Genomic DNA, 57,411 nt, shown 5'->3' with positions numbered 1-57,411 from the left:
ATGTTTTCATGTTCATAGCTTTGCATGTATCCATATTAGTATCTCGAACATGGGGTATTTCGAATATCCCGCTTATGTCGAAGTCGACCGCCGTTCCCGGCCGTTTTCTCTATATATATGATTTAAAAACACCTGTTATCTCGAACACTGTAATCTCGTAACCCCGCTTATGTTGAAGTATATTCGAAGTCCCAAGCCCTTTTTACCTGGCTGATCTCAAAGTGCAGTGAATTTTTCGGTCTACTGAACACACCTGGCGTTGTGGATTCACACATTCTCGCCAGTGGCTATTAATTTACACCTTCAACCTGGGAAATCTTAATAAATCCCAAGCTCATGCTGGGTATCAGTGGCTGGGTAATTGGTATCACAGCTTGGGTGTTTGGTGTAGTCTACAACCGATAAAACAAACCACTTCGCAGCAATTCAGAAATTAAATGCAGACAGTATTACCGATATTGCATTTAATAATATGATCTGTATAATTAAAATTGTAAATTCATAAAACACAAAGACTTTTCAATGTAAACTTAAACAATTAAGTTGCAGTGCGTAATGCACAGTGATTGATTTCTGCGTATTAAGAGACAACATTGACTACCATTTGCATTCTTTGTTTCGTAAACTATATGTTCCTTAATAGTACTTCGTAATGTAATACATGTAAGCTATTAATAATATTCATGTGCACAGTTTACATACAAATTATTTTAGTGCTTTTAATAACATTTTGCTAAATTTCATCAATTAAGGATCTTTAAAAAATCGTCTTTTTCTTTTCTTACGGAGAAGGTTCTTCAATTATAAAGCTAATGATCCCGTTTGACCACGTAAGAATGGTTTGGAAAATTTAAAATCGCTGTATATGCAATAAAGCATGTATACTAAATAGTTTTACAATTATACACGATAAAGAAAACAACAACATTGCTTTCCTTAATATTTATTGCAAATATGCTTGAGTCTTTACCATAGAGACTACATGTTTGGTAATATATGATAGTGTTATGCATGGAGATATGCAAAAAAAAACAAAACAAAAAAAACAAAACACAGGAAATTATTGATTCGACTTTGGAAGATATCTCGAAGTCGTGTCCAGGTTCCCACAACTTCGATATACCGATATTTCACTATCCTGTCTGTTTTTGTGTCTGTTCGAAGTGTATACTTTTTGTCCATGTCATCTTTGATGTTAAAAAAATTGTATATTAAAACAAACTTGCATTTCAGACTTGTAAAGGAAACCAACAAGAAGATAAAAAATGACTTAATTTAATAAAAACATGTAAAATTTTCTCCTCTTGTGATTTAAATATATTGCATATCTTTACAAATATTGATATGTAATTGCAAGTTTAAATTTCTAAAAGCATTGTGATCTGCATGTCTAAAAGCAAAGTGATCAGAAAATCTGATTATTAAGAGTTAATTATTACCATAATTCTGGTTTATCTTTCAGAATCTGTTTTGAATTTCAGTCCACATTAAGCCGTTTTAGGACATGAGCTGTAGTCACCATCCTGGAGTGTACAATTAAAAATCACATAAAAAAATCAAAATCTCAAAATACTTTATTTATATTCATAATATACAATGTGCCAGTGCTCTAGAACTTTTTTAAAGATTTAAAGCCTTAATATATCTAAAATTACATACTAATGATGTACTTGTTTTTATAAAATATGTAAATATACAAGGAATACTTCATTTTAATTCCAGAAAAGTATTTGTAGCAAGTTTAAAAAATAAAATATATCTATCTGAAATTCATAGTAAAAATACTTTAATTTACTATAGTGAAAACTTTGATTTACTATAATTAACTATAGTTAACTATAGTAACTATAGTTAACTACAGTTAGGGTGTTAGGGTGGTCATATTCCTCATCATTAGCCTAGCCTGGCTCTAGACACTTGCAGACGTCAGAATTCTTTCCAGTGACGTTACCTGGAACAGAAATAATAAATTTAGCGTTATACGGACGCTACCTGAAGTATATATAATATCTATTAAGGTGAATTCCAAATAATTCAAAATAATTTTATCTATCGATAATCGAGTTCAATTTCATAAGCCTCTACCAATATCCGATATGCACATTACAAGATAAGAGTTTGTATAATGGATGTAAAGTATGTTTTGCTGTTTTAAGAATAAATATAGACCGATGCAAACTGATTGCTCCATGTCAGACATGCAAATGGATGTAAGAGAACAATGTGAAATTAATTTAAAGACGCAGAAGACGCACAACAAGTCACCAACGCGCACACCTGCACACTTGTTAGCTTTTAGAGTAGATTTGGGTTTGATCATAGATATAACTGAATTGATAATTTAATAAAAAGTCTAATTTTTACAACATATCATAGTGAATAAAATTCATACAACTTATGATCTAGGGACCCGTTTTAAGGAGGATTTTATACAGGCAATACTGTGTTTCCTGAACACGTTATTGATTGTATTACAGTATCTTGGTTAGTTCTCCAAATTCACTTTGAGCTATTAAATATAAAAATGTATTTGATGTGAGTCAGTCATACTATTGTTAATGATTCCTGTATTTTTAATGTCCCCGATTTTAATTATAAGAATACTATAGTCCCAGCAACAAACTTTTAGGGATTTTTTTCTCTAAATGACTAGAACTAATAATCTTATTAACTAAATAATTGAAATTGATATTAAAATAAAAATGAAAAAGATGTGATTATTGAATAGTTGACCTACATTTATCGTACATGTAAGTAAAAAAACATTATTATAGAAATTTAACAGCCTTCACAAACACAGATTGTCAGATAGCTTTCATGTAAACTGATTTATATGTAACATATGACTGATAAAACATATACTGGTCATTTATGGGCATGAAATATGTGGTATATAATACACATAAACCATGCATCTTTTAATGTGTGTGTAGCGTGTGGTTGATAATACACATAAACCGTGTGTTAAACATAAATGAAAAGTATGGTTTATAGTACTCATGTAAACCATGCGTTTATCAACGTGCGCGTGGGTGACAATACACATGTAAACCATGCGTTTATGAACGTATGTGAAACGTATGGTAGCACACACCATATATATGTTACACGTACGTGAAACGTACGTAACGCATATGTGTATTTCAACCGCACGTTTGACGTACGTTATGTGAAACGTATATTATTTCACACACGTTATCCATATGTTGTATCACGTATGTCTAACTTGTGTTTGAAATACACGTATGTGTTACGTACGTTTCACGTATGTATAACATATGGTATGTGTCAAGCTTGGATAATGCTTATTGTAATGGTAATGCATTGCTATGCATTACATGAACTTAAAGTAATGCTAGTAATGTGTAAGCCCAAAAATTTGCATTACATGTAATGGTAATGTAATGCATTACTTTATAAAATGCAGTGTAACGCTTGCATTACATAGCATTATAAAGCATTATCTTGTATGTACATGTACCTATTTTAGAAAATCAAATTGGACATGGAAGTTTTGTTTAGGATATTTTTTTTTGCTAATGATTAAATGAAATGAATTGAAAAAGTTAACCTATTTAAAAAAATTCTGTATTTATTTAAATACACTTTTTATTCTGTTGAAAATACAATTTCCTTACATTTAAATTCTCAAACTTATTTTAGATAAAATTCGATTTCAAAGAATTATTTGAATTAGTTTTTAAAATCTTGTTTTAATTCTTAAATGAGGTACACTAATTAATAAACACTGTAAACTGATAATTGCCATCTTTGAATAACTAGAGTGTCATCAAAACAACAAAATGCCTCTGGGTCATGTAACAGTTAAAACATTGTATTGTTTGGAGAAGTGTTCTAAATAACCAGTTCCTTTCTCATGACCGTGTTTATAAAACATTAACTGAGCTGGTCTAGCTGAAACTGACCATGAAAAATACATTGTACCAAAAAAAAGAAGACATGCAGGCATTCTAAGCTTATATAAGCAGAGCAAAATGTACAATCTGCCTACCTTTTTTACAAGTTTGCCAATGCATTTATTATTTTTTCCACAATAAGGTACTAGATCCATACAGCCTTTTCTTTATTATTAGATGTTTTTGGCAGGGGTTAAAGTGCCCCAAAAGTTAAATTGCTTTATGACATCAGTAATTACATAAATGAGTATATTGTACATGTTTTATAATACTGAATATTTAAAAGTTTGAATTTTTTATGAATGTACCTACGGTATAATAATATACAAGTACTTGAAATCAAATTTGAATGATCATTCATGCATTACTTTACTAAAGTAATGGTAATGTTGTGCATCACTTAAAGAAAATAGAGTAATGGTAATAGTAATGGTTATTCAATGCCCAAATTGTTAAAGTAATAGTAATGTAATGCATTACTTTAAAATGTAATTCGCCCCAAGTCTGGTATGTGTTGATGTTATATGTACGTGGCACAATTAGCTTTATAAAGGAAAGGCATTGTAACTATGTATATTCACAGGCCAAAACGTTTAAATTCGAATCGTTTGAGAGAAGGATATCGAGATAACGAACAGCTCAAAGTCCATTAAACAATACAAAATAGGAGCAGAGCAAACAAGGACCTCCAAGACATCAGAGGTGGGATCAGGTGCCATCACTACTTATTAATTAAATATCCCCTTGATTTCAAAAAATCCCCTGTCGTCCCTGACATTTTCCTGTCTCTCCTGACTTTCTCTTATGATCCCTGTCTACCCTGTCTACTCCCTGTCGTCCTCTGACATTCTCTGATCTCCCTGTCCACTCCCTGTCGCCCCATGTCGTTTTCGTGCCTGTCCTGACCTTTCCATCGTCCCCTGACAGTTATTTGGCCAAAAAAGTAGTTTTAAATATTTTTTTGTTGCGAATGAGGGGTGAATTTTGATATTGTCTTTAAAACGTACTATAAAGATTTTTTTTAAATATGTAGACTTAGTAATAAGTTAACTCATTTTTAAGTACCTTAACGAGGCCAGATCTACTTGATCTGCTCATACGTTTCAACGCAGAATCGACTCAGGCACGTCACAATACCCTTGACCGCCGTCACAATTGAACAGAATAACGGCACAATTAAAATGTTGTCACATTGCGTTAAAATATTTCGCTGATCTTGCTTACCTGGTACCTCTATAGACTGTGAAAGCTGACATTTCTATTATTTATTTAAATATTTTAATTAATAAACATCTTTGGAACCTAATTAATATTGAGGGATAATTTTTTGGTACAGATTCTTTCATTTTATCTTGTTTTTTTCAATTTGTGAGTTTAAAAAAAACAAATACTGCAACCAAAAGTAAACGATTTTAGTCTTTCTCTTTGAACATGTTGACGTGTTTATACACACTCTTTTTATTGCGGACTTAAACATGCATTGATTATCTTCAGTTTCAAAAAATAAAATAAGTCTATAAATCATTTAAATGCAACCCCAAAACTTTTCTATATATTACATTATATTAGTAAAAATCGTAATTTTATCGCCTTTAACCCCCCCCCCCCTTCCTCCCTCTACCCCGTTTTCCATGTAAAACAACGTCGTGTGTTAAGAGAACTATAAAGCATGGCGAGAAAATTATTTCATAATGTAAGAACTTTTTATTTTTTAGAAACTAATACAGTATTGCAATCGTGTGTTGGTGTTATGTAAACCTATTGCCACCTATAAAATACGTATTTGGATATAATAATTCCAATTTTTTGGTTTGACATGCCCCTTCTTTACTGCAATAAAGGCTACCTCCAATTTTTCTTTAATTTTTGTAAGAAGAATGAAAATTGCATGATACATGTTAAAAACAAAGAATGTCATCATGTATTTTTTTTTTAATTTGTAAATTTCTTTTTTTATTGAAGAATTTTAGCATGTAATTGAATAAAAACACGACTAATGGTCCATATTAGGCAAACCTCCCATTTGACTACAATAAATGCAAGTTAACAAAAATTCATTCAAATTTTTCTAAGCATTAAACATACAAATGTATTTCCAAAAATAAAAAAAAATTATCATTCCGTTTTCGTCATTATCAACTAGATCGGGTCTCGTTAAGTTAATCCTTTGTAATATACGCAGGTATGTTAAGGTTACACCCAAATATTCTATTTGCCTATATGATATGACGTCATAGTAAGATATATGACGTGAGGTTTAGAGATAACAATTTCTTAAAAATCGATATCTAAGTTTGTTTAGAGGTCGTAAAAATGAATCAAAATATGTGTAGGAAAAATGTGAATGGAATTTGTCGTTTCTGGGTATCTGTATTTATCACAGGGTTAAATACCAAACCCATGACGTCATAACTGTTTATCATGGAGTAGCAGAGTGAAAGTGTAACGTTAAGAAAATATCATGTTAACAAACACAAGAAATCGGAGTTTAAAAGCATTTAGAATGAAAATCATGTGTGATTCATGTGGGAATAAAGCTTATAAATAAGGTATGCTCATATATTTCTACAATTTCTTCGTAAAATAAAAGCTGACAGTGTGTTTACTTGCCGATCAGCCTTTCCTGTCGTTCATAACTAAAAGGATGCAAATGTTTAACACTACGCCGCAAACTTTGAAACTTAATTTTTGTTTCTATCTAAAGTTCTTAGTCAATTGATTTTGGAAAGTGCTGCTAGAATCGTATGGTTTACGGGAATTGATGCAATTTTTTCGATCTTATGAACAAAGTGTGAACATTTTGGGAAGATTTCGTCCGAAAGTGTTGAATAATTATTAATATGATAGGACAGTAGGATTCAAGCAGCACTTTTTATGGCACATAAATGTTTTAACATAACTATTATTACAAATTGAAATTAATTATACTCGGGGTAGTGTTGAACTTTACACCTTTTCATTAAGGCATTTTTCTAATAATAGACGTCACGTGGTGACGTCGTGGTGAAGTGCTTCCTACAGTATAAGACCCATTGAAGTCTGAAGAATGCATAATGATAGCAAAAGTTTCATCCATGACTTTACCGATTTATTAGTGTTACATATTATTAAAAAAGTCTGAATTCGCTAAATTCTTATCTGTGTGCTGCCTTAACTAACCCCCGTAGTCTCTATGATTTATTGATTTTTTACGTTTGGTATCTTTTTGGGAGAAAAAAGCCAAAGAAATGCATTGATTCTAAAGAAGAAATAAATTCCAAATTTATTGCATCTTTTGAAGCTCGACGGCATATTAATGTACACAAAATAGAAAAATATATTGTGATAATGCATCCCCTTGTCTACAGCCTCTATGGATATTGAAGGATGCTAAGAGATTGCCACCTTGATTAATAGCAGAAGTTATATTATGGTAGGATAATTTTACCCATTTAAGTATATCAGCTACAAACTGAAAATATGATAAGGTTTTTTGTATGTATTTCCATGAAACAGTATCGAAGGCTTTTTCAAAATCAATAAGTAGTAGATGACCAGGAATTTTTTCCTCCTCAGTGAACTGCATTATATCACAGATAAGCCAGGTGTTTTCCCCTATATATCTATTAGTAATAAAACCTGTTTGATCAGGATCGATAAGTGTATCCAGATAAGTCTTTAGTCTATTCGCAATAGAACCAGAGGCTATTTCATAAACAGTATTTAAGAGTGTAATTGGACGCCAGTTTTTCAGATATTGTCTTGGTTTTTCTCCTTTAAGCAAAAGTCTAATGATTCCATGTCTCTGTGTTACTGACAGACTATTATTTTAATAAGCATAATTAATTGTCCTAATGACAAAAACTCCGAGAAATCGCCAAAAGACCTAAAAAGAACTCTGTTGAAAACCCATCAGAACCAGGTGATTTATTTGCTTTCACTTTGCTAAGTGTATTAGAAGCCTCCTGTCATGTAATTTTACCCTCCAAAGATGCACATTCGTCAAATGATAACTTTGAAATATTTTTGAAATTTAATTCAGAATTTAAGTCATTATTTTTTTAAACTCTCTGTTAGGTGTAGAGTATAAATTTTCATAAAATTTCTTTGTTTCATCCAAAATTTCAAATTGGTTTTGAGTTATCTCCCCATTGTCTTTAACAAGTTTGGGAATTATTTTACTAGTAAAATTTCTTGATTTAGACCACAAAATTAATGAGATGGTTTTCCCCCTTTCCACCCATTTTGCTCTACTTTTTATATATGTTCCTTGAAGTTTTTGTTTTCTAAGTTTTTCTAGCTTTTTCTTTTTTTTCTTTCATTTCCTCCACATTGTGTTCAGAAACATTTTCTTCTAATGTCTGTAGTTATTCGAGTAATGCTTTATTTTCATTAACCTGTTTATTTTTTAGATATGCAGAGTATTATATGCTTTCCCTTATTACCATAAGTAGAGTTTCTAGAAATAATTGATCGTCAATGGAAAAATAGATGTTTTCATCTAGAATAGTCTTAAGGTTGGCATGATCATAAACTGGTAGTGTGTATTGCTTTTTCATCTTTGAGATAACATATCTGATACATTTTAAGTATTACTTATCACTAAGAAGTGAGTTGTTAAATTTCCAAAGACCCCTTCCCTGTTTAAAGTCATTAAAAGTTAAAACCATAGATATAATAGAGTGATCAGACCTGTAACTTGGTTCAACTGTACATGCATTAAGGTAGCAATGACTCAGATATTATAAAAAAAAATCTAACCTACTTTTGTTTGAAATTATTTTTTTCCTCCATGTGTACCTTCGAAGTGTTTCATGAAGGTGTCTAAAAGGATTTACATAACCAATTCCTTCCATGATTTCTAATACTTTTTCTCTAGCCTTCGGATTATTGATCGATTTGTAATTCTAGCAGTCTACCTGTGGATTTAACACTGAGTTAAAGTCTCCACAACATATGACATTAATACAGTTCATTTCTTCAATTGACTCTTAAATATTTTTATAAAAGTTTGGTGTATCAGTATTTGACCATATACTGTGCATAAAACAACCTCATGACCTTTTATGCATTATTTTAAAATGTGAAAATTTCCATCTTTATCACCCTTTTCAAAACAAACTTTAAAGTCAAAATTATTATTAAAAAAAGTATTGCTTCCCCTCTTGAGTTTGAAGCATAGGAGCTAAAGAAACATTGGAATCCTCACATATTTCTAACCTCATTTTCTACATTATTTGTGAAGTGAGTATCTTGAAGACAATAAATATTTAATCCAGACTCCGTAAAAAGATAAAAACATCTTTGCGTTTAGTGATATCGCTTAAACCTTGACAATTAACAGATAAGAATTTAATTGAGACCTGCTGGAATGTGATCAGAAATAGGTATGTTCATGAATGCATGCATATACAGAGAAAGAAGGGATAGCGAAGAAGTACAAGATAGTACAGAGAGAAAACTGAAAGAACAGAGCATAAAAGAACAAAATAGTGTAATGACAACGAGTTCTTGCTTTTTCTAACTACAGGCAAGTGTCCAAATGATCTTTAATCTATGTCGTGAATGTCCGAGTGTAAAGCGGAAGTTGTATAGTGAACCATAGATTCCAAAACAAAACAGTATTTATAATCGGAAATACGATTTCCGGAAGGGAAACTTTTATTCAGGTTTGCGACTTTCTCCTCAATATCGTCATAAATATCGAACATGACCCTTTCGTCGCCGATTTGTCCATACACATGGCCATTAAAATACCAGGCTGCTTTAACTTGTTCGTTTTCTAAGAGTTCATTAATCAGCTTACCGTTGAGCAATGTCACATCGTCACTAAGATTGATTTCGTTTTCAGTATTTTTCTTCAGTGTCTCATAATTCTTGCCTTTGAGGAATTGTTCCTAAGTTTCATTATTATACACTTTTCTGCCAGGAATTCTATGTATTGCAATAATATCGTTTTCGGTTATTTCTACACCTGTATTTTCACGGATGATATGTTGTGCAAGTGTTGTAATATTTTCCTCAGGCAATTCTTTTACTCCGTGAATTTTCACATTGTTTACTGGAATATTGTTCATTTCAGTTTGCCTTACTCATTGCTGCCCTGGCTAAATTTTTCAGTTCATTATTTTCTGTAGACACCAACCGCATCTTATCTTTTAAGGGTACTTAACACAAACAAAAAATGGATGCGCGGGTTGATATATATTTTTTGACTTATTTTGATTTGAAATGACGTAAATAACAAATCCCTGAAATATTAAGAAATCGTAGGTTTTCCTTTGTGCTTAGATATGAGATTTTGTTTTGCTTTCTACATAATTCCATACAAAATTTTGCACAATTTTTTAACCTTATGACAAGATCTTATATAATATTCTCAATCTACTTTGTAAACATTATTCAGGATGTCAATTTAAATGTATATCTATGAAAAATAATGCTGATTTCTGAAAAAAGTTTGTTTGTGTTATTTATCTTTAATTCCTCGATTTTCGTCTTTTGTGAGTCAATTATATCAATCAGAACTTTGTTTTTCCCCTCAATGAGTTTTTCTGTTTCTCTTTTGTAATCAGACAGAATTTCTCTTACAATTGTGCCAACAATATCCTTGATATCTTCCGTCTTAACTGTTTTTCCGACGCTTTCTTTGAGGGATGTAAGATCCGCCAATATATTTCTTAAAGTTTCGTCATGGTTGGACTGTTCTTGATGTTTTTCATGTTCGCTCAAACTCGTGTTTACCGATTTTTATCTAGTGGTATTTGTTGACTTACCACTGGTTGATCTGGTATGATATTTTGTGTTGACAAGGCTCAGATATACAATAACCATACAAATTGATAGAACCTTTGGTGTGGATACGATAGGAAAGTTTTGGATGAAAACTAATCACTCACTCTGTCTCACAGTTCACACGACACTCAACTCTTAAATATTCAACACTGAGTACACTATGCGTTTAAAAATTGTCATAAAAAAGAAACTGCATATACCTAATTTTTTTATCATAGCGTTGCTGCCTACATTACACAAGAAGACACATCAAAAAACTTGCCTTTCTACGGAGCCCACTAAACGAGCATACCACACACGGCCATTACCGAATTCTTAATATGTTTCCGATATTTTCATGCGTTAATTTGTTGCAAAGATATGACAGACCCAAACTTTGTCCCACTGTTGAGGGTTCGAATCACGCTTGGGGCGTTTCAGAAATTTTTCTTTGTTTCTGTCTTTTTTCAGGTGCATATGATTTTTCTCCCTTTTTTTAACATTTATAGAAAATTTTTTCGAGTTTTAAAAGCTATATTTTGAGATATTTTGTGGAATAACTGTAATATTGACGATCTATGTTAAGAGACTACTGTAAATGAACGTTAAAGAAATTCTGAAATCTATTTCATGGCCTGACGCAGAATACATCTCTCAAGAAGAGTCGGTCGATAGACCTGCATGTTGCACCAGCAACAAGAACGCATCTACAGCTTTCCATTTTTGTGCGCGCGATTTCACGAAGACTACTGGATGGAATAACATAAAATTATCAGAAAATATGTGTTGTAAATTGAATTTGATCAATCCGAGCGATATTTTGGAAATTCCTTTCTGGTGCCAAATTACAGACAATGGTCTGAATTAAAATGACATTTTGTCCACAGATTTTTTCAAGAACGGTAACAGATAACAATGTGAAAATTTCAAGGATTATAGATCATGATATTTACTATCCAGGACGCTACATTTTGTTCGTCGTCAATACTTCCTGTCGTTAGGAGATGCAAAGATAAAAAATAGTATTTTCTAACTTTTTTGTTTTTCAATGATTCTTATCTATTTTTTTTAAATGTTTATAGAAAGTATTTTATTGATGCTTAATATATAATTTGTTTGAATATTAGTGAATCTAAACTCAAGAAGATATTTACATTTAAAAATCTGAAGCGGGACCGAAATGGCGGCTTTTTCTGTCAACTCGGCCATTTCGCAAGTACGGGTTTATGGAGGCAGCGTTTCCTTGAACGAAAGTAACATAAGGATAAATGAAATGTAAAGAAATACTTGGATTGTCACATCGTAGTTACGTTGCAATTCTGTGTCAAACTAAAGATATATTCCAAGATTTTTTCAAACGTCTTCTTTAATTTATTATACCCCCCGCTTGAAAAGCGAGAGGGTACATAATGACCGTGGTGTCCGTACGTCCGTCAGTCTGTAAGTCCGTCTGTTACGCTTTGGGGTACCCATTTCTTATCCGCAATGAATTTTGATGAAACTTTCACAGAATCTTTATTACATATTGCCATTGTGCCCCTCCTATTTTACTTTTTGATCCGACACATTTTTTGGGTTTCCCGGTTATAGAAAAACATGGACTTTTTCACCAGTTATAACCATGTGGGAGGCGGGGGGTATCATTTAGTGAGCTCATCGCTCACAGTACCTCTAGTTTTTTGCTGTTTCTCAAAGAAGAAAAAGAAAAGACTTAATGTGCAAATGTAATAAAAATACCTACTATCTTTTGTTTTGAACCACGGAAAACAGATCTTAAATCATAGGTATAATTGATTGTTTTTCAAGAAACAATATCGATGTATCTAGTCAGTATGAAACGTAACATCTGTTTTTCTCTTACACACTTGTGTCATATTAAACTTGTATAAAACATAAAAATAAGAAAACAATTTCTTAAGAAAATCATTAAATGGAGTTTATATTAACATTCTTTCTTAAAGATCTGATTCAAATAATTATATTGAACATAAATGGTTTTTGATTCTTTTAACGTCGTAGGGCGAGACATGTTTTTCGGCGAGTCATTTTAACCATTTTAACTTATCGGGATAGTTAACTTTGGTGATAAACAGGAAAAAAAAATTATAGCCATTTTCACTGCTTTACTGTTATTTACCTCAATAAGATAAAGAATGTGCACAGCCTGTTAAATATACTTTTTAAACCTCGACATTTCGGCTATAAGAACGTTCTTTAAGCTATCACACCTATTACTGGAACATTTCAAAGAAAAGGAGCGAACATTTACTTATGGTGTTTGGTGTCAAATTATGAATAATGGCCGCCTTTCAAAATTCTTAAACAGATGTACTGTTGAAGAAATATTTACAAGCACATTTAGAGCAGTAGTCCCAATAGCGTAATGGTTGACGCGATCGATGGGAATAAAAGAGAAAAAAAACGATTTGGATTTTCACGCTGGCGACCTGGGTTCCAGCCTCCTTGTGACAAAATTTTAAATCACTTTTTCAACTCGATTTTGCGTGTTTTTTTTTTCCAGAATCGGACGGAATACCTCTCGTTGCTCGCAACGTAATCGTTTCTAGTTCATATTTATTCTTTATTTATTTATTTATGTTTTTATTTATTTATTTTAGTCCATTTGTAAATATGTTTTATAGATAGAATAAATAAATAAATAAAAGAAATTATTAGTTTATTCATTAATTCTTATTCATTACTTAGTCATTCATTTTTTTATATATGGTTTTTGTTTCATTTAATTTATTTATCTAATTAACTACAAAACAAATATCCAATGCACAGATTTAATAATTTATTCCCAAATATCTAATTCTTTTTTTTTTTTTTTGTTTAGTTTTTTTTTTTACATAAATGGTTATAATGCTCAAGAATGTTTCAACAAAGATCAATAGTTAAATAAAAAGTTTTAAAAATCGATAAAAAGTTTAAATGTACATTTATATTCCCTTTAGTTTCACAAAATGCAATGAATTGGGAATTTATTTCTTCATTAGTATCAATGCATTTCTTTGTCCTTTTCTCGAAAATGCTATCAAACTTAATCATAAATTAAAATCATAGAAACTATATGCAGGGGAGTTGGTTAAGGCATTTAAAATTAAAAAAAAAACGGGTACGCAGGGACAACGACAGAGGTGACAAGGAAAGGACAGATCGATCAGAGAATGTCAGGGGACAACAGGGAGTAGACAGGGTAGACAGGGACAACAACAGGGGATGACAGGTAGTGGAGAGGGTAGGCAGGGACAAAGACAAGGTGAGAGACAGGAAAATGCCAGGGACTGAAATGGGGAAGGGTATTTTTGGAATCTAAGGAGATATTCAATTCAGTAGTGCATGGAGGAGTGAGCTTCCCCTGCCGACTGGTCACACCCGCCAAGTACTCCTAGTCATGATCGGGAAATAACAGAAAAATTCGTCGGAAAATCTTCAGTGTGTATATAATGGACCAACACTTAATATGAAAAACGTCAGTCAGCATTTGACTCAATGATAAATAATTTTCACTGACAATGTCATTCTATCGACCATAGAACTTACAAAATGATGACTTTAAGCGAGAGGGCTGATATTCTTATTTCATCAACTTGTTTGTCAATAATTTACCTCGTTTTAGAAATTGTTCATACATAGAGCATGCTCTTGCGTATAGAAAAGTTAAAGTCATCAAGTTTATAATAGAGCTCGGTTATTAGATTACCATAAACGTCTTTTTCAAGTAAAATCTCCAAGTATCAAACAGATGTGTCAGACTCTGATGATCATCATGACAGTAACAACTGAAAGAAGTGGGTAATAGCAGTTGTGTAATTAGGAAATGGCGACATAGTTCATATATATGATAATGATATTGCAATCTAGTAGTCCGATTTTCGCTTAGCATTATATAACTGGTGCATTAATTGACATGAAAATCCAATGAAATATGACTGTCAGGAATGCAATGTCAGGTTACACAGTATCCTGTTCAAAATTTTTAGGCGGACTAGACACGGTTTAGGCATGGCTTACTGGCGGAAACCCCGTTTTTTTATAAAGCCGCAGGGAATTTACAACCGAAGAGACAGACACGAAATCTTACTCTGAAATTGAGAAATCCGTGCACACAGAAACAATGTGGAGGCATAGGATCTGCATCCCAGGGAAATGGTTTTAACTCAAGTTGGTTTTGCTTCAAACTAGTTATTTTTATCTTAGCTCAACTTAAAAATAATGATCGCTTGCACTTTCCAAACTCAGAATAAAAAAAAAAATAAGTAGCGAGGTTTGAAATTTTCAACATCAATACTGAATTTTCAAAATTTATTTTCCAGAAAAAAATCGTTTTCTGGAGGTAAAAATTTGAGTTGGTCTTACTTTAGACACTCGATCTGGAAAGGCAATCAAACAACTTCTTTAAAAGATTGCCTCAAGGCTTTTTTTACCACACGGTTAGCAAAAAAGTTACTTTTATCGAAAATCAAATTGGGGGGATTCGGGATTTTGAAATAATAATTTTTCTTTCATTTGACTACATATACGGTATGCCACACAGGCAATATCCCGTGCCTTGTCCATGCCTCGACCACTTTTTGGTACGGTTTTTCATAGATATTTCGCATAGGAGCAGGAAGGCACTGGTTTATGAAGGCAGAATCCGTGACTGAGCAATGCCTAAGCCTTCTGAATTGTTTCGTAATGGACATAGTCCTTCTAGACCTGTTAACAAGGATTCAATACAATGATCAGGAATCTGAAGTCTTGTTTGTATATATGGAGTTTTTGAAAAGAAGAACCACATAAAGAAACATAAATCAAAAATATAAAATTGAATTGAATATCAAAAATTACTTAATCTGTATGCAGAGTTATTTTCGCCCCGTGTTATTTTCGCACTTATACATTTGCAATTTTGCCCCATTTCAAATTCGGCCAGTCATACCTATTAAGATCTAATACTGTGTTAATTTGATTTCACCTCCGTTTGTGACAAGGGTGAAAGGGACGAAAATAAAACGGGGCACAATTTTTCTGTGTATACAGTATTATGTTGAGGCATGATTTTTCTACAGAATTTGTTGATAATTTGAATTTTTGGATAATGAAAAATATAGATGAAGAACATACAACTATTGCAAAATCTTTTTTACAATATTAATTTAAGATTTTATCAAACCTCCATTAACAGGACATAATTTTCAGGATTTTTGATCAGCTTATCAGCTGCAAAATTAATGTAAGCACACTCTCTGATCTAAAATTTTAAACATGTATTTTAATCATCAGAATAAGATCTTTCATTTACAAGCTGAATATTTTAGATCAGAGGTTGCGCTCTATATAAAATATGGAAAAATAGGTATAAAAATTGGCCGTTTTTGCAGACTTTTTTCAGAATAAGAGGAAATTGACGCATTTCGTGACGTCATAATGCATTTACTAGCCAGAAAATTACGTCATATTTGATAGATACGCAATCATTAAAGATCTAAGTGATATTTAATGCATTGTTACTAAAACTAAGCCGTTTTAATTTTTCAGAAATTCACAGGGCCAAATAGGCAAAAAGTAAACCTTGTTCTTTGAAAATAGTTTGACATACATCATTGTTTACTGCTATAGAAGAAACAGATCATGGACTTTTCTTCTTTTTGTAATTATAGGAACCGATATCTCAAAATATAAGATTCTATTTTCAAATCCACTGAAAGTTCCATTTGCCTGTCATTTTAAAGTTTTTACCTTAGTTTGGGGAAAAATAGAGTCATTTTCTTTTGAAACAGGACTTTTAGGTAGATTTGCATGTATTGGATATGAAACCTTGAATATATTCCCGCAGCATTGTTAAGGCTACATAAAGGGGTCTGGGCCTATTTCATACGAAAAATGTTTACTGTGACATCACACGAATAAAATACCAGAAAATGAAATAATTTGCAACTTTAAACTTAATCAGCATAATCAACAACAAAACCTTTCAATTCATTAAGAATGGTTGCAAGTTAAACCCCGCACATAGGGTTTTTAACAAATCACTTATTGGAACGAGTTTGTCGTCATGGCGTCATTTTAGTATAAATGACGTATTGTATGTGCTGTGAAAGGCAGATCAAGTAATTTTTTAACAGTGAAAAATGCATTTTATTATTAAATAGAATATTATTTACAGATTTTAGATAGGTTATTGATACAAATGTAAAATCTTTGTTTAGTGCAATTATTTAATAATAATGGAGAGAATGTATTAAATTAATTTTATCATATTTTTGTGTACATGTTTAGCTTATTTAATATCGAGGTGCCTGATAGAAATAGGGATATTTTTCAGCCTTTTCAACAAAATAGCTACTCGTTGAAAGAGACCATCTTAGGCATTTCGAACCCTATCTTCCTCTCAGTCCTACAGATGTTCAATAAGTAAAAGATGGACTTTACAAAGACCAGTCGAGTTGGTAAATGTGATTGTTTGCTAGAAAGTCTTGATAAACCCAGGCTACAAAGGGCCGGGGGTAATCACCCCAAAGAAAATTAGGGAGTTGCGCAAGTGAGAGGAACACCAATGTAAATTAGACAAGCTCAAAGATCCAAATCGCGCTATCAGTTTCTTTCAGTTTTATGGTAAATGTAATGCATATGATAACCTACTCTATTAATCGCAGTTTTGTGTAAGTAAGGTGGCAATTAAACAGGTGGCAGGACGAATAACTCTATCTTAGTGTTGCTCTGTTACGCGTCAACGGCATCGTCACAGTTGATTGAAAACCATTCAAGGCCCTCTCTGACAACGGTTAAGACGTTCTGTAGGGGAAAATTGACTAATGACTGCATAGCAAGCTTTTCTTGCCTTTGTCCTTACTTAGGCAAAGTAAAAGCCAGACCCCATGGGTCTTCCGTCAGCTGTAACAAGATTGCAAAGAATGCATTTCATCTACAAATACTGAAAACAAATTCGCATACCTCAAGTGTATCAAATGGTAGAAGAAGATCGTGACAAACTTTTCATCATCAAGTTGCCAGTGTTTTTTGGCTTCTTAGCACTTTTCCGACATAACGTCACAGTTAGGTAATTCTAAATAGCTATATGACAGGTTTAACTTTATTTCCTTTTTGAATATCAAAGATTTCTTATTTTAAAGAACAAAAATCAGGTCTTCAATAAAGCTATATGCAGTTAATAAGATTATATTCCTACATAGGTAAAGGAAGTTGATGATTGAAAAGTATAAGTCATCAGTTTATCACAGAGAATTGTTGTTAAGTTACCATTAACGTATTTTGCTGGTAAAATATCTAAATATGAAACATATGTGTCAGACTCTGTTGTATCATTTATTTCAAGCTCAACGAGATATATCGAATTGACATATGAATGGAATAGGTCTGCTAATAACAGGGCGCAATTGGTACCCGTGAGAATTCCAACAGATTGTTGGAAGACCTGATCTCAAAAAAATACACAAAAATTATCAATCAGAAACTCAAGCATCTTTTTGTATCAACTTAAGAGTATTTGTGTGTACAATCACAATGCTTTTAAAAATTATTTTGCTAATGACCATTGACAAGGTAAGTATATTAACGAGTTCCATGCTTCTGAAAAGCAGCTGTCTATGATTTCAAAATGCCTAGACTTCAAATTATCAATGGTGAACTGTTGTATAAAGTATTGAAAGGTCATATGTTCACGCATTTGACATGCATATAAGGTGTCTGATCTTTCACTTGGCAAAATTAACATTACGGTTAAATTATCCAGAAATCAAGTAGAGTAATCTGGAATAAACAATTAGAAATGTAAATATTTGTACTTATATACCTACAGTGTTTAGCAAGCTCAAAGACATGATATACCTGTATACAGTTTAATTTTCTAAATGTTCTTTTGACAGATTTCCAAGGAAGTGGAAAACACTTTAAAGGTACATATTTTCTTTAGATTTTAAATTCATATGTTCATTTACTATTAAGTATACGAGGGTGTTCGGCAATTATTGAGACATTGTCTATATTTTTCTTTCTAATGAACGTCTTTCGGTGAAAATTGGCAAATACGTTTGACAAACATTATGAATTCATAAAATAAAGATACAATTCACAAATATTAAATTTATTATCTTTAACGGTATAAAAATATGTCAATGGTAGGTGTACCCGAAGCAATCACGAAATCAGATATTGAAAATATGTATCACCAACGTTCGACCCCCCGATGTACCCATAATAAGAGCGAAAATTATTCAATTGATGTATATAATATTTCAATTTTATTTTGACTTCATGTTTGTTAGAATTCTGATAAGAATTATGGAGATCATCAAAAAAATTAAGCGCGGTATAGAAATCTGATAACGACGACAAAATGAAATTTGACGTTAAGGCGGAGCAGCAAGAGACCTAAGATATAATGTAGCGCTGTTGCAACCACTACTGAAATAACGACCACTATTGAAATAATTATATCAATAGTGGTTGAGAGTGCATTTCAATAACAAACATAGGTAATAACCACTTTTGAAATACGACCACTATTAAAATAATTATTTCAATAGTGGGTGAAAGTGCATTTCATTAACAAACATTGATAGTAACCACTATTATAATACGACTACTATTGATATAATTATTTCAATAGTGAGTGAGATTCATTTCAATAACAAACGTAGGTTGCAACCAATATTAAAATAATGTTAACCATTGAAATTAAAATTTCAATATGGATTAAATGATTGATTTCAATAGAGTATTTAACAATAAATCCAATAGATATTAAAATCATCATTTCAAAAGTTGCTGCCACGGTGAAACTTTTCTTTCAATACTGGTAGTATATTTCAATAGTGGTTGAAACCTATGGTTACCATATTGAAATGCACTCTCACCCACTATAAAATAATTATTTCAGTACTGCTTGTATTTCAGTAGTGGTTGAAACCTATAATTAATATATTGAGATGCACTCTAACTCACTATTGAAATAATTGTTTCAATAGTGGTCGTATTTCAATAGTGGTTATTACCTATGTTTGCTATTGAAATGCACTTTCAACCTATATTGATATAATTGTTTCAATAGTGGTTACTAACTATGTTTGCTATTGAAATGCACTGTCAACCACTATTGATATAATTATTTCAATAGTAGTCGTTATTTCAATAGTGGTTGCAACATAGCGTTATGTAAAACTTTTTTCCAAACTGTCTGAACAATCTGCTAAAACATTAACAACAGGATAACACGTGTCAAAGGGTTTGTTATTTCATATGTATATACTTTTTCTAGCCTATAATTCAACCAACGTATAATCAAACGCTCCAAACGGCCATCAATTTTTTACCGCTCTGGGACTTAAAACGTTGACCCTCATTATCCTGTATATATGACGCATGAAAAATAACACACTTTTAAAAAGACAGTTTGATTTTTGTGTTGTATATATATATATAACAAAGAAAGGAGAGTAAACTCTTTCCGGTCGTTTCACATGCAAAAACATCTCCGACTGACGTGACGTTAAAATGACGTACTTATGCTGCTCAGGTCTATAGTCATAAGCCTGTATATAATTTCACCAGAAATTATATTATCATTCTACAAAGTTTTGCATAACTGTTTAATTCGTTCTTCGTTAAATATTGACGAATTTTCCTAAATTTATCTCTGTCCTTTGTGGAGTAAAAAGTAAATGTCTCAATAAATTTTGAACAGCCCTCGTAGTTCTTCATTCCCTATCCAGAACACATACACAAGACAAAACATTACCAGATGGAAGAAATCAGCTTGGTATTCTCTTTAAATTTTTTTTAGTTTTTATAATTGTGTAACAACATACGTTAGTCATTTATATCTATCAGGTTTATCATGGTAAAAAAATCTCCATTCAACAATATTTAATTAATGTTATAACTTATGTATTAATATTTCTAAGAAAGCAAGGTAAATGATGATTATTTTTTTGTAAATTTTCCGTTAAATGATATATTATAAATACATAGAATGTCAGGTTTTAAATGATTCTATAATATCATCTACATATGTGTAAGAATCTTAAAAGTGTTTTCCAGTATTTCACAATTTATGTGATTTTAATTTGTTAATATTGCTTTGTTACACAGGTTTGATTGAGAACAATTGAAGGCTGCTATTTATTCGGAAATTGTAAAAACTTAGCTCCAAGATGAAAGGTATATATGTTTATCTGGGTCGTAATTCAATTCATGTCTATGAATTCTTTAAACCAAAAATTAATATAAATGAGTACATAGTAAGGAAAGGACTGTCGTTGATGTAGATAATTATAATACGATGATATAATTCATAGATTATCTTCCTGACTGAGAAAATAAACATCGGATTCTGAAACCGCAGGGAAGAGACGCAAAAAATATCTGCTGTAAATGATGCCTTTGATAGTGTTAGAGAAGTCTGTCAAAGTGCCAGGTGTTAGGCGCAGTCGTCATATTTCCCTTGTAACTTCAAATCTGGTCTGGATCAGTGACAATGGTTACAATCTCATCTTGACAAACACAGAAGGTGTTAAACTATATCATCTGACTGATATAGATAGTGGTTCTACTGGAGTACATACAGTGACAAGTGACGGTGATTTAATTTATATAGACAATGGGTTAAACATCAACAAACTGTCTGCAGAGAAAAAAGTAAAAACTACATTAATAAAGTATGCAGCACCATGGAAACCACGGTGTGTCTATAGCTCCCCCTCCACTGGAGACCTGCTAGTCGCGATTTATAATACTGATACAAAGACAGGCCAGGTAAACCGTTACAATAACACTGGAGAACACATACAGACCATACCGCACGACAACACAGGTCAGGGACTGTATAGTGTACCTACCTACATCACAGAGAACCGCAATGGAGATGTTATTGTTTCTGATTATCACCGTAGTGTTCTAGTGGTGACAGATCGTGAAGGGAGGCATCGCTTCTCCTACACAGGACCTCCATTAAAACCAAAAGAGTCAGGAGTAGAACCACGTGGAATCTGCACTGACGCGTTGTCACATATCCTGGTGTGTGATGATAACACTCGATCAGTACAGATTATTGACAAAGATGGTCACTTCCAGTCACTTACAGAGACAAAACAACACGGGATAAACGTACCATGTGGCCTGAGTTATGACGGCAACACTTCGACACTCTGGGTCGGATCAGGGAACAACAACACAGTGAACATTTACAAACTTTCCTATGGAGGGGATGATCTGACTGGTAGGTAATACAAAAGTATAATTTTATGTTTACTTTTACAATATTTTGTGTGTACAATATATTATAGTCCTTAATAACAAGATTAATGATTAATCTTAGTGATAGTTTGCAGTGTATTAACATAACATGATTTATATAAAAATGACTACTTGCATGACATAATAGAAACAAGAAACATTTTTTTTGAGACAAGGATGTTAATTTATGTTTTAATAAATAAATAAAAAAAAATCCAGATGTTATAATTCAGATTTATTTAGGGTTATTTTATGTACTTGGTTTTTAACTTTGTTGTATTTTACAAACTCCTCCTGATTTTGTACAGATAACACTTGACATGCCCCCTACTTATAGGCAGTATATACATTCGATTGTGTCCTGCATCATTTATTATGTAGTATGAAGAGTTCAATTTTCTAACTGGTTAATGATTTTTTGTATAACTCTCATTGATTCTGTCTTCTGTTTTGGTTAACAAGGTTTTATTGCCCTCTGCTAAAGTCAGAAAATGGATATATTTTCTGGTTTGTAGGTCAGCTTTATAGATCACTACAAGTGTCAGGAAATGGGGGGGGGGGTGGTTGATGGAAATGGGGGATGGAGGAAGAATTGCCCTAGCTAGTTCTTATCAATTGATGATATGCAGTTCTTTAAATACTCCATTCAAACAAAATTCAAACAAAACTCAATCACATTGACGGCAAACATTTTGTACATTGTTGACAGTTAGAAATAGACACCACTGATATTAACAAAGCTCTGTCTAGGAATGTTGTGTATTTCTCTAGCATGTTACCATATTTTTTCTGAAACGCCTATACTGTGCTTTAAAACGAAATTTCAATTACATTGATGTATGAAATATATGTAGATAAAGAGCAGTATTTAAGCTCAAAAGTCCATTAAACAATACAAAATAGGACAGAGCAAACACGGACTTCCAAAATATCAGAGGTGGGATCAGGTGCCATGGAGGAGGCAGCATTCCCTGCCGACCGGACACAACCGCCATGCCCTCCCCGTCACGACTGGGAAACAACGGAAAAAATTCAGTGTGTAAACAATGGCTTAACAATTAGTATGAAAAAAAGTCAGCATTTGACTCAACGATAAATTGCATTTGCTATAATTTACCTCGTTCTAGAAATTTCACATACGTACAGAATGCTCTTGCATATTGAATCAACTGAGAGATATAAACCCCATATGCAGATGATAAAGGCACACCGCTGCATAAGCCGACGATGTGTTCTTATGATTATTATAAAACATTTTTTTTTCAGATCCAAGCAATGATGATCTAATCAAAGTTGATGAGTTAAAAAGGTTTCTCAGGAAGGAGAAGACAACAGTTTCTCATGCCAGAGGAATACTTGTTGGATGTGCTGAAGCTGGAAAAACAACACTACTTAAGGTATCCAATGTATAACGACCATTTTTTTTATTTATTAAATGAACTGTCCGATATTTTTATTCATGGTAGCATTTTGAAGGTGTAATCAAATACAGACCCTGGGACGTGCTACTACCCCAAAAAAGCGTCTGACTTTCGTGCGCTTTCCGTTTCGTGCAAACCTTGTAGCGTTTCGTGTAAACCGTACAGAGTTTCGTGCTAACAGTGCAGTGTTTCGTGTAAACCGTGCAGTGTTTCGTGTTAGCTCCAAAGCGTTTCGTGCAAACCGTGTTGCGAACGTGCGAGAAGCATGTGAGAAACGTGCGACTCTTGTATGAGAACCGTGTGAGAAACGTGTGACTTTCGTGCAAGAATCCTGTAAGATTCATTCGGAAGTCATTTCATTTTAAATATGGCTATCCATGGGTCAGGATGTCAAATTGTATAAGTAGTTTATTATTGAAGTAGTTATGCTTCTGATATTTTAGTTTTAGAAGTAAAAACTAAAAAAAAAATGGAACAACAAAATGAAATTACACGGTAATGTATAATATATATTTGTTTGTTTTCTTTTCCTTCTAAAAAAATATATTCAAATTAATCAACTATGTGCAACAATTTTAAGGGCATTGATTAAATATACTATCAATGCGATCATGGCTTCTTAAATATTTTTTTCTCAAAGAAAAAAAGAAAGATCAGTTTTATTTTTTTTATTTAAAGCAAAATTATATCAGGACTCCGCTCTTGTCTTTAAATTTAAAGTGCGTGAAAGTAAGTTTTGAAACAATGTGTCATTTGATATTTTTTAATACATCAAATTTCTTGCTCATTATTGTCAACTAAACAGATTATAATTTTAATTCCCATGCACTGACGAACACATGATTAGAGACGGTTGGGGGGTTAAATTAAATTACTGGTACAATCTTTCATTTTTAGCTCACCTGAGCCGAAGGCTCAAGTGAGCTTTTCTGATCACATTTTTTCCGGCGTCCGTCTGTCCGTCCGTCTGTCTGTCCGTAAACTTTTCACATTTTCGACTTCTTCTCAAGAACCGTTGGGCCAATTTCAACCAAACTTGCCACAAAGCATCCTTGGGTAAAGGGGATTCAAGTTTGTTCAAATGAAGGGCCACGCCTTCATTGAAGGGGAGATAATTGAGAATAAGTGAAAATTTGGTGGTATGTTTTAAAAATCTTCTTCTCAAGAACTACTGTGCCAGGAAAGATGAAACTTATGGGAAAACATCCTCAGGTAGTGTTAATTCAAGTTTGTGCAAATAATAATAATAATAATAATAATAATAAATACTTTATTTAAAGAAGGTAACCTGGTTAGTGCATGCACTATTCTTCACCAGGGCCTTCTATATATATCAAAATACAAAAATATACAGAATACAATTCATCATACATAATAGTAATATGTTTAAGGAATTACAATCACACGATTATGAATAACGTGTCCATGTATAGTTAATTAACAATCATAATACAATATACAATATCGAAACCTTATTGTGCTGAAATAATTGTGCGGCAGCTGATGATGTAATTTTCTATATTACGCTTAAATGTTTTTAGTGATTGAGAGAGTCTAATGTGGGGAAGTTTATTCCATAGATGTACACCTGAATACTGAAAAGATGTTTTGAATAAGTTTGTACGAAATTTCGGCAATCTTAGATCATAATTACTTTCAAATCGAAGGTTATAAGAAGATGTTGAATGAAATTCAAATAAATTACAAAGATATTTTGGAGTCGTTCCACTGAAAATTTTGTATAATAATATGTATTTGTATAGATCAACTAGCTCATAAACTGTTAACCATTCAAGTTTCTCAAACAGTGGTTTAGAAGAAGAATCGGGACTTGCGTCAAGAATAATCCTTGCTGTCCTTTTCTGTAATTTAAATAGTCTGTCCATGTCCTGCTTTGGGGCATTACCCCAGATAGTCAAACAATAGTTAATGGATGGTAAAATATAAGCATTGTAATATAGTTTTCTGGTATGTAGAGGGAGAAGTTTCTTAATCCTTCGAAGAGTAAATAACTTATAATTTACCGTTTTACAAACCGAATCAATATGATTTGCATACTGTAACTTATCATCAATATGTACACCAAGAATTTTTTCAGTTTCAACCATTTCAATTGTTCTGTCTGAGGCATAAAGTTGTAAATTTGGATTATCTAATTTTGATTTTCTTTGCTGTGTTCCCATTAACATACATTTTGTTTTATCTACATTCAAAACCATTTGATTTTGAGCACACCATTTCTCAATCTCACTAAGGTCTGAATTTAGTGCATTTTCTAAACATCTTGCATTATTATTATTAGAATACAGAGTTACATCATCAGCAAACATATCAATATTTGAATTGTTTACATGTAATGGAAGGTCATTTATGTACAATAAGAAGAAAAGTGGGCCCAAAATTGACCCTTGTGGCACTCCTGCTGTGACGGGTAGAATATTGGAGACACATGATCCAAATTTAACACACTGTGTCCGATCGTAAAGATATGATTTAAACCACTTTATAGCTGTTTGGTCAAATTTGTAATGGGTTGATTTCTCTAGAAGAATATCATAATTCACTAAATCAAATGCTTTACTAAAATCTATAAATGTAATACCGATTAGTTCACCACGATCCATTGCAGTAAGCCAACTTTCTGTTAGTTTTGTAAGTGAAGTTTGACAGGAATTGCGTTCTCTAAACCCTGACTGGGATTGTGTTAGTAGATCAAATTCATTAGTGAAATTTTGTACTAGCTTAGCTACATGTTTTTCTATCAATTTAGATATAGTTGGTAGAATAGAAATAGGACGATAATTATTCGGGTCAGCTTTGTCACCTTTCTTAAAAATAGGTGTTACTTTGGCTTGTTTTAAATTTGTTGGGAAAATATCACTTACTATGCTAGAGTTAAGAAGATGAGTTATAGGTTTACATATATATTTAGATGTGACTTTCAGAAGGTGCGGCCCAATAAAGTCAATGCCAGCTGATTTATTGATATTTAGAGAATTTAACATGTTAAAAACTTCACTTTCCTCAATTTGATGAATACTAAACAAGGTTTCCTCATTAAGCTTAGACCTAACAAAATTACATAATATATTAGGATCATAATCATGTTTTGGCATTTCCAAAAGAAGCTTGTTAGAGACATCCGTAAAGTGGTTATTAAAAGTATTTGCAATATCTTGTAAATTATCAACAATTTCCCCATTAGAAGACACATGAGATGGAGTTGTATTCTTAAGATTACATGTTAATTGATTAAGATAGTTCCACATTTCTTTGGGGATTGAACAGACTTTGGGATTTGAACTCTGTTTAATCGCTGTTTTATAGTAAGAAGATTTTGATTTGTTTATAAGAACGCTAACTTTGTTTCGATAAATTCTATAGTTCTCCATGTCTCCTTCTTTGTGGTAAGAGTCCCGTAAATGTCTAGCATTGTTTATTTCTTGTGTCATCCATTTAGGACGGATTTCACTCTTAACTCGTTTTGTTTTCACCTGTGCATGCTGGTCAAGTACGCTATTGAATAATTCATAGAACTCAGTTAGTATTTCATTAGGGTCAAAATGCGATCTTTTCTTTCCATATCAAAACCCTCAATATACAATTCTGAATCACTGACTTGATCATTCAAGAAGGTTTCACAAAGTCCTAAAATATTAACAGTTTGTTTGTCATGAAGTAATAGTTTAATTTCTTCAATTTTAGGCAATAAGTGGCATATGTTTAGATTTCCAAATCTTAGACCTTTTTTCACCGAACCAAACCCATTATTGCTCGGTACATGTGGTACATGTACATTCTCATTTTTAGATATAGTATGATTAGCAGATTGTGAAACCTTCTTGGTATGAAATCTATGAGTATTCCTGTCTGGTTTTGAGAATTTAGAAGTATTTGGTGAAGTAATTAAATTTTTTGAATTTGTTACAAAATCTAGAGAAAAATATTCACATTGTTTGCATGAACAGTGGATCTTATTACATTCTGAACATAATCTACTAAGAGTCGAATAAACATTGTTGTCACGAGAAATCGTTTGGGAACTATAGTCGGCTACACATTCGTTGCCAGTTTCCTAGTGTCCATTCGGAAAAAGCTTGGTTTTATGACCTAGTTTCCCACAATTCCAGCAATCCAACTTTCTTCCATGTCTGCAGTGTCGTGATATATGTGCCCACTTTCCCCACAGAAATAACAAAAGGCTGGACGGCGGAAGGAAGTACTGCCAAGTATTTCCGATTCTTCACCATTCGTACGCACGTTTCCGACTTTGAGGATACTCACGAATTGATGGAAAATTTTTAGCAGTTCTGCTGTACCTCTGTCTGACAGATGAATGTTGTCTTTCCAATAATACTCTTGTTTGGGATTTGAACCACCAAAGATGGGAGATGTTTACCCCGCGATTTGTGTTGACCTGCACAGTTGAACGCAATCCTCTGGTGCGGATCCTTTGTAGTATGGAACTTCCTATGACGAGGACAGATTTATCTCTTGGGATCTTTCTAGGTTGACTTGTTCCATGTTTGGTGTTTGAATCTGGCGAGGTAGGAAAACTCATAGTATGAGCTTCACTGGCATCTGTCATGGTACATGTACTATTGGATATTGTCGGAGCTTTAAGGGCGCATTGGGTATGCCTAGATACACCAGATGGAATGTGAAGGAGTCCGTCTGTTGATGTCTCCTTTTGTTTTGTCCTATTAGGAGTTGTTTGGGTAACTCTTGAAACAAGCGAGGTGACATTTTTTGACCCATTAAGTTGTTGTTTTAGGTCACTGACTTCTTGTGACAAAAGCTTGACGGTATCAGACAATTCCTGAATAAGTTTGGCACTGCTAATACACTGATGACAATTCTGTGATTTGTTACCCTTAGGGGTGGAGGTGCATAGAGGAGATGTTTCATCTAAAGTCTTACAATTTGTTTCCAAATTTAGATCCAATTTATTCAAGTCCGTGAGGAACTCCTGATACCAAGAAAAATACGATTCCCCTTGGATATGTAGAGAGCTTGTTGTCTCGTAGATGGTAACAGTGACAGTTTTATCCTGTGATTTATAAATAGATCCATGTCGCTTTTCATTGCTGTCTTTAAATAATAGGAGTTTCTTCTCCAACAGATCTAAAATGATGGGGTACTTGTCGCCATTGAAAGTAATTGTAACACTTTCCTGGTTTTTCCTGTACTTGCAAGAAATTTGGCACATCATTTACACTAAGACCCACAGATTCTGTTGGCAGATCATTAGTTAAAATAAATGATCTTGAAAATCCGGTAAATGAGTCCAAAAGTGACTTGAAAAGATTAGAATTATCACTCAAACTCATTATTATTCCATTGTAAGCTTAGTAGAGATAAGATCTTCAGGAGCTGTAAAAAACACGTCTGGTCACCTTGACTGCTTGTCTAAATCATGACCCCCAGGAGTAGGGCGGCGCCAAAATGGCCGACCAAAATTTTACATAGAAATATATAGGAAAATTCTTAAAAAATCTTCTTCTCAAGAATAGCAAAGCCATAATTGATCATATTAATATATGGAAGCATCCTCAGGTAGTGCAGATTCAAGTTTGTTCAAATCATAACCCCCCGGGGTAGGGCAGGGCCAAAATGGCTGACCAAAGTTTTTCATAGAAATATATAGGAAAATTCTTTAAAAAAACTTCTCCTCAAGAATAACAAAGCCATATTAATTGATCATATTTATATATGGAAGCATCCTCAGATAGTGTAGATTCAAGTTTGTTCAAATCATGACCCCCAGGGGAAGGGCGGGGCAAAAATGGCCGACCAAAGTTTTACATAGAAATATATAGGAAAATTCTTCAGAAAAATCTTCTTCTCAAGAATAGCAAAGCCATGATTGGTCATGGGACTACTTTTGGATTTAAGCTTTTCAAGTATAAACCAATTCTGCTTTTTCCTAGCCACAGTGCTCAGGTGAGCGATGTGGCCCATGTGCCTCTTGTTTGTTGTAACTTTCATTATAATATTTGTTTAAATTAATGCTTAATTTTCTATTATTTTTTAAATCCTTTGTTAAATGTGTGCGCAGATACATCCCTTAGAAATATAGTAGAATCTTCTTTCCTTTTTTCAACTGTAATCAAGGTCATTTACAGCGATCATAGGCTCCGAGTGCATGGTATCTGAAAACCTGTTTTGCTATATGTACATGTTGAGTTCACGGCTTAATGACACCTGAAAATTACGACTTGGTTTTTTTTTTAAATGGTTCTATAAATACTTAATGAATACAACTCATATATCAGCGGATTTCATCTTTTATTTGTAAATTGTATGTACAATGTATAGTCAAATGCCGTGACTATTAATTAATGTATGTAATGGTTATAAGCCGAAAACTGTCTATTATGTCAGATATTAGACGACCCGAGGCGCGTTAGCGCCGAGGAGAGTCTAATATCTGACATAATGGTCAGTTTGAGGCTTATAACTTACTTAAAACATTTCACCATTGTCGAACACTTCCATTGTTAACTTAATGGACAGTCACAGGTAAGGTCTCGTTCTGCTTGGATGACTACCGAGCACTGTTCATCAAGTTAGGCCAAAGAAAACCAGTTTTGGTTTTTCTTCTGTCTTTATCAATAGTAGGAATCATCGAAAGGAGTTTTATATCGAGGAAAATGAAAATAAACTTTGTTTAGTCTTATTTATCCGCATTGCGACATTTTTTTATATATACTACGCATGCGTTAAAGTCAATTCTACTAAATTCTTTACAATTTATTCATTTTACAACGCAATGACCACGGAGGAAGACGTGCATTTTAATTTTGAAAAAAAAACTAACTTCAGTATCGGGTGTTTTGACGATGCCATTTATTGATTACACCAAGATGCCTAAGTTCAGGTTTTTATTGTGAAATCCGGATATATATTCTTATGTTTCGGAATTTGCAAGAAACAGTTCCCATTAAAAGGTAATTTTTGTAAAGCAATAGGATTTGAAGGATTTTACTCAAACAACTGTTTGTTTATTAAAGCATTTTCTATGAAATTGGGAGATTATTCCTGATGTATTTTTTAAAAATGTAATTCTCTTTTGTGAGCAGGCTTCGAGCTCGGAAGGATTTTACACCATCCACTCCTTAAAACGAAAGATACTCGATTAAACGACGCAGGACTAGTTGGACAAATGGTCATAAATCACCGGACGAAATTACAGATTCCGTTGGAATTTCGTGAGCTAAATTTTGTGCTAAATGCGGAAAAATGGATAGTTCAATAAACAAAAAGCCCAAGGTTGTGTGTAAGAGAACACATGCTTCTCATTCATCTTTTGTGTCCATTTTATATATATGTTCCGTGGATCAATCATTGTGAAATGAATCTATTATATAGCAATGAACGGTGAATTTAGGAAATTTCCATGTATAATCGGAGCCACGGATGCGTTTACAATAATGAATCTGAGACATTCAATTCACTGGATTATTTGTGCCATTTTCAATAGGATTTTTTGTGAAATATTAACATTTAACGCTACTTATTTCCTACATTGTTCATATTAAATTGTTTGATTTGTCATTGTCTTTTACGTGGTGCTTACTTATTTGCCTCGCCCTTTGTTCTCATTTTAACGTTACCTGTACCTGTCCAATAAGTTGAATCTTATTGGACACCTACAGGTAACTTATTGGACGGGGTGCAGGACAATAACAAATTTATTGAACCAGGTTTAACAAAAGATGACGTCACAAAAATGTTTTAAATATATATACATACGTCTAGTCGGGTTTTGAAATGAAGGATTTTTCAGTATGATGAGTATACTGATGTTTATTTGAAAAGATTCATAAAAAAAAGAAAGAAAATAAAAATAGATTAAGACATCACATTTATCCCTCCTTACGGGTTTCCCTCCTAAAGATAATACTTAAGTAAGATAAAAAAAATGTATCAATAATCGTTGGTAGAGTATGTAGGCAAATTTTATTATCAAATCAAAATCAAGAAAAATAATATTAATCCGCCTACGGAAATGAAACACAATATAATCAACATTATTTAAAATCTATGAGTTCATATTCCTGCAGTAAGAAATCGAATTTTTCTTTAATTCATTAAATTATACTTGTAAATATATTACATTGTAATGAATGACTAGTATATAAAAATTCTATTTTATTAAACATTCATTCATGATATCGGAATTTCGTTTTTAAACATTTGGATAAATAAATACGAAATGACATTTATTAATTAATTAATTACAACTGTCAGAGTATTAAATATTTCTAAAGGTTTATATAATACTAGCTGCTAAATGTGGCTTTGTGAAGGATTTCCATTTAATTAATGATAAATCTGTAATAATGTCCGAGATATTTCGAGTAGAAAATCCAAACCGAGGCCAAAACGTGCGAGAATCCTGTACAAAGCGTGTGAGAAACGTGTACGAAGCGTTTTGTGCAGCCTTTCGTGTAAACCTTATAGAGTTTTGTGCAAACCGTGTGGCAATCAGAAGTTGGACGGTTATTCGCTTTTCGCTATTCACCATTCGAATGGCGAACCGCAGGCTGTCTACCGGTTCGCTATTCAAATTACCGTAAATGTCCTAATAATTTTTTTTTTCAAAAAACTTTAAAAACGCATCATAATCCGTGTTTAAGAAGAAAGGCAAAGACTTCACTTAAAGAAGAGGACTGAGGACCCCTAACCAATGCAGCTAGCCTGACCAAAATGATGACTATTTAGCTAGCCTGGTCAAAATTGGATTAAAAAAAACTGTTGAATACAATAATAAGTATATTTGTACATCTTCAAATTTTTACAGGGGAGGGATGTGGGAGGGACCCTTCCACTGTCAAATAGAATTTATTTTACAAGACCGGGAACCCATTTACCTAGCCCGGAGAAAATTCGGAAAAAATCCCTTTTATTTCTATTTTATGTGTTTTGAATAAGAGTACATTGCCCGGGGTCTGGTAAACAACCTGGATCCATATTTAGACCTTCATATTTTTACAGGGGAAGGGTATGGGAGAGACCCTTCGACTGTCTAAAGGAATTTATGTTACAAAACCGGGAACATATATAGCTAGCCCGGAGAAAATTAAAAAAAAAACCGTATAATTCTATTATATGTATTTCTGAATAAGAGTACATTGCCCTGGGGTCTGCCTAACATCGAAGATCCCATATTTAGACTTTCATATTTTTACAGGGGAGGGGTATGGGAGGGACCCTCCTACTGTCAAAGGGAATTTATGTTACAGGACCGGGAACCCATCTAGCTAGCCCGGATGAAATTGGGAAAAAAAGCCTTATAATTCTATTATATGTATTTCTGAATAAGAGTACATTGCCCGGGGGTCTGGCTAACATCGATTATCCCATATTTAGACCTTCATATTTTTTTACAGGGGATTGATATTCGAGGGAACCTTCTACTATCAAAAGGTATTTATGTTTCAAGACCTGGAACCTTTTTATAAATTAGCTTGCCCGGATAAAATTGGAAGAAATACGTCAATGAGATTTTAGAACGCAGTTTGCACTTTGAGGGTTGGGTACTAGGGTTCAGTTACGACTTCTGTGAAATATTGTTGATGGAACCATCTCTAGTTTCCAAGATAGAGCCCTCATGTTTTCAGCCCTACTATACTATACGAATGTAATGGTTTGGGCTGTGGATATCGGCTTGAATAGCTTAGTTGGTAGAGCACCTGACTGGAGATGCATGGGTCCCGGATTCGATTCCCGGTTCAGCCATACATTTTCTCCTTTCCTGTTACAGATTTGGTGCCGTTGACCACCCCTGGAATTGCAGGTGAAAGTCCTCCCAGGGGCAATAAGAACTTGGGTTGTGTCTTCGAGGGCGAAGACAACTTAAGGAGGGAGGAATGTAATGGTTTGGGCTGTGGATATCGGCCTGGATAGCTCAGTAGATAGTGCACCTGACTAGAGATACAGGGGTCTTGGGTTCGATTTCCCGTCAAGTCATACATTTTCTCCTTTCCTGTTACAGATTTGGTGCCGTTGACCAACCCTGGAATTGCAGGTGAAAGTCCTCCCAGGGGCAATAAGAACTTGGGTTGTGTCTTCGAGGGCAAAGACAATTTAAGGAGGGAGGAATGTAATGGTTTGGGCTGTGGATATCGGCCTGAATAGCTCAGTTGGTAGAGCACCTGACTGGAGATGCAGGGTTCCTGGATTCGATTCCCTGTCCAGTCATACATTTTCTCCTTTTCTGTTACACGAATAAACATCGGGCTCAATACGTAGAATATATCTACCACTTGTGGGCTTCCTTTAGATTGCACAACAATATTAAATTCAGCTATATATTCTTACTAAAATTACGCAAGTTTGAGAAGATGTAATTAATTTAAAACAAACTTCTGAGAAGTTTTATTTTGGATCTTGTAAAACAATTCTTTAAAAAGATTTTATTACCAAAAAAATACATAGCTATGTAAACTCATTCAGGACCTATCGAAAAATATTTTTGAATCTGATATAACCCTAACCCTAACCCTGTCGAATTAGTTATTCGTTATAACAATTTCTTTGAATTCGTTATAATGAATTTAATCTGTTATAACAAATTTGTTGATTTTGTTACAACGAATTCAAAAATTTAATAAAAGGAATTAAACTGGCTATAACAGATTCTAAAACTTGTTATAAACATTGAATTCGTTTAAACGAATTCCATAGTTTGTTATAACGAATTAAATTCGTTAAAACGATTTCGACAAATCATTATATCGAATTCATATGTATTTTTCTATAGACCCTGATTATTGAACTTTATTAAACGAATTTAATTTGTTACAACAATCTTTAGAATTTGTCTAAACGAATTTAATTTGTTATGACAAATTTTGAATTCGTTTTAACGAATTTAAATCGATATAACAAATTGAAGAATTCGTTATATTGAAATCAACTAATTTGTTATAACAGATTAAAATCGTTATAACAAATTCAAAGAAATTGTTATAATGAATGAAGGATATGGAAATAACGAACAGTATTCATTCTCAACGTCAAATTTCTTATAACAAATTCGACAATTCGCTATATCAAATTTCAAAAATATTTTAAAGGTACTACATGGGCTTCCGTACCTAGCCATCCAGCAAATCACGAAAGTTTGTTTCGGTCGAAGTCGAGCAGGTGCCTGAAAATCAAGTCTAAAGCCTAATCACTCCCCTCTCAAATAAAGTATACAAAAAAATCAACATGCCCTAAATTTGGTCAATATAGAAAGTTTACATGTTGATTTTCATCTCATTAAAAGATCAGCTCCATTCTCTTACCAAAATGCCAAAATCGGAAGGGGAGATTCGGGAATTATTTTGCGTCAGCCATGATGTGACGTAAACTCTAGTGAAATACTGTTATGACACCTGTAAATAGCAGGTTCACTCGAGAATTCAGCTCAGTGAATTAAAACAGGAAACTCAATTAAAGTAAACAGCTTATTATTATACACCCGCATGAAAAGCTGGATAGTATGTAGTAATCGGGTTGTCCGTCCGTCTGTTACGCTATGGGGTACCTATCTCTTATCCGCAACTGTAATTGTGACCTTTTATTTTACTTTTTGATCGGACATATACTTTGAGTTTTCCAGAACAAAACAATGACACTGCCATTTTTTCCATAATATTGAAGGTACCCATCTCTTTTCTTATCCGCAACTATCTCCTATACTACTGAATAATATTTAATGATACTTTCACAGATTCTGCATTACATAATTTCATTGTGCACCTGAAATTTTACTTTTTATCTGACACTTTTCGGGGCTCCAAAAGCAAAACAGTGACATGGGAGGCTGGGGCAGTAAGCTCGTTGCACTCAGTACCTCTAGTTTTCCTTAAATTGTGTTAAACTAGAATTGTTCAAAAGGGACAATACCTCCGAAAGTTTTTTCAGAGAAAGTGCCAAGTTACTAATATTAGTACATGTATTGGTGTTCACAGTTTGTTTAAACATTGAGTTAAAGGCTTTTAATTCCAAGAAACACTGACTTTGTCAGTTGATGCCTTACTTTGACATTTGAACATGCGCTTTGTATGGATATTTGTGATTGATAAAGGAATTAAATTATTTCGAGTGAAAATATGGACAAGACCTTGAACTTGCCCAAATAAAATAGAAACTCATCTCTGAAAGATATTGATCGAATATGAATTCATTTTTCTTCTTCCAGTGACCTTGAACTTACACATATAACCTTGAATAATGGTCAAGTCAAACTCTAGGATCATAAGCAATCTTTGTATCAAAGAAGAACCCACCAAATATTCATACGAAAGATATTGACCAGAAATAAATCATGCACTTTTCTTTTAGTGACCTTGAACTTGCACAAATTACACAAATTGAGTCAAGGTCATGACGGTGGTAAATTCAAGTTTTTTGCATGGGGAAGAAAATAACCTCAATTCATAAGTAATCGTAAATGGGAACTCAGAAAGTTTATACATAAGAAAGATATGGGCCGGACACAAATTATGAAATTTTTCTCTTAGTGACCTTGAACTACTCCAGCACGCTAGAGATTCACGGCGAGATACTTTTGACTTGGCGCCGCGTAACGTTAACCGAGGCTCTTACTTGTAGGAGTAACCTTGAACGTGTCCTAATGACCTTTGGTTAAGGTCATGCCACATCCTTAGGTCATGGGCAACTTTTATAGGATCTTTAGCAATTTTTTTAGGAAAAAGTAGATTATAAAGTTTCACCATAAGAAAGATATGGATCAGACCCGTATGCACAGGCAACCAGACAGCAATCGAAAGAACAGATATTTCCTAGATAATTCCTATATACCCCTTAAAACTTCTTTTTCAGATAAAAAGAAGAAAGATGAAACGTATGGCTTATACAAGTCATTTTGTTTTATTTATTTCAGTTAAAAAACAAACAAACATAGGCCTTTCAGTCAATCAATCCATAGATATATCGACTTCATAAAAAGAGTATTGCCTCTTTCTTTGAAGTCGATATACATAACTGTATCTGTGGATCTATATTTGTATAATATCAAACAAAAGTTGATAATGAAACTTTTACAACTGAAAAAAATGAACTTATATTTTAGATATTGCTACTATAAAATGAAGAATTTGTCTTCATTTTCGTTGAGAAACAAATTTAAAAAAGGATGTGTTTGTGCAACACTGATGCCCCTAAATGGCAACATAGCAAAGGTCAAACATTTCTTACATGCAAATTTAATATATTTGTGTACAAAGTAGGGTATTCCCCTTGGAAATACAATTGTGAAATATGAAAGTAGGCCAAGGTTAAACTTTTTTTTTCATAAGTAATCTCCAAGGTCAAGGCAATTAGTATCCATTATAAGGTCTTGCAAAGAAGAACACATATGCAAAGCATGGAAGCCTTAGCTCTAACCCTTCAAAAGTTATGGCCAAGGTAACCGAGTTTAAAAAGTAGGTCTAACTCCTAGGTCAAAAGGTCATAATTCTTTATATTAAATGAAAGGTCTTGTCAAAAGGATTACATATGTGAAATATCACTAGCACTTAGCGTTTAAAAGTTATGGCCAGGATTGAAGTTTTTTCATAAGTACTGAAATCTCCAAAGTTAAGGTCAAAAGTTTATGGTTATTGGTACCGAATGAAAGAACTTGCCACAAAAAATACATATGTGAAGTATGGAAGCCCTACCACTTCAAAGGTTAGGGTCAAGGTTGTCAATTTTGAAATGTAGGTCCAAGGCCAAGGTCAAAGGTTCAGATTTGGTGGTACGCAAAGATAGGAAGGTCTTGTCACAAGGATGAAATATGTAAAGTATAAATGCACTAGTCCTTATCCTTTTAAAATTTTGGTCAAGGTTTGCTTTTTAAAGGTAGGTCAAATTTCAAGGTCAAGGTCAAAGGGTCAAAGTTCTTGGTATCAAATAAGAGAGCTAATCACAAGGACTATATATGTGAAGTATGAAAGCCCTATCCCTTACCGTTCAAATAATTATGGCCAAGGATAAAATTTTTTCACAAGGACAGAAATCTACAAGTTCAAGTTCAAAAAAAGGTCATAATTGTTGTATTCAAATAAAATGTCTTTCCATATAAAATATATATGAAGTATAAATGTCCTTGTATCTACTGTTCAAAAGATTTGGACAAAGAAAAAGTTTGGAAATTTTGTGTAAAAGTGGGTCAAACTACCAGGTCAAAAGGTCAAATTTGGTGGTATCCAAAGAAAGGTCACAAGAAATACGCATGTGAAATGACAAAGTCATAGCTCCACTTAAACAAAAGTCATGGCCAAGGTTAAAGTTTTTGCGGACAAACAAACAGAGGGACAGCTAAACATCTAGACGAAAAAATTATAACCCCCCCCCAAATTTCGTTTACGGGGGCAAAATAGTCGTAATATAAAATAAATTACGAGACTAAGATGTCTCCAAGTCCGATGATTGTTCAATCAATCGCACCTAAACAATCAGAAAACAACCTCGAGGTTTTTTCTTCCGATTTCTTACGTAAATATAAATGTGATGCAATTGTTTATTAACAAGTATCACAAGTGAAAGCTAAACAAAGTTTCGCATAAAATCAAGGAAGGTTTTCCAAAAGAGAAGGGTTTGCCTGCTATTTATAGAAAGTAAACATGTAGTAGATATATTTGAATATCAAACCCGATATTTAGCCGCCCGGGCAATGTACTCTTATTCAGAAATACATATAATAGAATTATAATGCTTTTTTTCCCCAATTTTCTGCGGGCTAGCTAAATAAGTTCCAGGTCTTGTAATATAAATTCCCTTTGACAGTAGGAGGGTCCCTCCAATACCCCTCCCCTGTAAAAATATGAAGGTCTAAATATGGGATCTTCGATGTTAGCCAGACCCCCGGGCAATGTACTCTTATTCAGAAATACATATAATAGAATTATAAGGCTTTTTTTTCAATTTTCTCTGGGCTAGCTAAATGGGTTCCAGGTCTTGTAACATCAATTCTCTTTGACAGTAGGAGGGTCCCTCCAATACCCCTCTCCTGTAAAAATATGAAGGTCTAAATATGGGATCTTCGATGTTAGCCAGACCCCCGCGCAATGAACTCTTAGTCAGAAATACATATAATAGAATTATAAGGCTTTTTTTTCCAATTTTCACCGGGCTAGCTAAATGGGTTCCTGGTCTTGTAACATAAATTCCCTTTGACAGTGGAAGGGTCCCTCCCATACCCCTCCCCTGTAAAAATATGAAGTTCTAAATATGGGATCTTCGATGTTAGCCAGACCCCCGGGCAATGTACTCTTATTCAGAAATACATATAATAGAATTATAATGCTTTTTTTCCAATTTTCTGCGGGCTAGCTAAATGGGTTCCAGGTCTTGTAACATAAATTCCCTTTGACAGTAGGAGGGTCCTTCCAATACCCCTCCCCTGTAAAAATATGAAGGTCTAAATATGGGATCTTTGATGTTAGCCAGACCCCCGGGCAATGTACTCTTATTCAGAAATACATATAATAGAATTATAAGGCTTTTTTTTCAATTTCATCCGGGCTAGCTAAATGGGTTCCCGGTCTTGTAACATAAATTCCCTTTGACAGTAGGAGGGTCCCTCCAATACCCCTCCCCTGTAAAAATATGAAGGTCTAAATATGGGATATTCGATGTTAGCCAGACCCCTGGGCAATGTACTCTTATTCAGAAATACATATAATAGATTTATAAGGCTTTTTTTCCAATTTTCCTTTGACAGTAGGAGGGTCCTTCCAATACCATTCTTCTGTAAAAATATGAAGGGCTAAATATGGGACCTTCGATGTTAGCCAGACCCCCGGGCAATGTACTCTTATTCAGAAATACATATAATAGAATTATAATGCTTTTTTTCCAATTTTCTCCGGGCTAGCTAAACGGGTTCCAGGCCTTGTAACATCAATTCCCTTTGACAGTAGGAGGGTCTTTCCAATACCCCTCCCCTGTAAAAATATGAAAGTCTAAATATGGGATCTTCGATGTTAGCCAGACCCCCGGGCAATGTACTCTTATTCAGAAATACATATAATAGAATTATAAGGCTTTTTTTCAGTTTTCTCTGGGCTAGCTAAATGGGTTCCAGATCTTGTAACATCAATTCTCTTTGAGAGTAGAAGGGTCCCTCCAATACCCCTCTCCTGTAAAAATATGAAGGTCTAAATATGGGATCTTCGATGTTAGCCAGACCCCTGGGCAATGTACTCTTATTCAGAAATACATATAATAGAATTATAAGGCTTTTTTTTCCAATTTTCACCGGGCTAGCTAAATGGGTTCCAGATCTTGTAACATCAATTCTCTTTGACAGTAGGAGGGTCCCTCCAATACCCCTCTCCTGTAAAAATATGAAGGTCTAAATATGGGATCTTCGATGTTAGCCAGACCCCAGGGCAATGTACTCTTATTCAGAAATACATATAATAGAATTATACGGTTTTTTTTCTCCAATTTCCTCCGGGCTAGCTTAATGGGTTCCAGGTCTTGTAACATAAATTCCCTTTGACAGTAGGAGCGTCTCTCCAATACCCCTCCCCTGTAAAAATATGAAGGTCTAAATATGGGATCTTTGATGTTAATTAGACCCAAGGGCAATGTACTCTTATTCAGAAATACATATAATAGAATTATAAGGCTTTTTTCCAATTTTCTTCGGGCTATCTAAATGGGTTCCAGGTCTTGTAACATAAATTCCCTTTGACAGTAGGAGGGTCTTTCCAATTCCCCTCCCCTGTAAAAATATGAAGGTCTAAATATGGGATCTTCGATGTTAGTCAGACCCCCGGGCAATGTACTCTTATTCAGAAATACATATACATGTTGTAATAGAATTATAAGGCTTTTTTTCCAATTTTCTGCGGCCTAGCTAAATTGGTTCCTGGTCTTGTAACATAAATTCCCTTTGACAGTAGGAGGGTCCCTCCAATACCCCTCCCCTGTAAAAATATGAAGGTCTAAATATGGGATCTTCGATGTTAGCCAGACCCCCAGCCAATGTACTCTTATTCAGAAATACATATAATAGAATTATAGAGGTTTTTTTTCAAATTTTCTCCGGGCTAGCTAAATGGGTTCCAGGTCTTGTAACATAAAATCCCTTTGAAAGTAAGAGGGTCCCTCCAATACCCCTCCACTGTACAAATATGAAGGTCTAAATATTGGATCTTCGATGTTAGCCAGCCCCCCGGGCAATATCCTCTACTTATTATAGCATTATACGGGTTTTTTTTTCCAATTTTGACCGGGCTAGCTAAAGATGTTCCCGGCCTTGTAACATAAATTCCTTTTGACAGTGGGAGGGTCCCTCCCATACCCTCCCCCCCCCCCTTGTAAAAATATGAAGATCTGAATATGGGATCCAGGATGTTATCCAGCCCCCCGGGCAATGTCCTCTACTTATTATAGCATTATACGGGTTTTTTTTTCCAATTTTGACAAGGCTAGCTAAATATGTTTCCGGACTTGTAACATGAATTTCTTTTGACAGTGGAAGGGTCCCTCCCATATCCCTCCCCTGTAAAAATATGAAGGTCGAAATATAGTATTCAAGATGTTAGCCAGTCCCCCGGGCAATGTACCCTTATTAAAATTTACATATAATAGAATAATAAGGGTTTTTTTTTAATTTTATCCGGGCTAGCTATATATGTTCCCGGTTTTGTAACATACATTCATTTTGAAAGTCGAAGGGTCCCTCCCATACCCCTCCCCTGTAAAAATATGAAGGTCTAAATATGGATCCAGGATGTTTACCAGACCCCGGGCAATGTACTCTTATTCAAAAAACATAAAATAGAAATAAAAGGGATTTTTCTGAATTTTCTAAGGGCTATAGCTAAATGGGTTCCCGGTCTTGTAAAATAGATTCCATTTGACAGTGGAAGGGTCCCTCCCATACCCCTTCCCCTGTAAAAATTTGAAGATGTACAAATACTTATTATTGTATTCAACAGTTTTTTTTTATCCAATTTTGACCAGGCTAGCTAAATAGTCATCATTTTGAACAGGTTATCTGCATTGGTTTGGGGTCCTCAGTCCTCTTCTTTAAGTGAAGTCTTAGCTTTTCTTCTTAAACACGGATTATGATGCGTTTTTAAAGTTTTTTGAAAAAAAAATTATTAGATCATTTACGGTAATTTGAATAGCGAACCGGTAGACAGCCTGCGGTTCGCCAGTCGAATGGTGAATAGCGAATAGCGAATAACCGTCCAACTTCTGATTGCCAAACCGTGTAGCGTTTCGTGTAAACCGTGCAGCGTTCGTGTATCGTTCGTGCAGCGAGAGTGTGGGGCAGTAGCAAGTCTCAGGGTCTGTAAAAATGCTTTACCAAAAGAATGTACCAAATTTTCATTCTTGTCCAATTTATTGCAACTTGAACTTTACATTGAAGTATATGGGCATCGGATGTTTTTTTTTTTTTCAAAATATAATTGTTAACAGTTATTTAAATTTCAAACAAATCTCTTTGTGAAGACATGCACTAAACTTGTTTGTTATTAAACTTAAACTGAAAATAACTATTCAAAAACTTTTAAGGTGCAAAATGGCCGGCTTCTTACATGTTATCAGTTATGTGAATATGGTTCATTTCACTTTTATTGTTATCCAACAATGCATTTTTAACTAATTTAAAATTATTAAAAATTGTTCAAAATCTCTTCATTATACATTGATTACCTTAAGCGATTAAGAGGACAGAGTCAAAATATCAGAGAAGATACAGACTCCACCAGGGGACTTGAAGTCCATCAACATCTATTCCTTGTTAAAGATGGAGTTTTAGAAGGTAAAAATAATCTCTGATACATTATCATGGGACAGATGAGAGACACAGACCATTTTTCCAATAGAAATGCCCACTTGTGTTAGGCTCAGGTGACTTTGATATCAAATTTATGTTGTTTAAATTTTAAAGAAGGTATTCAAGATATTTTTTATCAAACTTTATATGCTTAACTAGATGAGAATTATTCAGTTTCATAAATTTTATGTTCCCCGAACGAAGTTTGGGAACATATTGTTTTTACTCTGTTTCTTATTACTTTTTCAGCCCGGAGGACAGGGCTGCTCTATACAAATAAGTTAAAATGTTGGTGTACGGTGATTGGGTCGGGAGAAGTTATTCAGCATTCAAGAATTTTTTAGCATTGAAAAGAATGTTAGTCAGAATTTTCTTTCCCTTTCTAAATTACAAGATACATGATACATTTAATTCCATAAATTGAGTATGTAAAAATAAATATGTTTTACATATTTATTATATAAAGTTGCTTATCATTAACTATCGAAAAGACGACAGATCCCTTTATTGATATCATTGACAGCTGCTTTTTCAATAAAAATGGAACTCGTAAATTTACTTACCTCGTTATTTGTCATTTGCAAAATTATTTTGTTAATACAGATTCTGATTGCACACACAAGTACTCTTGAGTTGACATCAAGAAGATGCTTGAGTTTCTTATTGACAATATCTATGTGGTTTTTGGAGACCATGTATTCAAACAATCTATTTGAATTCTCATGGGTACAAATTGCGCTCCATTATTAGCAGACTTATTTTTATATTCATATGAAGCAGAATTTATGCAACATCTTATGCGTGAAAAGAAGAAAACACTTGCTGTGGCCTTCCACTCGACATTTAGATATATCGACGACGTATTGTCAATCAATAATGATAATTTCCATTCTATGTCGATACGATATATCCTGGTGAGCTTGAGATAAAAGATACCACAGAGTCCGACACTTCTGCTTCATACTTGGATATTTTACATGAAAAGACACTAATGGTAATCTAACAACTAAGCTATATGATAAACGTGATGACTTCATCACCTGCATACGGAGTATATATATCTTAGTTGATTCGATACACAAGAGCATGCTCTATGTATGAACAATTTCTTAAACGAGGTAAATTATTGACAAGCAAGTTGATGAAACAAGAATATCGACAGTCTCGTTTAAAGTCATTATTTCGTAAGTTCTATGGTCGATACTATGACCTTGTCAGCAAATACAATTTATCATTGAGTCAAATGCTGACTGACGTTTTTCACACCAATTGTTAGTCCATTATTCATACACTGAATTGACGACGGATTTTTTCCGTTATTTCCTGATCGTGACAACGAGCACACGGCGGGTTTGACCGGTCAGCAGGAGATGATCACTCCTCCATGGCACCTGATCCCACCTCTTTTGTTTCGGAGGTCCGTGTTTGCTCTGCTCTTATTTTGTATATTGGTCAATGGACTTTGAGATTGAATACTGTTCGTTATCTCCATATTCTTGCTTTAGAACATAGAATTTTACTTCTCGAATAAAAATGTACTGAGTCTCTGCATAGTTCATGTTTTATGTTCTAAAATTGAAAATTAATACATTTTAAATAAAGGTGATGCATGTGTATAACTTCAATATATATTTTATGCAGCCAACATTTACATGAGGAATTGATCAACCTTTAAATGGTATCGTTTTTGTTTGATTTTTATCCGACTATAAGTTTTCAAAATATTCGCAACTATCGTCGCCATCAATGAGACGCATGCCTTTTCACACATATCAAAGAGGTTTAATGATCAAGACTCATTTCCACTGTTTACCTTATATATTTCCCAGGCGATAATTGATGATTACATCAATGTTCACTTGTTATTATTATTATTAAGGTCTTCCGTTTCCAACGGAAGACCTTATTGTTTTCGTTCGGTTTCTTTTTCCCTATTATTATTATTAAGGTCTTCCGTCTTCAGCGGAAGACCTTCTTGTTAAGGTCTTTACCTGAAATATAAACATAAAGAAAAAAAGAAGTGTAGAATTCCAAGATCTTTCGAATGATATGTCGATAAAAGGGCTGGCCCCTCAAATTAAGGGCCTTAAGGGGCCGAAAGATTTCCCTTTATAGCGAGCGCAGCGAGCGTCGCGAAGCGACGCTCGCGAAGCGAGCTCAATAGACTAACGTGTAAGAACAGAGGAAATTCGGATTGAAATCTGTACATACGTCAGCCAAATTTCTCTGTGCAACATTTCCAGAATTCCTGCACTACCCAATGTCCTTTGCGCGAATAAATCAAAAATAGTAAAAAAAATAAAGGAACATTGTTTCTTACCGAAATCTTAACGAAATGATTTTGCCTTACCTTATTCAAAAAAATACCCCCATGCCACAACACCGGCCTTCACCTTGCCCTTCGGAAATGATACAAATGACGTCACCGGAAATTTACGAATTTTGACGATATGCTAATTAAGTCATGTCGGTTGCTTCCGTGAAATAGATAAATAAATATACAATAACGTAAAGCATAAAAAGCTTTCAGTTTGTAGAAATCTTTCAAAGAAACAAAAAATAACTCTGCAATTTTTTTCGACCCAAATTGCACTAGGTCTATAGTTTCAAACAGACGCTCGGCTGTCTCCGTAAGCACCGACGAGCTCCGTGACGTCACAGGTAGTCGAGATGTCTCGTGCGGCTTGATGTTTGAAGTGGCTGATCAATTTTTTAGAGTGTTTTTGATGGTACAACTGCGCTCGCCCCAACGGTCACACCGTAAAACATATTAACTCAAAAAGTGTTGAGAATTTGTTATAAGTCAAACAAGAAAAGTTGTTAATAATGTCAAGCTTTATCTACTGGAGTCGTCAAATTGCGTCCGGCGACGTCTCTTCCGGTCAAACCGGAAGTCGTCGAAAATGCATATTTTAACCGTTCTTGATAGGTTTTTGGGTAACATATGTCACTGGAAGCATAAAACTTAAATTTCTGTCCGTCGTCATCACTTCCGGTCAAACCGAAAGTAGCCAAAAATAGCTCAGTTTTGAAGGTTTTGACGCAAAATTGAAATTATAAAATCAATGGAGACGACTTAGCTTATTGCTTTTTTTTTGTTGACGTCACTTCCGGTCAAAACAGGACGGAAGACCTACTCGTTGCTTTGCAACGAGCTTTGCTCTAGTTATTCTTAGTTTCTTTTTCACTTTTATAAGGTCTTCCGTCTTCAGCGGAAGACCCTTCTATTATTCTTCGGTTTCTTTTTCCCCTTTATTATTATTAGGGTCTTCCGTCTTCAGCGGAAGACCCCTCTATTATTCTTATGTTTCTTTTTCAATTTTATTATTATTATAGTGATTCTACTGTTTCTTATTATTAAGGTCTTCCGACTTCCTTCGGAAGACCTTATTGTTTTCCGTCGGTTTCCTATTATTATTATTCTTTTTTCATAGTTATGGCGATATCTCAGCTGTGACTGTACGGATTTCAAAGATTTTTGCAGGAAAGATGCATCAGGTTAATATCTCCAGACGTATTTTTCATTTTTTCAAAATTTGCTTCCATTCGCGATTTCCGGGTAAATATGTATTTTTTAAATGGATTTTTGTACCCTACTTTTCTCGAAAACGGCTAAAGATATGACATTGAAACTCATGAATATGAAAGAGCATCACATGTAGATGTGCAGAACGTCCTTCATTTTTTGTCGTTCCTTCTTCCGGTCGCAAACGGAAGTGAATTCAAAAAGTCTAATTTTTCAACTTTTTTGTTTTTCAATAGTTTTCTTTCGGATTTACAGGGTTTAGAGAGTGTCTTCAAAGCTATCTATATATGTTTTCATTTTTTTCATGCGTGCGTTTATTGCAAAGATATGACGGAACCAAACTTTGTCTTACTGTCGGGGGTTCGAATCCCGCTCGGGGCGTTCCCCAAATTTTTTCTTTGTTTTTGTCTTTTTTCAGTTCCAAATTACTTTTCACTCTTTTATAACATGTGAAGAAGATTTTGCCGATTTTTAAAAGCTTTATTTGGAGATATTTTGTGAAATACCTGGAACAATCAAGATCTGTGTTGAGAAACTATTGTAAATGAACGTAAACGAAAAAAAAATACATTATGAAATCTATTTCATCGGATGACGCAGACTAGATTGCAAAAGAGAAGTCGGTCGGAAGACCTGCTTGTTGCACCAGCAACAAGAACGCATCTAGTTAAGGTCTTCCGACTTCCTTCGGAAGACCTTATTGTTTTCCGTCGGTTTCCTATTATTATTAAGGTCTTTCGACTTCCTTCGGAAGACCTTATTGTTATTCGTCAGTTTCCTATTATTATTAAGGTCTTCCGTTTCCAACGGAAGACCTTATTGTTTTCGTTCGGTTTCTTTTTCTCTATTATTAAGGTCTTCCGTTTCCAACGGAAGACCTTATTGTTTTCTTTCGGTTTCTTTTTCTCTATTATTATTATTATTATTATTCCAACCGATTTTGTGCACGCGATTTCTCGGAAACGGCTCGGCCGATTTACATGAAATTTTCATACATTATAGCTAATCAATTGATCTTGATAGGTTTTTGAGCGTTTTTATGACGTCACTTCCGGTCGTGAGATATGGGGAAATTTCTGATTTTAAAATGCAATTTTGTCTTGATTTAGTAGCGAAAACTGCTTAAGATATGAACTAAAGATTAATTGGAGATGATAGTTCATGATTTATAGCGTTGCAGAATCGCCTTTTCGTGCGTCGTCAGTACTTCCGGTCGATACCGGAAGCGAATTTAAAAAACGCAATTTTTCAACTTTTCTTTTTTAATATTTTTGTATTTGATTTGAATAGAGACCCTTTTGCAGAAGCGAAATATGTAATTTGTTTGAAAATCGAAAAAGCCAATCTTGAGATATTTGCATTTGAAAACGCGAAGCGGCGATCCCAATGGCTAAATGGTTAGCGCGTTGGATTGTCACGCGGGCGACCCGGGTTCGATCCCCCATATGACCAAAAAAATTTATCATTTTTTCTGCTCGACTTTTCGATATTATTTAATTTTAGACCATTTGGAACAATATATTATAAACTTATAAGCATATCTTGCGTAATAAGGGGTCACGAAGGGCCAGAATGTCAAATTTTAGACGCTTTATATCTCGAAAAGGGGAGATATTTTGATAAGCCATATTGAACAAAAAATGACCAGAATAATGTTTTTAACAATATGCATACTTTGAATTTTTGTAAAACGGCCCCATTAAGGACTTGTAGGAGTGGCCCCTAAATATTTCCATATAGCATATCTCCACAACGAAAAAAAATCTCTGAATAAGTGTTGAACAAAAAATCTTCAAAATCACAAGACCTTTCATTTCATATCAAGAAAAATGGGCTGACCCCTCAAATTAGGGGCTCAGAGGGGCAAAAAGTCTTTTATCCATAGCTCTCCAATGATCAATATTTTGTTATACATTACTGAAGCAAAAGTTTTTATCTTAACAATTTGCAACAATATATGATAAGATTTTGATCATATGATACGTAATTAGGGATCAGAAGGGGCCAAAATGTCAAATCTTTGACGCTTTATATCTCAAAAAGGAGAAATATTTTAATAAGCAATATTGAACAAAAGATGGTCTCAGAAGAGCCAAAAGTCAAATATCTCAGTCGAAATCACATCTCATCTTATCGAGTAATTCAACGGAAGACCTACTCGTTGCTCGCAACGAGATCTCATCTAGTTATTATTATTTTTATTATTATTCTTACCGATTTTGTGCACGCGAGTTCTCGGAAACGGCTCGTTGGATTTTCACCAAACTTTCAGATCTAATAGATATTGATCTGAACCTTATTGGAAATATTTTATACTGAGATCGTCACTTCCGGTCGTGAGATATGGACGTTTTTCTGATTTTCAGAGGGTCTCCTTGTCCTGGTAACTCCTCCTAAATGACTTGAGATATTGAGTTGAGATTTTCAGTGTAGATAGAGGATGAATTGTAGAAGTGCCATTTTGAGACTATATCTATCCAGTGAAAAAGGCACCAAAGCTCACCTGGGTTAAAAAATGGCTCAAAAATATCTCACACAATTTGACATATTTTGTTCCATATCTTCATACATGTTCAAAATTTGTTAAATTATATTGAAGAGAAAATGTGCAAAATCACAAGACCTTTTATTTGATATCAAGAAAATGGGACTGACCCCTCAAATTAGGGGCTCAGAGGGGCCAAAAGTCTTTTATCTATAACTCTCTAATGATCAATATTTTGTGATACATTACTGAAGCAAAAGTATTTATCTTAACAATTTGCAACAATATATGATACAATTTTAATCATATGTTACGTAATTAGGGGTCACAAGGGGCCAGAATGTCAAATCTTTGACGCTTTATATCTCGAAAAGGGGGAATATTTTGATAAGCAATATTGAACAGAAGATGGTCAGAATAATGTTCTAAAAAATATGCATACTTTGAATTTTTGCTAAACGGCCCCATTAAGGACTTGTAGTAGTGGCCCCTGAATATTTCCATTTAGCATATCTCCACAACGAAAAGAAATCTCTGAATAAGTGTTGAACAAAAAATCTTCAAAATCACAAGACCTTTCATTTGATATCAAGAAAATAGGGCTGACCCCTTAAATTAAGGGCTCAGAGGGGCTAAGAGGCTTTTATCTATAACTCTCTAATGATCAATATTTTGTTATACATAACTGAAGCAAAAGTATTTATCTTAACAATTCTCAACAATATTTGATAAAATTTTGATCATATGTTACGTAATTAGGGGACACAAGGGGCCAGAATGTCAAATCTTTGACGCTTTATATCTCGAAAAGGGGGAATATTTTGATAAGCAATATTGAACAAAAGATGGTCAGAATAATGTTCTAAACAATATGCATACTTTGATTTTTTGCTAAAGGGTCCCATTAAGGACTAGTAGTAGTGGCCCCTAATTATTTCCATTTAGCATATCTCCACAACGAAAAGAAATCTCTGAATAAGTGTTGAACAAAAAATCTTCAAAATCACAAGACCTTTCATTTGATATCAAGAAAATAGGGCTGACCCCTTAAATTAAGGGCTCAGAGGGGCCAAGAGTCTTTTATCTATAACTCTCTAATGATCAATATTTTGTTATACATTACTGAAGCAAGAGTATTTATCTTAACGATTTGCAACAATATATCATACAATTTTGATCATATGTTACGTAATTAGGGGTCACAAGGGACCAGAATATCAAATCTTTGACGCTTTATATCTCGAAAAGGAGGAATATTTTGATAAGCAATATTGAACAAAAGATGTCAGAATAATGTGCTAAACAATATGCATACTTTGAATTTTTGTAAAACGGCCCCATTAAGGACTTGTGGGGGTGGCCCCTAAATGTTTCCATTTAGCATATCTGAACAACCAAAAGAAATCTCTGAATAAGTGTTGAACAAAAAATCTTCAAAATCACAAGACCTTTCATTTGATATCAAGAAAATTGGGCTGACCCCTCAAATTAGGGGCTCAGAGGGGCCAAAAATCTTTTATCTTTAACTCTCTAATGATCAATATTTTGTTATACATTACTGAAGCAAAAGTATTTATCTTAACAATTTGCAACAATATATGATAAAATTTTGATAAAATGTTACGTAATTAGGGGTCACAAGGGGCCAGAATGTCAAATCTTTGACGCTTTATATCTCGAAAAGGGGGAATATTTTGATAAGCAATATTGAACAAAAGATGGTCAGAATAATGTTCTAAACAATATGCATACTTTGAATTTTTGCTAAACGGCCCCATTAAGGACTAATAGTAGTGGCCCCTAAATATTTCCATTTAGCATATCTCCACAACGAAAAGAAATCTCTGAATAAGTGTTGAACAAAAAATCTTCAAAATCACAAGACCTTTCATTTGATATCAAGAAAATAGGGCTGACCCCTTAAATTAAGGGCTCAGAGGGGCCAAGAGTCTTTTATCTATAACTCTCTAATGATCAATATTTTGTTATACATTACTGAAGCAAAAATATTTATCTTAACGATTTGCAACAATATATGATACAATTTTTATAATGTGTTACGTAATAAGTGGTTACAAGGAGCCAAAATGATATATTTTTTCTGCTTTACGTCTCGAAAAGAGGGAGTATTTTTATAAGCCATATTGAACAAAAGATGGTCGGAATATCGTGATAAAAAACAGAAACTTTAAAATTAATGAAGAAAAACTTACTGTCATTCTCTTTTAACGAATATCTCAGTCAAAATCACATCTCATCTTATCGAAAAATTCAACGGAAGACCTACTCGTTGCTCGCAACGAGATCTCATCTAGTTATGTTCCCCAAACGGAGTTTGGGAACATATTGTTTTTACTCTGTTTCTTATTATGTTCCCCAAACGGAGTTTGGGAACATATTGTTTTTACTCTGTTTCTTATTAGGGTCTTCCGTCTTCAGCGGAAGACCCTTCTATTATTCTTATGTTTCTTTTTCACTTTTCTTATTATTAGGGTCTTCCGTCTCCAACGGAAGACCCTTCTATTATTCTATTTTTTCTTTTTCACTTTTATTATTATTATTATTATTATTATTCTTTTTTTTTCTTTACAATTTTTGTGCAGAAGATTTCTCGGAGATGGCTCGACCGATTTTCTTGAAAATTTCAGAGAAGATGTCTCTTCATCTAAACCTTATACGTTTTTTTCATTTTTTTGAAATTCACTTCCGGTCGGGAGTTATCGCCCTTTGATCGAAATTTTGTTGACCTCCATGTCTGTTATGGAACTCAAAAACGGCTAAAGCTAGAAAGCTGATTTTTTCAGGGATGATGGAGGACATGTTGCCGTATTGCAACATGGTCCGGAAATTTTTCGGAAGTGCCTAGTATGGAAGCTCGGTAGGGGTCAAAATTTAGGACACGAATCATGACTGATTTTTTGAGACATTTTGCCACATATCTTTTAAAGTATCATTATTTTCTTAAAACATAATGAACAGAATTTGTGCAGAATAACAGGATCTTTAATATGATATCAAGAAAAAAGTGCTGACTCATCACATTAAGGACCAAAAGAGGCCAAAAGTTTTTTTTCGATAACTCTTAAACAGTCAATATTTTGTTATACATTACAGAAGCAAAAATGTTAATCTCAACAATCTACAACTGCACATTATAATTTTAATGTCGAATGTTACATAATTAGGGACCACAAGGGGCCAAAATGCTAAATCTTTGACGCTTTATATCTTAAAAGTGGGAAATATTTTGATAAGTAATATTGAACAAAAGATGTTCAAAATAATGTTCTAAACAATATGCGACCTTTAATTTTTCGCTATACGTCCCCTTTAAGGAGTTGAAGGGTTAGCCCCTAAATATTTCTTTTGCAAATAACTCGAAAACGAAAGAGAATCTCTGAATAGTTGTTGAACAAAAAGTGTTCAAAATCGTAAGAGCTTTAAGATGAGATTCAGAAAAAGGGGCTGGACGCTCAAATTAAGGGCTGAGAGGGGCCAAAACTCTTTTTTCGATAACTCTTTAACAGTCAATATTTTGTTATAAATTACTGAAGCAAAAATGTTAATCTCAACCATTTACTACTATATATTATGATTTTATTGTTGTATGGTACATAATTAGGGGCCAGAAGGGGCCAAACTGCTAAATCTTTGACGTTTTATATCTCGAAAGTGAAAAATATTTTGATAAGTAATATTGAACAAAAGATGTTCAAAATAATGTTCTGAACAATATGCAACCTTTAATTTTTCGCTATACGTCCCCTTTAAGGAGTTGAAGGGTTGGCCCCTAAATATTTCTTTTGCAAATAACTCGAAAACGAAAGAAAATCTCTGAATAGTTGTTGAACAAAAAGTGTTCAAAATCTTGAGAGCTTTAAGATGAAATCAAGAAAAAGGGGCTGGACGCTCAAATTAAGGGCTGAGAGGGGCCAAAACTCTTTTTTCGATAACTCTTTAACAGTCAATATTTTGTTATAAATTACTGAAGCAAAAATGTTAATCTCAGCCATTTACTATTATATATTATGATTTTATTGTAGTATGGTACATAATTAGGGGCCAGATGGGGCCAAAATGCTAAATCTTTGACGTTTTATATCTCGAAAATGAAAAATATTTTGATAAGTAATATTGAACAAAAGATGTTCAAAATAATGTTCTGAACAATATGCAACCTTTAATTTTTCGCTATACGTCCCCTTTAAGGAGTTGAAGGGTTGGCCCCTAAATATTTCTTTTGCAAATAACTCGAAAACGAAAGAGAATCTCTGATCAGTTGTTGGACAAAAAGTGTTCAAAATCTTGAGAGCTTTAAGATGAGATATAGAAAAGGGGGCTGGACGCTTAAATTAAGGGCTGAGAGGGGCCAAAACTCTTTTTTCGATAACTCTTTAACAGTCAATATTTTGTTATAAATTACTGAAGCAAAAATGTTAATCTAAACCATTTACTATTATATATTATGATTTTATTGTAGTATGGTACATAATTAGGGGCCAGAAGGGGCCAAAATACAAAATCTTTGACGTTTTATATCTCGAAAGTGGGAAATATTTTGATAAGTAATATTGAACAAAAGATGTTCAAAATAATGTTCTGAACAATATGCAACCTTTAATTTTTCGCTATACGTCCCCTTTAAGGAGTTGAAGGGTTGGCCCCTAAATATTTCTTTTGCAAATAACTCGAAAACGAAAGAGAATCTCTGAATAGTTGTTGAACAAAAAGTGTTCAAAATCCCAAGAGCTTTAAGATGAGATAAAGAAAAGGGGGCTGGACGCTCTAATTAAGGGCTGAGAGGGGCCAAAACTCTTTTTTCGATAACTCTTTAACAGTCAATATTTTGTTATAAATTACTGAAGCAAAAATGTTAATCTCAACCATTTACTACTATATATTATGATATTATTGTTGTATGGTACATAATTAGGGGCCAGAAGATGCGAAAATGCTAAATCTTTGACGTTTTATATCTCGAAAGTGGAAAATATTTTGATAAGTAATATTGAACAAAAGATGTTCAAAATAATGTTCTGAACAATATGCAACCTTTAATTTTTCGCTATACGTCCCCTTTAAGGAGTTGAAGGGTTGGCCCCTAAATATTTCTTTTGCAAATAACTCGAAAACGAAAGAGAATCTCTGAATAGTTGTTGAACAAAAAGTGTTCAAAATCCTAAGAGCTTTAAGATGAGATTCAGAGAAGGGGGCTGGACGCTCAAATTAAGGGCTGAGAGGGGCCAAAACTCTTTTTTCGATAACTCTTTAACAGTCAATATTTTGTTATAAATTACTGAAGCAAACATGTTTATCTCAACCATTTACTACTATATATTATGATTTTATTCTGAGAATTCTGAGACCTTTACGTTGATATCAAGAAAAAGGGGCTAGACACTCAAATTAAGGGCTGAGAGGGGCCAAGAGTCTTCAATCGATAACTCTTTAGCAGTCAATATTTTGTTTTCTTTGACGCTTTTTATCTGAAAAGTGGGAAATATTTTGATAAGTGATATTGAACTAAAGATGTTCAAAATAATGTTCTGAACAATATGCAACCTTTCCATTTTCGCTTAACGTCCCCATTAAGGAGTTGAAGGGTTGGCTCCTTAATATTTTTTTGCAAATAACTCGAAAACGAAAAAGAGTCTCTGAATAGTTGTTGAACAAAAAGTGTTCAAAATCTTGAGAGGTTTAAGGTAAAACCAAGAAAAAGGGGCTGGACACTCAAATTAAGGGCTGAGAAGGGCCAAAACTCTTTTTTCGATAACTCTTTAACAGTCAATATTTTGTTATAAATTACTGAAGCAAAAATGTTAATCTCAACCATTTACTATTATATATTATGATTTTATTGTAGTATGGTACATAATTAGGGGCCAGAAGGGGCCAAAATGCTAAATCTTTGACGTTTGAACAAAAAGTGTTGAAAATCGTAAGAGCATTAAGATTAAATCTATGAAAAGGGGCTGGGTACTCAACTGAAAGGCCGAGAGGGGCCAAAAGTCTTCAATCGATACTTCTGTAGCAGTCAATATTTTGTTATACATAACTGAAGAAAAAATATTTATCTAAACTATACATTATAATTTTAATGTCATATGAATGAGAAGTAGGGACCACAAGGGGCCAGAATGTAAAATCTTTGACGCGTTATATCTCAAAAGTGGAAGATATTTTGAGAAGTAATATTGAGCAAAAGATATTCAAATATAGTGTTCTGAACAAATTGCAACCTTTCATATTTCACTAAACGTCCCCATTAGGGAGTTGAAGGGTTGGCCCCTAAATATTTCTTTTGCAAATAGCTCAAAAATGAAAAAGAATCTCTGAATAGTTGTTGAACAAATATTTATCAAAATCCTAAGAGATTTAAGATGACATGAAGAAAAAATGGGCTGATCCCTAATATTAGGGACCGTGAGGGGCCAAAATTTGAATTTTTAAGTCTTTAATGTTTCATTTTATTTCTATAGATTATTTAGGCAAAATCGTTTTTCTTCATAATCTTTAGCATTATCTAAGAATGAAAATCTCATTTAAAATCTTATCTCATCTTACCGGGAATCGGATGGAAGACCCTCTCGTTACTCGCAACGGGATCAAAAGGTCATAGATGCGTATGGATAAAAGCTCGACATAATTTCTCAGAAATATGGTATCATTTTAAAACATCTATCATGCTACAAATACGGGTTGGTACGAGATCAAATTCGAGCCCAAAGGGCTTATGGAAGTTAATCTCGTGACCAACCCGCATTAAAATCCCGATAGATATTTTAAAATGATACTTTATTTCTTTAATAAATATGGGCTAGATTCCTAACTTTACTTCCGATTTTTGTACCTCTTCCGTTAGCCGGACATAGTCCGTTGCCCCCTGCTCACCACGGGGAGGTGGAAGAAGGGTTTGAGCAGGATATAAAATTTCCTATATTACTACCCCCGCTATATCTATATTTTACATGCATTTAATAACAGCAACAGACAACGAAATATAAATGAATCAAAACACAATTTTACTCAATCAGCAAACTCAGTGGAAAACTCAAAATATCCCATTGATAAGCGTACTCCACTTTAAGATTTAAACGAAATGGGTTTTTTCTTTATTAAGAAGTCATATTTATATGCCCTGGACAGCTCGGTTTTCATAATATTCAACCATTTATTTAATATGTCTCTGGTTCAAAAATATTAACGTAAGTTATTGAGCATCAAAAAGCAATTAAGATTTCTAGAAATTTTAAAATAATTTCAGTACTTTAAAAAGGGTACAAAAAGTGTAATTTTTCATTTACGAATACCAAAGGAGTATTCCACTTAAGAATAGTAGCGTGGTCCTTTTTTACACACTTAATTTATCGATAGATTAGTAGCAATGGGTATTTTGTTTGAATTCATTGTGTATAACAAAGTATTTCTAATAAAATCATAATGATTTCATAATGAATTATGAAACATATCAAAAAATACAAGCCAATTTTTAACACCCATCGCGCTAAAAAATTCCGGGACTTTTCCCCTCCATCAAACTATGGTTTTTCTGTTACATGTAAATGGGCGGAGACATTTAAAATAGATACTATACAAAGAATATCCGTGAAATATAATATTTTTTTTCAAAGACGAATTCACAATCAACAACAAATACCATTTTCTATTTACAAAACTCTGGCAATGTGAATGAACCAGTATAACAAGATTAACCAAACAAGTCCATATGCTGACCGATATACACATTTCAACTGAGTGCTTGCTAGCATGTTTACTGTGGGCATTTACCTGTAACGACACACAACCACGTGACTTGTGATTCGAAACAGGTCATAAAGAGGGTAATCGCATATAAATGAAGACAGCGACGAGGTTCAAAATCACAATACTTTTACACAATATATATCATACTCGACTCTGAACAAATCTGTGCTCGGTGTTTTCGAAAGCTTGAAAGGGTGTACCTGTCAGTGATTCTTTTTTTTTTTTGATATTCATGAAAATCAAAGGGCACCAACTACAAAACGTAGCTTCGTATGCTTCGTATGCTGTGTATATCTATTATTTGACATATTTAGATGAAGATTCAAATAATAAAGACATTAGTTATAAATAACAATTAATTTTTAAAGCCTTTGATAAATGTTCGAAATTTGACGAGTAAATGGGGACCACAGATAAGCCCTAAATGAGACTTGTCCTTTGTAATTGCCAGGGCTACTCGTCATGTTGTAATAAGACAGAACACCAAAACAGATGGTAATAAGTAAGCTATTTCAGTTCAGTTCAGTTTATTGAAGTCGAGAGACATACATCTCATGGACAATATTTACAATTACACATTAAGCTAATATTACACAACTTTACTATTATCATGACTACCTGATTCCTATGTAAACTAACTCAAAACTTGTCCATATCCATCAATAAACTACATAAATAAATACATATCCCCGGCAATATCAAGGAAAAATATATAATTATATAAATATACAAGGTCTGCTAACTGCAGATTGTCATAAATCAAATCCACCTCCTTCGCAAAAATGTCATAGTGCAATGTTTATTCCTTATTTGATCTCTAAGTGAATGATCTTCTTATGTGCTCTCACTTACAAGATCGAACTGTTCCACTCTGTTTCCTCTAATTTTAATGATTTCATGATTATTTTCAAATAGATTACACTACATGTATAATCATCATCACTGTGGAATTTTGGTGCAATTTTGTATGTTCCTGATAAAGTTATTATGCTTACTTTTATTTCAGGATATCTTTTATTTGCAGGGGTGTTAATCTACATGTTCTTGATAAACTAAAACTACTTTTAGTGATTCTAGAACTGTGCAATAGCAACGCATAGTCTTTAATGCCACAAAGGCATTCGAAATATGCCAATGAAAATTCATTCTTAACAGGAAAACAATCAAGGAAAGTAATAATCTTCTGACACTGAAGGGAACAAGAAGACTGATTGAATTCAAATCATGTCCATTATTTTTCAAGGAATTTAACAAATACAGCATCATGATAACTGTAGTATGTTGGTAATCGTTTGAGCTCGATCTGTATGGAATTGGATATGTAAACATGATCCAATATGGTATCCCCTTCGGTAGTACTGAAAGTTACAACTTGGCAGAAGTCTTGATCCTTCATAAATCTTTGAACTGGTCCATCAGATTTCGCGTTCTCATTAAAGTCCCCCATGAGAATACAATCTGGATAAACTGACCTTGTGAAGTCAAGTACTCTCTGCAGGCTG

At 33.7% G+C, this 57,411-nt stretch overlaps 1 protein-coding gene across 1 annotated transcript; it reads left to right on the top strand.

Moving 5' to 3' along the window:
* Positions 1-21,053: 21,053 nt before the first annotated feature.
* On the top strand, positions 21,054-42,478 carry LOC134237969 (uncharacterized). Its single transcript, XM_062720101.1, has 4 exons — positions 21,054-21,894; positions 23,178-23,308; positions 42,017-42,119; positions 42,384-42,478. The coding sequence occupies exons 1-4, from the start codon at positions 21,054-21,056 to the stop codon at positions 42,476-42,478; spliced, it is 1,170 nt and encodes a 389-aa protein (XP_062576085.1).
* The last annotated feature ends 14,933 nt before the right edge of the window (positions 42,479-57,411 follow it).

This window comes from Saccostrea cucullata, unplaced genomic scaffold (genome assembly GCF_032062105.1).
Source record: "Saccostrea cucullata isolate Sc308-1 unplaced genomic scaffold, CSIRO_AGI_Scuc_v1 ctg4562, whole genome shotgun sequence".
NCBI lineage: Eukaryota > Metazoa > Mollusca > Bivalvia > Ostreida > Ostreidae > Saccostrea > Saccostrea cuccullata.
Note: the sequence above shows the minus strand (reverse complement) of the source record. Positions and strands in the feature narration are given on the sequence as shown.

Coding starts and splice junctions, on each gene's coding strand:
- LOC134237969 (XM_062720101.1), top strand. CDS start 21,054: ATGCCTTTGATAGTGTTAGAGAAGTCTGTCAAAGTGCCAGGTGTTAGG. Junction 21,895..23,177: donor TGGAGGGGATGATCTGACTG/GTAGGTAATACA, acceptor TTTTTTTTTCAG/ATCCAAGCAATGATGATCTA. Junction 42,120..42,383: donor TAAAGATGGAGTTTTAGAAG/GTAAAAATAATC, acceptor TTACTTTTTCAG/CCCGGAGGACAGGGCTGCTC.